This window comes from Dendrobium catenatum, unplaced genomic scaffold, assembly GCF_001605985.2.
Source record: "Dendrobium catenatum unplaced genomic scaffold, ASM160598v2 fragScaff_scaffold_85, whole genome shotgun sequence".
NCBI classification, from domain to species: Eukaryota; Viridiplantae; Streptophyta; class Magnoliopsida; order Asparagales; family Orchidaceae; genus Dendrobium; species Dendrobium catenatum.
The window spans coordinates 740,180-812,268 of record NW_021318547.1 but is presented as its reverse complement, the minus strand read 5'-3'; the positions used below and the strand labels follow the sequence as shown (position 1 = coordinate 812,268).

Genomic DNA, 72,089 nt, shown 5'->3' with positions numbered 1-72,089 from the left:
CCTCACTTTGGCTTTTCCTTTTAAATATGAGCTCCTTTTTGAATTTTTTACCAATTTAAATGTTTACACTGAGGGCACAACACTTCAATCCTATGTACGTAGATGCCCTATAGCTATTACCTATCAAGACCTTAATAAAATTTTACACCTTTCTACCACTAGTCAAAAACTCTTATCATAGCATCTACACATGACTAAAATTAGAGCCAAGTTAATCTCACACTTAGAAATACTCCAAAAAATATTTACCTTATGTTAGTTTGCACAATTATTTAAAATGCACAAATTATTCAACACATCCTTTGAAACAAAATTATTTCTAAAGCAAGAAATAGGGTGAACATTACATCTCTTCTATCTATCATAACCTATTTTATTATAAGTGACATAGTATTTAGGGTAGCATATCTGATTATCCATTGCATTGAATATCTTACTAGCATTAGAGATTTAAGGGTCCACTGTATGCAAAATCTAATAATAGGACATCTTATAAGCTTATGTCCAAGAGACCAAATATTCCTTGACATAACCTACACCCCCATATCACCTCTGTATATACTACTATGATAGCTCCTTCCATGTAATTTATAGTGATAGATGCTGAGCGACATGTTATGGACCTGAGCCCGAGCAAGAGGTAGGAGGAGCACTGACAAAGGCATTAGCTCAGGAACCAGCACCAGCACATGTATACCCGACATAGTACTATGACATGATGATTGAGAGATTTTACCGCACATATCCAATATCAATAACATAAGCCATATATGACTTAATTTTGAAAGAAATTTCCTTCAATTCATCCATACATTTTTCCACCTCCATCACTACCTAATAAGGGGTCTCCTAACGAGTAGTGTATATTGTTTTGTGTTGTTTGTCCCTTGTAATTTGGTTGTCTCCTTTTGAAGTTGATTTGTAAACTTATTTTATAGTGGTGTCAGATCATAATCCTCCTTTTCGTGATGTCAAAAGAGGGATTAGGAGTTATTTGTTTGTCATCTCTTTATATTTTTCAACTCTAGTGTTGTGCAGTTTTTTATTTCCAGTCTTATATTTTCCATATTATTAAAAATAAAAATTAATAATAATAATAATAATAATAATAATAATAATAATAATAATATAAAATAAAAAATTTCTTCTTAATTTTTAAAAAATCACTTAGTAAGGGGGAGAACATAGGAGAAAAATTAAATTAACTTATAATTCAACCAACAATGTTTGATATCATCATAAAGGGGGATTATTTCAATCCAGGACCTAGAGCTTATTTTTTTATGATGACAAATATTATTGGTCTTTATTTGGGTTTTTCTATTCACAATTATTGCATATATTTTTCAATGTGTACTAACATTTTAGGCACAGCATCACCACCAAAGGATCAAGGCTCAAGACTATGTAGAATAAGTTAATGTATATAAGGGTCTTTATTTTTATCTTTCTATAGTTTTTATATTGTAAGTGGTGCATGTTAGTGTAGCAACCATGCACACAAAAATGGAGTGAAACATAAAGTTTTAATTCTTTCTAAAGATTATACTATATAATCAATATTATATATTATACTATCAGGTCATTCATAAATTAATTAAAATATTTAAATTAAGAAAACTTAAATTAAGATGAAAGAATTGTACTGTAATCAAATAGGATGATCAGTTTATATTTAGAAATTCATGTAGTATTTATAATTAGGCAATATTTTAAAATTTTGAAATTTATTCTATTTGTACACTATGACATCAATCGTACCATAAAATATTTAAAAATCTTACGTAATTAACTTCCTAAGATTAAGCAATTGAATCAATATTACTTGTGATTAGGGATCATACTATACAAAGTAATCTTCATACTATATGAACTGAGTTGCAACCATGATGATAATTAATCACCCGAGGTTTATCTAGGATGAATAATTATTTGATTGAACTAATCATAACATATGATCTAAATATTGTACGAGATGATCAGTTGAAAAATCTTGAATTGATCATATGGGGAAGTAGTCATCATATAGTACTAAATGGAGAATTACACTAAACATATTGTACAATCCACAAATCATATGTATGAATAGAGATGATTGAATTGAAAATTAGAGTATTTCTTGGAGCCCCGTAATTAAATAACTTTTATTTCATTATGAAGAGTATTTAGCAATCAAGGGGGCTAGAGTATTCTATGACAGAGTTTGAAAGGTGAGCTTTAGGGGGTAGAGAAAGTGTGTTGAGAGAGAGAGAGAGAGAGAGAGAATAGAATCATTGGATCATTGGAGTATGAGAGAGGGAGTCTTCACATGGTTACTCAGGTCATCTTCCACCTTCTTCCTCCATGTGTTAAATTCTTAGTTAATGGAAACTCTGGGTAGAATCTCATGGAGTAAAAGGGCCACCAGCAACTCCACTGCACTAGGAGGGTACTAAAAGGGATTCAGGGCGAGGAGGGCGAAAATGATTTTGGTTCTCTGCCTCATCAGGAGGTTGAAAAGGATTTTAGTACTATATCCCACAGGGTTGGTGAAAGATATTTTATAAGGGCTTCACTGCGTTGTTAAGGGGGGAAGGAAAATCACTAAGTATTTAGTGTAATACTCAAAGTGGAGAACTCTAGAGAGTGGACGTAGGTCAAGTTTTTAACAAACCATTATAATATATAGTTTATTTGTTATTATTTGTACTACACATTAATTTCTAGTAATTTAACTAACATGCAAGTTTATTTTCTTACAAATCCAAGTTGACAACATTGATATTCATTTGGATTCAATTGTTTGTTAGAAAAGAAAAATAAAAAAAAGAAAAAATATTTCATATTTATATTTCTACAACATCAAAATTGAAAAAAAAAATAATATTTTATTTTTTTTATCATTTATCTTCTGTATTTTAAGATTTAAATTTTAACTTAAAATTTAAATTTGTTATCATTTTTAAAATGATTATTTTTTTAAGGATAAGTTTTTAAAATCACAAATTAACCACCCCACTTGATGTGCTATTGTAGTTCAAGTGTTCTGACACCCACAAATTAAACTTTAAAATTTGTGTGCCATTCTTGACCTAGATAAAGTTCAAGTAGCTAAGGCTTAAAGGTATTCCAAGAGAAAGTAATGAAAACTCAATACTAGCCCCAGCTATATATTTATTGTGCTATCTCACCACAATGTTAAACATGCATAACTATACTGCTAGTTTAGCCAAAACTTTTGTTAAGGTCATAAATTCTATCATTAATTAGCATGAATCACTTATCAAAAATCATAATAGCATTGTAGCACTAAGTTAGGTAGCACTATAACACTATGCATAATATTATTATCTCTCTACTTTTTGACAGATCAGTGCCATAATGGTATATTTAAGATTGTATCATTATGAAGATTCACAAACTTGCATTTAATTTAGAAAACTAAAGCTACAATACTAAAATTAGTGCTTTAATAAAAAATTTAATCCAAAAAAGGGGCTAGTGCTATGACACTTATTAGCATTATAGTGTTGCATAAATATTTTCATGAAATTATGGTCACAAAGTCACTTCTACATAATACAACATAACTACAAAAAATGCACTCCCATAAATATATAAACTTACAAAACATTTTAAAAGCAAATAAATAATCATATAAAATAATTTTCTTCGGTTGCCTCCCAAGTAATGCTTACTTTAGAGTTCTCAACCTGACTATGACAAATCTTACTTGGGTTGAGCCAACTCTAGAGTCATCTTAAGGCAATCTACCTCCATTTGTAAATAAGTATTTAATATTTGACCAGACCACTTAAAGGTTTGGGAAATGGTCTTGACCACTCGAACTTCAACCTCCTAGGAAAGAATTTTAATCTTGAGTTAAAAAGTAACACTTCCTATCCATATGATTTTTTTTCTTAATTAGGTTATGATCATGCCATTTCTCATGTTATTCCTTATAGACCTTAGAATTCTTATAAGCTTCAAGTTGAAACTCTTCTAAATCATTTAATTATAGTAATCATTTTTCTCATGCAACTTTAGAATTATAAACCAATTCCTAAGTCACCCAATAAGGCTTCTAATATAATTATAAGGGTAAACACAAGTCTTTCCGTACTCTAATCTATAGGAAGGTTTTTCTATAGGTTCCTTAAAAGTATCCTCTTAAGCCAAAAATGCTCTATCTATCCTTAAAGCCAAACTTTCCTATCTGAATTAACCATTTTTACCAAAATAAATTTAATCTCCCTATTTGAATTTTCAACTTGGCCCCTAGTTCTAGATGATAAGTAAAAGAAATTCTATATTGAATCCAAAATTTATTTTATTGCAAAAGTGGTTTCCTCCATCACTAATAATCTCCTTAGGGTTTCCAAATCTAGAAAAAAATAGTATTTTCCTTAAAAATGTAATCACTAGCTATGTGTCAGTCCTAGGGACAACTACTCCTTTTATCCACTTAAATAAATAGTCTCCTATTATCAATATGAATTGACTTCCAAATGAAGGGAAAAATGGAACCTTAAATTAATTCTCCAAACATAAAAAATCACAACTTCTAAAATGTAATTCAAGGGCATTTCATCTCTCTTAGATATATTACCTACTCTATGACATCTACCATATCTCTTTACATATTCATTAACATCTCTAAAAATTGTAGGCCAATCTAAAATTGATTTTAGCCCACCATATTTAGAATATTGGCACTGTCTAATGACCATCTAAATTTCTTCTAAGGAGATACAGCTGCTAAAGATTTAATCCTTTCATTTCCTAAATAATTAATGTTCATCATAAAAATAAAATTTAGCATCACACTTAAATATTATCCTTTGGTTATATGACATGTTCTAAGGTAAAATACTAGTCATAATGTAATTAATAATGTCTATATACTAAGGTGCAGTTTGATCACTCACAACAAAATAATTGCTCTCTAGGAAAAACTCATTAATTTCATTTTCTTTATGCTTAGATTTTCCCATTTCAAATCTAGATAAATAATTAGCCAATTGATTTTCAATAAATATCTTTTCAAGTATTTTGATATCAAATTGTTGTATAAGTAGAATCCACCTAATGAGTCTAAATTTAGCATATTGTTTAATTACAATATATTTTATAGTAAAATAATCAGTATACACAACAATATTGGTATCAGTAAAATAAGATCTAAACATGTCATAAGAAAACACTATAGTTGACAATTCTTTCTCAATATTTATATAAATGGTTTGAGATTCTATTAAAGTGTTGTAACATGGTAAGTCACATAAAGCTTGGTATCCATTTTTTTCTTAAAATAGCTCCAATAACAAATCACTTGCATCACACATTAAATCAAAATGACCCAATTAGATGCAATAATAATAGATGCAGTGATTAATTTTTGTTTCAAAGTTTCTAGGCATTCCTTAGTAAACTCAAAAGTTGTACCCTTCTCTTACAAATGTAAAAAATACTTAGTTATTTTAAAGAAATGCTTAATGAATCTCCTACATAATCCTACATGCCCAATTCCTCTCACAAAATGGGGTGGAAGTAAATTTTATATGACTTGAACTTTTGCTCTATTTACATCCAACCCTCTCTTAGATATATTATGCCATAGAATAATGTCTTTAGCCACCATAAATTGACATTTTATTAGTTTATTACCAAATTTGTCTCTTACATCTTTTCAAAACTAAGGATAATTACTTAATACAATGATCAAATGTTGTACTAAATAGAGAAAAATCATTCATAAAATATCAATGACTTTCTCAATAATAAATAGTCATCATACATCTTTAAAAAGTAGCTAGATCATCATAAAGACCAAAAGACATTCTTCTAAAGTAAATGTATGAGACTTACGAAGACACTATATGAGGACTTAAGCTACATTTAAGCTACCTTTCTTATTTACAATGTATGAGACTTACGAAGATAATATATGAAATGGGATAAATCATTCCAACATATAACAACTTAAGTATCACCTTCTTCACTAAACCTTTCATCATAAGGTTTAATCTTCTCAATTATCTTTTTTGGTTGATGATTGACAGGCCACTTACTACTAACTACTATAATTTAGACATGCAATTATGTCCATAACTCTTGCTCTACGTAATTGCACATGTTATACCAAGTAATAAATAATTAGTAGAGTATCATTTCCATGATGATAGGAATTACCCTAAGTTCATTCTACTAGTGCATATGTGAATCATAAAATGTATCTTATCAATAGAATAAAAGTTATGAAAATGAAAAATATCAGCTAAGTCTTGAAATTAAAAATACTATTTTTAAATGACTCTTAGCATATGATAGTTAAAAAGGCATGTGCAAAAGTTGGACCTCTCTTAAGCCTATTGTGAATTAGAGCAAAAATACTCCTCACCTTTGTTGAGCCAATCAAATTTTCTAGATAAGATTTTTCTCAACTATAGTGATTATATCTCCTTCAGATTCCAATATTCTCTCAACCATATGTCAATATAGGGCAAAATCCCATTTTAAATCCTCTAATTGTTCAACTATTCATCTATCGAGGCTATATGTTACACTATATTTTAAGTTTATGAAAGGCCTATAAAAAAACTAAATTTATTACAAAGGAGTTAAAAATAATATTTTATGATTTACAAAATTATAATCTAATCTTAATCAATCATGATATTTAACATATCATAAGCTTAGGGAAAGCTTCTAGGCATCAATAGAAATTAAAATTAACAAAACACAATTCATTACAAAAACAAAACTATAAAGGTGAATTAATGAAAGACAGTAAAATACATTTTTTAAAAGGCTTACAAACTCTTTTGAATTGATTTCTGTGGATTACTCTACCTCTATCTCCCTTATTAGACTCTAGACAATAGTCCACCATTGTACCCACTATTTTTTTAATAATAGCCTCTTTATGAGAAACAAGCTCACCTTTTTTCAATGAATAATGAGAGTGGAACTATGATTCTTACCCAAGTAGAACTATGGCACTACCAAATCAATGTGTTAATCCACTTGTCATTGAAAAAATTCAAATGTTCAACTATCAATGAATGCCACCTACCTCAATGTTATCGAGAGTTGACATTGCAGTACTCCTTGGCACTTTAATGCTTTACTCTTTGTCATTTTACTATGGTAACACAACCTTCAAGTGCTTTGACATTAAGAATGAGCATAACACTATGGTTCTTTATATGTGGCACCACGATGCTCGTTCATTTATGGAGTGTTTTGTTTATTTCCTACACAAAAAGATAGAATTAATTAGCTTTTTTAAATAAAAAGTGTAATTTGGATAATACATTTTTTTCTCTAATCAAAATTTCCCAAACCTTAAAATTTTACTTCCCTTCAAATTATCCATATTGTCTTGTAATTAAAATCTATTTTTCTTTTCATTGGAATATGATATTTGGAATTAAAAAATTAATAATTTAAGTATTTATACAATAACATAGATTTATGTAATTTTAAAATAAAATAATTTATAATAGCCTTTTCTTTCATTTTTAATTAATATTCCCTTAAATCAAACTCCTAACAGTTTACTTTTTTAGGGGAAACCTTCGGAGGGGCTTACACATTAATTATAGGAAAAAAATACAAAGTCCTTAAAGGGGCCTCGAGCTCTCTAATGCTCAAAAGAGCTACAAAATTAAAACCAAAAAACCAATGAGCTCAAGATCCATACTAGGCAAAAGTACATTAACACCTAGATACATTCTACGGTGTACAAGTAAGAGCACCCAAAAGGAAGGAAGACAAAATAATAATAATAATGAGGTCCAGTTTCCTTTCCAAAAAATAAACACCATGATCATCTGCACTAATCAAATCTTGCAAAAAAAAGGTGAAGGCCACAAAGAACAATAGCATGAGAAACAATAATCTGTAAAAGGAAGATAATACCACATGTTATGCTTATTACAAATATAAAAAGGCCAATAGGGAATAATACCTACAGTCCAGACATTACCAGTAGAGTAATCCGAGCAAACAACAGAATCCTTTTGAATAATGATATCAGAGCCAAAATTAATGTAAGAAGGGCACCACAATTGTTCACCTCTAATAAAACGGGCCAGGGAAAATATGGACTAGGGAACCAAAAAATAGAAAGACAATAGTCAATCTAACAGCCTAAAAAACTGGCCACCCAAGCAAAGCCCTAGAGGTCAAAGAGCCATAACCAGCTCCCCAACACTAGAAAAACTCACCAACCATCAATGCTAAGGCACCAGGTAAAAACAAGAGCATCCAAACTATAAAGGAAATAGCTACAACTAAGATAAACATAATGCCCAATGATAGAACAAAAATGATGAACCTAGAAAGGATCTAGATAATAAGCCCCAAAATGCTCAGTTACCAACATAAATGAACGACCATAAAAAGAAGGGGATACCCCCTAGAGTAATGCCAAGAGACCAAATAGAAGGCAACATGACCCAACAGATTACACTAGAAAGCCACCAACCACCCACAGAAGTGACCCAAAAAATTGTTGAAAAAGGACACCAGCAAGCAACACATAAACCACTCCAAATACTCATAGAAAACCTCTTCCAGTAAGAAGAAAATCACCCAGCTATACACACAACCAAGGCCACCTAATCCATAGTAAAAGGGACAAAATAGGCCAATAATAGAACCGTATAATAAAAAATACGAACCAGCCTGAAACCCCAAAAAATAGCATTTATGATATGACCTTTGGACTTGATAAACTAACATTTAAGTAAAGTAGATATAGAAATTTTAGCATTAAAACAATCCAATTTAAAAATGTTGTCAAAATAAATACAAGTTTTAATTGTTAAGGGACCGGAAAGAAAAACATGATGCATATTTTTGACATGAAAACAACATTGTTGTTTGGACGGTAAGGTAAAACCTCTTTTAATTAAGTTGTCATTTGTGGGGATGAATTTATATAAGATTCTCTAAATAAATATTGCAACCATGGAGGGACTACTTTTATGCCAAAGCAAATGAAAAATATTAGAAATCTCGTTCTTAGATTTAAAGGCATGCCACGCATCCTTTAGTCTAAAACACCCATCTTTGCATAAGCCATATAAGAAGAAATCATCAGAGTTAGTATTAAGGTGGAGATTCAAAATTTAATGAATAATAGAATCGAGCATAACATTTGCAAGTTGACATAATCCCAATAATTTTCAGAAAAATAAATAATTCACCTTAACCGCCACATTGGAAGAGGAGTTAGTATGGGAGTCAATAGAATTTCCCTCTAACCAACAATCTTGCCAAAAGAAATTATCACCAATACCAAACTCCCATAAGATGAAGGGTTCAACAATCCATTTGATTTTGCATAGCCTCTACCAAATCTTAGAGTCACCTTGGTTAAAGCAATAAGTAGTCGGATGCTTACCCACACAATAATTAGCAAATATGAATTTGGCCCAAAAGCTCTCTTTAGCATGAAAGTAGTACCATAACTTAAAATAAAAGGCATGAGCCAAGTCATTCATACTCTTAAAACCCAAGGCCCCTTATTCAAGGACAACATAACACTTGTCCCAAGAAGACCAAATAATTTTAGTATTGTTATTAGTCCCTTTCCAGAAAAATTTGTTAAAAGTCTATTAATCCTATTCCAGAGAACCTAAGTAGGTAGAAGAATTTGAAAGATATAAACTAGCAAAGAGAAAAGAACACAACGGATGAGAATTAAATGGCCTCCAAAAGTAAGGAAAGAAGAATCCCGATACTAGAGTTTCTTTTACACAAAAGTAATCAAATCATCAAAAAGAAAATTCTTCTTTTTTACCTATAAAAAGAGGCACCGCAAGGTATTTGATAGGCAAGCGGCCATGCACAAAACCAGTAAAACTATTAATAGCTACAATATGATTATTAGGCACTTTATTGGGAAGAATAAATAAGCACTTATGTTTATTTAGATCAAGAACACTAACCAATTCAAATTGATGAAAGAATTCCTTAGATTTATTAATCCTATTAAGAGAAGCATTAGTAAAAACAATAAAATCATATGCAAAACAAAGATGAGAAATAGGAAAAGAACCCAAAGTTTTGAAATAGAGGCTAGGATAAATTTCAAAAAGGTTAGCAAGACCTCTAGAAAAATAATTGATTGCAATAATGAAAAGAGCAGGAGATAACGGATCTCCTTGTCTAAGACCATGAGAAGAATTAAAAACCCATTGCTTTTACAATTAAAAATGATAGAGAAGTAAGAACCCTCAATGCAACTCTTAATGAGATTGATTAAAGTTAGGTGGAAATCAAATAAATTTATGATATTGTAAAGAAAATTCCAATCAATGTTATCATAAGCATTAGCAATATCAAGATTTAAAATCATGTTGCCACCTCTCACCCTAACATTCAGATCTTGGAAAAATTCTTAGGCTATAAAAATATTATCAGCAATACCCCTCCCTTTAACAAACCCCATTTGGTAAGGAGATATAATTTTAGGCAAAAGAGAAGTTAAACACTTCAAAAGAATTTTAGAGAAGAATTTATTAAAAAAAAGTGCACAGACTAATAGGCCTAAAATTATTCCAAGTACTCACATGGTTATTTTTGGGAATAAGCATAATAGAAGTAGAAGTAAAAAACTTAGGAATAGAATTGCCAGCAAAAAATCATTACCAACAGAATAAATATCATTACTAATAATAAACCAGGATTTTTGAAAAAACATTAGTGGTAAAACCATCCGGCCCTTCCACAGAGTCACCCTTCATGCTAAGAACAATCTCTTTGATTTCCTAAATAGAAGGAGGTTTGGAAAGAAGCTCATTTTCCTCTTGAGAAATCAAGTTAGGGATATTATCAGGGTTATCCATATGAGCTAGAGTAAAATCTTTTTTAAGAAGCCTTTAAAAAGAATAACTACAAGATTAACAATCTCCAAAACATCCTCAGAAATCAAACCATCATTACAGTTAATTTTAAAAATAAAATTTTTTGGCATGTTTCCTCTTCACCAAAGCATGAAAATACTTGGTATTGTTATCACCTTCAATAAGATGTTTTGCCACTGCTTTTTGTTTCCAAAAGCTCTCCTCATGTGATTGTAATTTAAAAAGTTTATCTTTAGCATCTCTCAAAAGATTGAATTTATATTCAAAAGAAGTGAGTTGACATTGAGATTCAATAGTGTTAACATCCTCCCTAGCATTCAAAATATTAGAGAAAAGAATTTTAAAAACATTATGATTCCACCAGTTTAAGACTTGCTTAAGCCTTTTCTGTTTAAACCAAAGTCTCCTCATGCCAAAGATAGAATTATCTGGATATAAAGGGGACTACCACTTTTCCTGAACAAAGTCCATAAAATAATCATGAAGCAACCACATGTTTTGAAATCTAAATTGAGGAGGGTTCACCTACCTAAACTTAAGAGAAATTAGCAATGAAGAATGATCAGATAAAGTCCTGCTAAGATGCCCAATGACAATAGAATTAAAGGAGTTAAGTCAGCAATCATTAAACAACACCCGGTCCAATTTTCGCCATAAGTGGCCATGGTTCCAATTGAACTTATTACCAAAGAAGCCAATATCCATTAAATTATAATCCATAATCATGTTATTAAAATCCTTCATAGATTGATAGATAGGATAGGAGCCTTCTATACATTCGGAGGAGTTAGAGATAGTATTAAAATCCCCTCCAACAAGCCAAGGAAAATTAGAAAAACTATGAAAATGGGTAAGTTTGCTCCCATAACACTTTCTTAGTATAACGAGAAGAAGCAATATAAACAAAAGAAGCACAACAATGTAAATTTTGAACCTCAATATTATAATGCAAAACTTGAGCGAAATCTCTAATAACATCAATATGAACAAGGTCCTTCCAAAGCACCCAAATCTTATTAGCAACATTAGAAATAGCATATTTAAAACCCAAATATCTAGAGGTGCCAATTAACTTAGAAGAGGGATAAAAGGTTCTAATAAAACAAGAATAGAAATATTATAAATATGACATAAATTCTTAATATGAAGCTTATAAGAGGGATACCCAATGCCCCAAACATTCCAAATAATAGAGTTAAACATTAAAAATAGGGCTAATGCCTAGTATGCGAACGGGTAGTTCTAGGAGATTGTAAAATGAATTTTCTTTTTTCTTCCTCTCCTACTCTAAAATTTAATGTAACTAGTGTCATTGTCATCTTTAGCAAAACATTTAGCCATAATATCCATATCCTCGGTATCAGTAAAGGCATCAATGTGATATTGAGTATTTAAGGGAAGCTTACTATTATTGGCCATACTAGCCTGCCTCTCAACACAAAGTAGTTCACCCTCCTCGAAGATAGTGCCCTCTTCCTCAAAAGTTTTAATACTCAATATATTACCAACATTATCCTCAACCAAAAGGCTATGGCCATCCTCCTAGTCATTCATAAAATATTAAGAAAGCATCTTATTAGTACCACTAACATTTAATAAAACCACCTCCATATCAGGCAAGTTTTGGTTAATAGCATAAGGAGTAGTAGAAGTAGAAGGAACAGTATTTAGGTTTTTAGTGATAGCCATCGTTTGATCATCTATGTTTTGAGAATCATGAGTTACATAAGAGATAGGTTTGAGATTATCTTTTTGACCAATAAGAGGATCAACACCATTTGTGGAAAGTAATTCATTATGAGGTAAAGTAAGTTTTATATCTTCCTCAACATTATCCTGCACTTTAGGAACATTTCCTTCAATTACATCTGGAATTGGGATGTTAGTATAATGTTCAACCAAAAGAACGTCCTTTCAGTTGGATTGTTTAAAAGAATCATTTTCCTTTCAAAGATGGTGGTGTAGCCTGTAACACTCATTAAAACCATGACCAAGCATCTTACAATGAGAGTAAAATATAGGTAAATTTTCAAATTCAACTTTTTGGAATATCCATTCAATTCTGAACCAATCCAAATCTCATTTGGATTCTTTTTAGAAACATCCAGCTCAACTAAAACCCGAGCCACAGACAAATAAGAAATAGACGCCATAGCTTGATCTGTTTGTAAGGGCCTACCAAGAAATGAAGCTAATCCAAATAAAATTTATGAGTTAAAAAAATGCAATCACATAGGAGCAATAGGATATTCCTCACATACATCAAAATTTGGTGTCGACTTGAGTAATCTCATTTGGCAAGCTTGAATATAGTAAGATCTCCTGGCAAAAAATATGACTATAATCCAAATCATTGTTCAATTGAATCACAACATATCTCAGGCACAATAATCCAATATAAAAAGAACCTGAAAGTTTCATATTTACAAAAAACTTGTGAATAACATCCAGATTGGGTTGCCTTAGAAAAAATTTGCTGATTAAAGTGAGAGCAAAGGGAGCAGCCAATTGTGACACCATCAAATTGTCAAACATCAAAGATGGGCAACCATTAAATGATGTATGCACAAAATGAAGCTTAGAAGAAGAAGAAGAAGAAGAAGACGAAGAAGAAGAAGAAGAAGAAGAAGAAGACGAAGAAGAAGAAGAAGAAGAAGAAGAATTATATTGGCCAAAACATCCTTAAAGGAATTAAACTTTCTAGTAGGAGCAACATTATTAAAAGGGATAGATGACAATGGAGTCATCATCTCCCAAGCTGAAAACTAAAAAAAAAAACACTCAAAATAACACACAAAATCAACCGAGACAACAACAGAGGAAAAGAACTAACTGAAAAAACCAACGGAACCACGTCAGGAGTGCTGAGAGAGAAGCACAGACAGGGAAACCTAGATCGCCACCAAATTGATAGAGAGCACGGAGCGCAATAGTAAAAAATGAGTGAGGCTTTGATCAGTGTACATGGAATATTTTACCAACTTACTTAGGGTTAATGATTTTTGGAATTAAATAAAATTTGTATTTTTTATTAATTAATTAATCATACTATAAGTTTTTTTAAGTTTTATGATTACAATAATTCCTCTTAGAAGTATATAAGTGGGGCAAGACATTGTAGGTACCAATTTTTATTAGCTTTTATTTACTTTTTTTATCACAATTTTTTTGAGTTGAGTAAATACCTCATAAATACTTTGAATGCCTATTTATTGACTCCACTATTTGTTTAAGCACGACTAGACATTGAAGGTGCCAATTTTTAATTGTCTAATACTTTTTTTTTTTAACAATGCAAATAGCAATTCTTTTAATAAAGAAAAAAATACAAACTAAATTTTTTTAATTTTTTTATTTTCCCTTGAAACTTTTTCATTTGTTAAGTACATTATAAAGACCTTGAATATGGTTTGTCTTTTGCCTCCACTTTTTATTCTACCTAAGATTCATTAAAGGTTTCATAATTCCCTACTTACTTGCTTAATTGATGACATATAACTAATATAAATAGTTTATTTAAAATTAATTTTTAAATAAATTAACCCTACTACAAGCACTCAAGTGCTTAAGTAATTTTAAGAATTATTAATTTATATGAAATTATTACTTACTATTTTTAATTACATTATTTTGAAAATTTTCCAAATTTTGTACAATTAATTACTTAAATTTTTTAGTTTTAATTTCTCAATTTCATATTCCAAGCAATAATAAAATATGTATTACTAAAAAATTTCAATAAAAATAATAAAAAATAAATAAAAAATTTTGTAAAGCATAGTAATTTGGGGTTTTTATTTGCATTAATATATGCAAATTACATCTTTATTAAATAATAATAATAAAATCAAGAAATTAAAATAAGATAAATTTAAATAAAATTTTTATAGTATAATCACTTTGGGATCTCTCCCTATTCATCATCATTAGCACCAACAGTAGCATCCTCTTCTTGTTTTTCTTTTGTTATATCTGTTGTTACTATAGACATTGGTTGTACAATGAGTAGAACTCAAAAGGGTGGGGGTTCAAGGAACACATTACTCTAAATATTGGAGTCCATTTCAAAGCTTGTAAACATTTTAAACATGGTTGTATTGAAATCAGCCTGATATAGATATTTCCATTGGTGCTAAATCATCGTGTGATTGTAGCATTGATACATCCCTTGCTTAATTCTTATAAATTGTTACCCAAAACCATCAACAAAAACTTTGAGCTGATCCACTCTATCCCATAGGTTTTTGAGTTGAAATAGTTGAGTTTTGAAAATATTAATTTTCTTTGAGAGAATTTAATTTCTGAAATTTTAGTTATGAGATTGAATACATCATTATAAATGATATATCATATTGGGAGGAAAAAATATCAATCCCTAATAGGTTCATATTACAAAACTTTAAATTCATCCTCATTATCATAGTCAAACTCAAGAAAAGATAACATATGATCTTGGTGGATCAGAATAATGTTTGATCGAGTTTGTCTATAATAATCTGAATAAGAAATCATTAATTTCATAATCAAAGTCATGATAATAAAGTGATATATCTTCCCGTGGAAAGAAGATATTGTCTACTATCAATCATTTAAATATAATGATAATGATCGTTGACTTTGATTTTCCTAATGATATTTAATTAAATTTTGAAAAAACTTTATTTTAAAATTTTGATTTTGGTTTTAAATCTACTACGAGCGTATTCTCTTATAGTTAATTACATCGTAGGAAATCAAAGTTTCCTATAAAAACTCTCGATTAAAATAAATATAAAAATTTATTTTTGAATTTTCAAAGATTGATACAAAGGAGAGAGGATTGGAAAATTAGAATTGAATCAAATTAGAATACTTATTTTAGAGACCAATGGAATAAAAGTAGGAGGTTTAAATAATTTAAAAATACCTCAGTCTACCTTGTGTGTAGGGCTTTGAATTTAGAATTGAAAGAGATTTAAATTTAAATTAATAACTTTATTATAAAGTTAGGATTATATTCCTAGAAAGTAAAGGTGTTATAGTGTAAACCTACCTCAAAACCTATGTCAAAAATTGGGCACTATAAGACAGTAACCCGAAACTAGCTAATGTAATGCAAATCCAGACTTACCCCGGCCAAGATTAGGGAACAAGCTAACCAACTAAGCGGTTAAAATCTATGAGTCTTGATTTTTATACAAGAGTGGTAGGGATGTTATTTAGTTAATAAGTTTGAGGAATCAGAGTCGACATCTAGATCTATAGGGTTCTTAATTGGCCTCTTAATATAAATAGGGTAATTTGATGGTTGAAAGTAAATTTGCATTAAAAATTTTGCACTTTTAAGTTTGTTTCTAATGTGATGCAAGCTGATTGACTCGATGAATCCTTAAATAAAATATGAAGCAGTTTAAAAAAGACTTAAAAATAATGTTTTTCTTATGGATTGTACAACTTCCCCTTGATAGGATTACACTCTAATATGTTAGGTGGCAATCCTGAGCTTACTTTTTAGAGAATTAGAGTTATTATGTGAGCTTAATTATTTTTAATTTAATTAAATTAGGAAAAATTTATTCATACCCTTACGAGCCTTTGATCGAATTCCATGCTAAATCAATATCAATATGCAATAAAAAAACTATAAAAGTATATTATTTATACTGAATAATTAATAAAATAAATCAATTAAATTTAATATTCAAATTGAAAGTCTATATGATAAGTGTCATTTAATAGTACACCCAATGTCTACATAAAAAATAAAGTGGTCGGGTACCACTAACAACAGCCTAAATTTTTCTCCTAAGATATAAGTGACTTTGAGAATGGGATTCTTCTCGATATTCACTTCTTCATCCTTCTGCAAGCTTCTTGGATTCACCTGGTTTGGATATCCAAGTGAAAAGAAACTCCTCCCTGAAGGGGTGCTTTCTTTTCTACTTGTATACTTAAAATCATCCAAATTTGGATCTCCAAACAGAAATGAACTCGCCCTTAAGGGAAGTTCCTTCCTCTTTAAATTCCAAATTGTATGTATATCCCATCTCAAATGTTATCTTTATAACCCTTAATTATAACTTGAATTACATTAAATTAAATTTGAAAATTAATTGAAAAATCTAGTCTTAAATAACCTATAGAGTTATCCTAAATAATCAATAGTTATTTTAACATCCTGACATGTTAATATCCATTAAAGTACATAAAGCTCAATCATAACCACACTTTATCATGCTCTTTTTTATTTAAAGGTTGTCTTAGCATGCTTAGCACCTACACAAAAAGTATTAATTAAAATCTTAATTTATTTTACCCTCTTTGGTTTTATAAACCTTTATGAGTATGACCACCAATAGAAGATTTTATTAGTATCCAGATCATTCTTAACCTATGGGTAGTCTAATGCCCATCAATTTAATTCATAGATTGCATCAAAATAAATAAACAATTACATAAATTAATTACATCTAATTATCAATATGTAGTGTAAACTCAAAAAAGACTAGACACATAAGTAGAAAAAAAGTAAACACCAACCCAATATAAATATAGAGTTAACTATCCTAGTAAATCATCTAAAGTGTATGAAGTAGGTTGTGCGATTTGGATATGTCTTATATAAGATAATTAATTAAAATTATTTGGTGTTTTGTTGGTTGAAAAGCTTAAGGGGGATATCATTCAAGTTTAAAAATTAATATTTTAAAGTTAACTTTAAAATTTATTTTAAGTATTGAGTGATTACTAACTTTGTTAAACCAATGCCATGAAGTTTATTTCATATTTATTAGGGTTAACTTAATAGCCTCATATGTAGTAACCTATATTATTATTATTTTTTTATTTTTTTAGATTTATTAAATAACATAATTGAGTAAGATTTGATGGGTTGATAAATTTTGATAAAATTTGATTTGTTATTGATTTTAATGTTGGATTAAAGTTTATAGGAATTTTCAACTAAATATTGAATTTTTTAAATTATTTTAATTATTAAATACACTAATTAAGGGGTCAAAATTTGACTTTTTGATAAGGGTTGATTTCAAAAATTTTGATATTTTGATAAATATTAGGCTGTAAGATGAGTAATTAGACACTAAATTTGCTGTAATTGGAATTTTCTACATTTAGTTATGAGTTTTTGAAGTTTAAGTTAAAATTTAGTCTTAAGGTTGACCAAAAAGTTGGACTTTTTAATTTAGAATTATTTCTAATGGTTTAATATTTTTATTGGAATTAGTTATGATTTTTCAAAGTTTAGATATTTATTTGAATTTTTAAAATAATTTAATTATAATGATTTTAATTATTTAAATCCAAATGAACTTCAAACTTCTTGAAATCATCTCTGAAGGTCAGAAATGACCTAAGGAGATGTTCTTATGTGTTTTAGAATTTTTCAGAATTTTTAATTATTTTTATTAATCAAAATAATTATAAATTAAACATAAAATTGAAGTTGAATTAAGAGGCTTTTAATTTTCATTGAGTAAGGGTATAAGTCTGGTCAATATGGTTTATAATTTGTAAATTTTATATTTAATTTGAATTTATTGTATTTTTTAAATATTTTAAGGTTAATTAAAGCATCAATTTTGAATTAATTAATTAATATACTTAATGATTCTTAAAATTAGTGGGAAATTTTGTCAACGTTGGAGATGTCACTAAGTTTGAATGTTCGGAGTCTCTTCTCTAAAAGACATATATTTTAAATTTTAAATTTTTCCTAAGTTCTCTAAAAAAAATCGTAATTTGTGTCCTTAAGATAAGTTATATAGGATTAAATCAATATCTCACTAACCCTTGACCCATATATAAAATGCTATCATGCAAACATCATAATCAAGTCCTAGATCTAAGAGATCCTTAAAACCATGTGTATGTGCAAACTGCCCATGCAAATTAATAACTAAATTAGATAATAGGGAAATCTAGGAAATGAATAATTGAAATTTAATTAACTATCAATCAATCCATATTAATCCTATTAAAACAAGCTCATGATATTTTTAAAATTTTAGAACTCAACTCTAGGCACTCAAAGACATAATATTTATATAATTTTAAAATTAACGTTATATATTAAAAATATATCAATTTAGAATTAGAACTTAAAATATTAGTTAAAATAATTTCAAAAAATTTTGAAAATTCTTAAATTACTTCAAAGCTTTTTAAAATATATGTTTTAAAAAATTTTGAAAATATTTTAATTCATATTTATTTAAGTATTAATTAAATATTTAAATACTTAAAAAATTCAAGTTGCTTAAAATATATTAAATATTTCAAATTGATCTTAATTTTAAAATAAAATATTTAAAATATTTTTGTCATTATTTAGAATATTTTAAAATAAACTTTTGATTTTTGAAAATATTCAATTTAATATTTAATTAAATACTAACTAAATATTCAAAAAGTTAAATAAAATTTAATTTTAAATATCTTTAATAATTTTCCCTAAAATTTTGAAGTTATTTAAATTTATATTAAATTAAGTCATAATTAGATATCAAATAGTCAAAAATTAAAATCATTTAAAATATAAAAAATATTTTTAATTTTGAAATTAACTTTAAATTAAAATAATTAAATATATGAAAGTTTTGATATAAATTAAGTAGACCTAAAAATACTTGGTTAGAAAATATTAGGAATGACCTTTCTTTATTAGATTTAAACGAGAATTTGACTTTTAATAGGACACAATGGAGAAAAAGGATTCATGTAGCCGACCCCACGTAGTGGGATAAAGGCTTGTTGTTGTTGTTGTTGTTGTTGTATTAAAATTAACATATTTAAAATATTTAAAGATAATTTAATACTTAAAATAATTTCAAAGAACATTAAAATAATTTTAAAATCTTCTCTAAAAATATAATAATATTTCAAAAATAAACTTCTTAAAATTAAAAATAATATTTAGGTTATTTTAATTAAATATAAATTAAGAATATCAAATAATTAATATTTGAAATAATTTAAAATATATTTAATATTTTAAATTAATTTTAATTTTAAATTAAAGATGTTTAAAATTTGAGAAATATTATGTATTATACTAATTTCTTTATTAATACTTATTTTTAGTGATTTTTTGAAGTTTTTTTTTTAATTTTAAAATGATTAAAATTAATTAAAATCAATTAATCATTAATTCAACAGTGATAAAAGCTGTGTGGAAATTTTAAACTATAACTCATTCAATTTACTTTAAATTTTAGACATAAATAGAGTGCATGAATAGAGATCATGGGGATTTGATTTTATGGCTTAAAATGTATTGTATAGAAATTTTTTTAATCTAGTGTGTCCTAGACTAAGGTTAGCATTTATACCAAATCCAACTAGTGGATTCAGGAAATTATGGATTATTTGATCTTGTTGACTATCCACTCTACTTTTCTATGAAGGAATCGTAGCTTGAAATGCACCAGATTGACTACTTAAAGCTTTGGATGGATGGGTTGCTAGGGCATCCAAATGATCACCGCTGGCAGCTTCCAATCATTAGGGTTAGAGTTGAGAATTGTTGAGGAGTAGCTTGGGAGCTAGAAAAATAGAGGTTGGGATTTGAAGGGGCTTGAGTAGTGAGAGAGATTCTAGGTTAGAGTTATCCTTGTTTGAGTCTCTTTCCCCTATTTAAATACCTTGAGGTGTTTGGATGGTTGGGATCAACTAGTTGGGCTCCTAGATGGTTGCCAAGTGGCCTAGGGGTTGTTAGGAGCAGGAGAATCAAAGGACACAAGAACATCATAAGTGGAAAGCTCTCTTATCCTTTTGAGCACATGGGGAGGATTAGGGTTAATTAAGACTAAACCATGAATTAAAAAGGGTTTTAGAAGGCTCTAGATATTGCTTAGACATCTTGAGCAGATTTAGAATAGAAGGGGATGTCATTTCAACAATTTAACCACTCTTAACCTATCCAAATGCCTATGTTGACTGTTTAACCAGTCAACTTTCCATGTTGGCTATTAAGGTGGGATGGGAGAGAGCTTGAGTGCTAGTTTGATGGATCCTAAGGCCCTAGGATAATGTGTTTGAAGCTTGGAAGAAAAGTTAACCATTTCAAAGGGGTTTTAATGGCTTGTTGACTAGTTTGACTAGTTAGTAGATTCAAAATTGATGATATGACATTTAGGTGTTGTTTAAATGTCAATGTGATGGATTGTAAAAGACCTTAAGAGTTAGGTCCATTACATGAATGGAATAATACATGAAAGTTCATCAAGGATGTTAAGCCTTTATGAACTAGTCCCAAGGCTAACCAAGAGGGGGGGGGTGAAAAACTTCTTTAAATAAAAGAGAAATCTTTTTATATCTTACAGCAAAAATGAATTAAATCAATAATAAAAAGATCAATTAGATATTTCACCCAAGCAATTAATCATAACAAAAATAAAGTGTAGAAATAAATAAGGAAAGAATACACCAGATTTATAGTGGTTCGGTCAAACCTTGACCTAAGTCCACTCCTCGTAGGTGCCCTTCGAGTATTACACTAAACTTAGTGTCTCTTCTTTAGCCTCCACAGCAAGGTAGAGAAGCCCTTACAAAATCACTTCCACCTTCCCTGGTGCGGTGGAGTAGCCGAGTCCTTTGACACCAAAGAGATCTTCATCTTCCCAAAACTTTCTTCAAGATGAATCTTGAATCCGATGGTATTAAGGTGCAAGCTTGTCGGAGTAACCATGTGAACCCCCCTCCACACTCCCTTGAAAACCCCTCCAAGGATCTTCTCCCTCTCTCAAACTCCACCCTTTCCTCTCTCTCTCTTTCAAGTTCTCTCTTCAAGTTTCCTCCAGAAAAATGAAGCTTCAATGGTTGCCAAAGACACTTTTAAAGTCTTTGATAAAGCTTAAATAGAAGAGCTCCAAAAAGGCTCTTAAATGCACCAAATCGACATTATCGTCTTGGACGATCACGGGATCATCCCGTATGATAGGACTTCAAAAAATCCTAAAAGCACAATTTCGATACCATATATCATCCTGGATGATCGCGGGATCATCCAGTATGATGTGCTTAAAAATAGGGCTTCAAAAAATCCTAAAAAACTCAATTATTGCGCTAAAAATCATCCTGGACGATCGCAGGATCATCTGGTACGATGTACAAAATTTAACCTGATAGTCTCGAACGATATTAGGATAGTACAGGAAAATCAGTACAAAATTGTACAGATTTTCCAAGACGATATTGTGGATTGTCCTGGATGATTAGGAGAAAAATTATGGTATTTCATCTTGGATGATTTAGGAAAATCAAGTATGTCGGCAAACATCATCCTGTATGATATACAGATCATCCAGGATAATTAGATTGAAAAATTTAACCATAACTAATCCCCTAATCATATGACCAATTTAGACATGATTTATATTGATCATCTAGGATGATCTAGATCGTCCGGGATGATTTGAAATAAAATTGAATCTTAAAACCTTGCCTAAATTATCATTGGTAGTAGTTTTCCAAGATCATAAAGGATCATCATGGATGATCCAAAATCGTCCAGTACGATTAGTTCAAAACTTGATCTTCTGGACTTGACTAGATCTCACTCCTCTGAAAGTGTGTGTATGGTCACTAAGAAAGCATACTCTCTTACAGAACTTGACTCAAGAAATTTAAAATACATCACTGAATATTAGAAATAAAACATTTTCTACCAAAACATGAGTCTTGAATGATGCATCGTAATCCTGAAAAGTTAGTATACACACAAATAAACATATATTAAAAATACAAGTAGACAACAGAAAGTAAGTCATAATATTTGTTATCATTAAAAATATAAACTCATAAGCTCGAGTTGCAACAATACATGTGTGAGAGCATTTGACCAAATTCTTGAGAGTTGACTAAGTCAACTAAAAAAAATTGATCTATGGTATGTTCAAATGTATTTGAGATATACATTGGAATGAAAATGAAGCCTTGAATGGGTTTGACTTGATTAAATGGGCTAGGTTGACCTATTTAACTCTTTAAAGGGCTATTGGGCCAACCTAGGTTGACCCAGGACCTTGGTTTGAGCTCAATAGGTTTGAAATGATATTTGGAATCTGGTAGAGGTGGTTCTAAGGGTCAAAATGGACTAAACGGTCAAGATGACCATTTAGACCCTTAAAGGGTTATTGGGTCAACCTAGGTTGACTTGGTATAGGTTGACCCAGGAGCTAGGTTTGTTCTCAATAGTGTTAAAATGATAAATGGAGTCTATTGGAGGTAGTACCAAGAATCAAAATGATCATTTCAGTAAAAAAAGGTTATTTGGACCCTTAAGGAGTTGTTAGGTCAACCCTGGTTAATTTGGTCAACCATGTAGACCCAAAATCTATATTTGAGACCAATGTACTTCTAATTATGTTTAGTATTTGAATGGGCCATGTTAAAGTTTAAGAAAAACTTTAATTTTGCACTTAAGGGATATTTTAGTTATTTTGACCCCTGGTCAACTAGAGGTCAAAAAGAGTCCACCAAATTGTAGTTTAATGCATAGCATATCATGATGAAGGGTCTGGATTTGACCAATGGCTTTGGAGGAGGCTCCAAGGTGGAATATATAGTGGCATGGGCCATAAATATTTAAAGATTTTACAGCCTTTGGAAATATATTCAATTTCTGTGACTAGATATGTTAGAATGAGCTAAAATTTGGATGGCTGACCCTAAATACATGCCTAATCAATATGCAACTAATAGATCATATTTTGAGGCTCATTTGACTGGATTTAGAAATGACTGAAAATACACTCAAAAGGGCTTTAAGACATAGGCCTCTAGCTCTATATTTTGGTAAGGATTCCTACGTTTAATCTGGGTTTTGAATTTGATTATTTGCATTTGAATTAACAACATCAATCATAATCAATTGGATTATTATAAATGATTGTATAGGATTGAAACTAGATTGGAAGTTGGTTTGAAGATGGGTTGAGATTTGAAGTAGAGTTTGGACTTTGAATTGAATTGAAATCTTGATTTTGATTGACTTGAGGTTCTAGATTGATTTGAAGTCTAGGTTGAAGTCTAGATTAAGGTTTAAATTAGGATCAAGATTAAAATCTTGATTAAAGTATGGATTTGAAGTTTGAGTATAAGGTTGGACTGAAGTCTAGGTTTGAAGTTGAGTTAAAGTCTGTGATTTTAAATTGCATTGAGGCCTAGATTTTAGGTTCTGGATGATTGAAAGTAGGATACCTTTCAACCATAAAATTGAAGGGTAAAAATCTAGATGGAATCCTATGACCTCATACAAAAATTAGGTCAACAGGAGGTCTACTGCCTAATCTCCTAGCTTCTTTGGATCTTTATCCCAATGATGACTTGTTTATGTCAGTTGACTATATCCCTCTCCTTATTACAATGAAGAGATTTTAAAAGATTGGATCTTTGACCTAGTAAGGGAAAAAGCAAGAAATATTTGCTCCTCCCACAAGTTCCCTATGATTTTGGCAGCTACACATAATTCATAAATTTAGCAAGTATGATCAAACCCTACTTTTATTGACCCCCTTAATATATATTGGAAATTGAAATACTAGCTTCCCAATGTCAATAATGAACTTCTTTTGGATATAATATTTTATGATTTCCTTATCCTTAGTGAATTTACTAATATTCCCACTAGGCATTAGCTTCATAGAAATAAAATAATGAAAGGTTTTATAGTTTTAATTAAGGATAGAGAGAGAGAAATTCACTATCATATCCTCTAACAATCCACTTGGAGATATAGTCAACTGCTATTAATAAATATTGACACCCAAAAGATTAAATAAAAGGTCCAATGAAGTTAATTCCCCAAGTATTAAAGATCTTAACTTCAAGCATGTAATTAAAGGGCATTTCATGTTTCTTTGAAATATCTTCTACCCTCTGATATTTATCATATTTTTTGACATAATTATTCACATTCTTAAATAATATAGGAAAGTAAAATCTAGATTGGAGAATCTTTAAAGCAAGTCTAAACCCTCCAAACTACCATCCATACTCAAAATTATGGCAGTATCTAATAATAGTTACACATTCCTCTTATGAGACACATCTTCTAATGATTTGATCTTTGCATCTACTAAATAAATATGTCTCATCCAAAAAAAATAGAATTTGGTTTCATGTAAAAATTTCTACCTTTAGGAATATGACATATCAAATGGGATAACTCCACTCACAATATAGTTAACATTGTCATCATGACAATGCACACATAATAAATGTAATGCAAACAACTTTTCATCAAGAAGAATTCATTAATGTCAACATCATTTTGTGTAGAATCATCCCTCTCTAATCCGAATAAATGATTGGCTACCTACTTTTTAAAACCCTTTATATCTAAGATCTTAATATTAAACTCATGAAATAATCATTTTATATTTAGCATCTTTTTATTTTATAGGTATTTGATAGCATAGTGATCAGTAAAAATAATACCTTCAATGTAGGTAAAAAATGATCTAAATTTATGAAATGCAAAGACTATCACTGGAAATTATTTCCTAGTAGTTGTATAGCTAATTTCTGCAATATTCAATGTTTTACTAGCATAATATATAGTGTGAAATTTTTTATCTAGTCCTTATCCTAAAATTGATCCAATGGCATAGTCACTAGCATCACACATCAATTCAAAATTTAAAGACCATTGAGGTGAAATCATGATAGATGTGTAACTAAGTGCTTCTTAAGTTTTTTAAGTATAATTAAATAGTCTGAATTAAAATCAAATGAAACAACCTTCTTAAGTAAAAAGGGTTTCATAATTTTAAAAATATATTTAATAAATCTTATATTAAAATTAGCATGACCTTCTGGACTTCCTTCATAGAAGCAGGAGGTAGCAAATTCTTAATCACCTAAATCTTCACTTTATAGATCTTCATACCCCTATCAAAGATTTTATGTATGAGGGTATTACCTTCCTTAAACATAAACTAGCATTTTTCTTAATTAATAATAAGGTCAATTTCCTTACATCTCTTTAAAATAAGTTATAAATGCTCTAAACAAATATCAAATATTGTTCGTAAGATAGAAGGATTAACGAGAATGATTTCAGTGTCCTACTCAATTAAATTTGAGAAGATTGACCTCATAGATCGTTAAAATGTTTCATGGGCATAAATTTTACTTCTAAGACATAAGTGACTTTGAGAATGGGATTCTTCTCAATCTTCACTTCTTCGTCCTTCTCCCAGCTCCTTGGATTCGCCTTATTTGGATATCCAAGTGAAAAGAAACTCCTCCTTGAAGGGGTATTTTCTTTTTTCCTTGGATGCTTAAAATCAACCAAATTTGGTTCTCCAAATGGAAAGGAACTCTCCCCTAAGGGATGTTCATTCCTCTTTAAATTCCAAATTGGTTGTATATCCCATCTCAAATGTCTTCTTTACAACCCTTAATTATAACTCAAATTACATCAAATTACATTTGAAAATTAAAAGAAGAATCTAGTCTCAAACAACCTATAGAGTTATTATAAATAATCAATAGTTAAATCAACATCCTGAGAAATTAATATATATTAAAAACTTAAAGCTCAAGCAAAACCTCACTTGGTCATGTTCTTTTTTTATTTAAAGGGTGTCTTATCATGCTTAGGAACAGCACAAAAAATGTTAACTAAAATCTTAATTTATTTTACCTCTTTTATTTTATAATTTGTTACGAGCATGACCACCTATAAAAGATTTTATTATTATCCAGATCATTCCTAACTTAAGGGTAGTCTAACGACCATCAAATTAATTAACAGATTGCATCAAAATAAATAAACAATCATATCAATTAATTACATATAATAATCGACATGTAGTGAAAACTCAAAAAACAATATACACATAATTAGCAAAAAAGTAAACACATACCCAATATAAATATAAAGTTGGTTATCCTAGCAAATCATCTAAAGTGTATGAACTATGTTGTACGGTTTGGATATGTCATATATAGGATAATTAATTAATTTTTTTGGTGTTTTGGTTAGTTGAAAAGCTTAAGGGGGATTTAATTAAAGTTTAAACATTAACTTTTTGAACTTAATTTTAAAATGTATTTTAAGCATTGGGTGATTACTAACTTTGTTAAATCATTGCTATGAAGTTTATTTCATCTTCATTGGGGTTAACTTAATAGCCTCATAGGTAGTAACATGTATTATTATTTAATCTTTATTAGAAAGATTTGAAGGGTTGATAAATTTTGATTAAATTTGATTTGTTGCTGATTTTAATGTTGGATTAAAGTTTTTTGGAATTTTAAATTAAATATTGAATTTTTTTTAAATTATTTAAATATATCAATTAAGGGGTCAAAATTTGACTTTTTGAATAGGTTTGATTTTTAAAATTTTGATATTTTGATAAATATTAGGCCATAAGATGAGTAATTAGACACTGAGTTTGCTGGAATTGAAATATTTTACATTTAGTTATGAGTTTTTAAAGTTTTAGTTAAAATTTTGACTTAAGGTTGATCAAAATTTTGATTTTTTTATTTGGAATTATTTCTGGTCGATTAATATTTTTAATAAATATTAGACCTTACATGAAATCCATCACCTTTGATTTTGCTCAATTTGGATACTTTTCAAATTAGTTATAATTTTTCAAAATTTAGGCATTTATTCAAATTTTTTAAATTAATTAATTATAATGATTTTAATGAATTAAATCCAAATGAACTTCAAACTTTTTGAAATCATCTCCAAAGGTCTAAAATTACCTAAGGAGGAGTTCTTAAGAGTTTTAGAATTATTTGGAAAATTTAATTATTTTTTTTAATTAAAATAATTATATATTAATATTTAAATTAAAATTAAATTATACTTAAAATTGAAGTCCAATTAAGGGGCTTTTAATTTTCTTTGAGTAAATGTCGAAGTATAGTCAATATGGTATAGAATTTATAATTTTTAGATTTAATTTGAATTTATTATAATTATTAAAATTTTTAAGGTTAATTAAAGCATTAATTCTGAATTAATTAATTAAATTATTTCATGATTCTTAAATTTAGTGGGAATTTTTTTTAAGGTTGGAGATGTCACTAAGTTTGAATGTTCATAGTCTCACTTCTAAAAGACGTATATTTTAAAACTTAAAAATTTTCCTAAGTTCTCTAAACAAAGATGTAATTTTTGTCCTTAAGATAGATTATATAGGATTAAATCAGTATCTCACTAACCCTTGACACATATATAAAATGATATCATACAAATATCATAATCAAGTCCTAGATCTAACAGATCTATAAAACCAGTTGTATGTGCATCCTACACATGCAAATTTATAACTAAATTAGATAATAGAGAAATCTATGAAATGAAAAATTAAAATTTAATTAACTATCAATATTCCCATAATCCTATTCAAACAAGCACAATATATGTTTAAAATTTAAGAACTAAACTCAAGGAACTCAAAGACTTTATATTTATATATTTTAAAAATTAAAGTTATATATTAAAAATAGATCAATTTTGAATTTTAGAGAACTTAAAATATTAGTTAAAATAGTTCAAATTTTTTTTGAAAATTCTTTAATTACTTTAAAGTTTTTAAATAATTTTTTTAAGTTTTGAAAATATTTGAATTAATATTATTAATAATTAATTACTTAAATAATTAAAGTTAATTCAAATATATTAAATAATTCAAATCAATTTTAATTTTAAAATAAAATATTTAAAATATTTCTCTCATTATTTTGAATATTTTAAAATAAACTTTTGAATTTTGAAAATAATTAATTAAATATTAATGAAATATTCAAATAGTAAAATAAAATTTAATTTTAAACATCTTTAACAATTTTTCCTAAACTTTTAATGTCATTTAAATTATATTAAATTAAGTAAAAATTAAAATATCAAATTTTCTAAATTTAAAATAATTTAAAATATAAAGTATTTTTAATTTTATAATTAATATTAAATTAAAATAATTAAATATATGAAAATTTTAAATTAAAATATGAATTTTTCTAACTTGATTTGAATTTTCCTTAAATTTTTGAATTTTACAAAAATTAACATATTTAAAATAATTAAAGATAATTGAATACTTAAAATAATTTCAAAAAAATAATAAAATAATTTTGAAATGTTCTCTAAAAATCTTAAAATATTTTAAAAAATAAATTTATTAAAATTTTTTTAAAAAAATATTTCTTGTACATATTTGAACCAATTTTCTTGTACATAGCATCAACCTTCATTGTCTTTTGAACCAAATTTCTTGTACATAGCATCAACCTCAATCCAATTGTTATCAATACTAATAGAGAGACATAATTTCAAACCATGTAGAATAGTAGATAATTCAGAAAAATAATAGAGCATTTGGATAAAGGACTAGCATAAGCAATAACAAAATTACAGTAAAAATCTCTAATAATACCACCACAACCCCAATAGTTATCTTTAATGGAGCCATACATATTAAGCTTAAACACATTTTCAGAAGGTTTAGACCAATGAATAATCTTTGGAGTATCGTTGCTATGATAACACTGACGAATAATACCAAAAGCCTTACCAACAAAATAATATCCTTTAAAATTCTTAGTAGCCAAGAGATTCACATAGAATTATTTACACACTTTTTCTTTAATGTTCATAATAATATGCTCATGGTTCATAGTAATGTTGTTGAAGAGAGAGTTATTCCTAGCAAGCAAGAGGTACTAAATAATAAGGGAAGGAACAAAATTGGTAATATGGACTCTCGAGTTAGTGAACCATAGTTTGAGGATGTCCTTGGTATAAAAATTAGCATGAAAATAGTTATTATTAAATATGTCCTAAAAATGAATCCAAATCATAGAAGCAATGGGATCAAAAAAAAAAAAAAAAAACATGGTGCATATTCTCTATGTGATAACAACACTGAATTTAGAAGGTAAAAGAAAACATCTTTAAGTAAATTCTCATCAGCATGGATGCATATTTCTTTATCAAAAAAGCAACTTGACCATCATTATCATCAGCCTTTAGCATGATGTCTGCCATTGGTCCTTCACTTCATATCAGTCATCATCAGCTTCTCCTTCGACTACTATTAGTAACAGACCCTCCAACTGTCTCCTTCAGGTCTCCACTCGACTGTTGACTACTGATAGACTTCCACTCGATCATTAATCACTGATGAACTTCTACTCAATCATCATCAAAATTTAGTCTGTCTACTAAGAATCACTAGTTATCCTCCCTGGCATTATTGCCTTCAGATATTCTCAAATCACCCTTTCATGTAAGAGGTAGTTGGACTTCATCTGTCAAGGGAAGTCAATTAATAAAGTAAACTCTAATCGTGACTTTTTCTACATAAAATAGGGCCACTAAAGCTTCATAGGGGATGACACATATCTTAAATAGTGGAATGTCTTTAATGTAAGAAGAAAATTATAGGAGATAAAAATGGATGGAGGAAAAAGTTCCTTCTACACAAAAGAGGGGCATTGAAGCTTGATACAGGATGCCACCTATCTCAGGTAGTGTAATGCCTTTAATATAAGAAGAAAGAAGGAAAAGCATAGAGAAAGGTTGAAAACTCTAACTTCTATGCAAGAGAGGGTGCTTGTACTTGATAAGGGGTATCACCTATTCATGATAGTGGAAGGATTAAACTATAAGAAAGCTAGAGGAAGAAGGGAGAAGGAGAAAAGGAGCAATTTCTCCCTTGTCTTAGGGGGCCTATTTATAAGAGAAAAAGGAAGGAGGGATATTCTTCATTGGAAGGGGAGAAAGAGGAGTGACCCAAGCAAGGAAGAGAAGGAACAAGAGAAAATAAAGTTCTCTTGTGACCAGAATCCTCCTCGACCACCGTTGAACCACCATCCTTCGTTAGACTTCCACCAAGACAACAACTGATGCCATACTTTTGCCTGTCCACTGAATGACATCTAATTTCTTCCTAGCAACCAACTATCGTAGGGCTTCTGCCCGACCACCGACTACATAGGGCTTCCACCCAACCACCAACTAATGACGGATATCCACTTGACCACCGACTATTGCCAAACTCACTTTCACCCATCGATTATCTTCAGACTTCCCCCAACTACTAATGCCCTCCCAAGACTTCTTTCTCTTTGATAGTTATTAAGGGAATTTTAGTTTTAAAAAAACTTCCATGATTTTTATCTTCAAAATTAGGCAAAATTAAATATTTGTTCTTTATATCCAATAGAGGTGTGGAAATTCTTAGGAGATAAAGGAATTTTTTGGCTTATTAATTTTTTAATACTATTTTGAAGACTAAAAGGATGCCAGATGAGTGGAGAATGAGTGTGTTAATTCCTATTTTTAAGAATAAAAGTGATGCACAAGATTGTATGAATTATAGAGGAATTAAGTTAATGTGTCATACTTTAAAACTATGGGAGCGAGTTATGGAGCATAGGTTGCAACGTGATACTAATGTTTCTCAAAATCAATTTGGATTCATGTCGGGTAGGTTGACTATGGAAGCCATACATTTATTAAGAGGTTTGATGGAGAAATATAGAGAAAATAAGGAGGATCTACATATGATATTTATTGATTTAGAAAAAGCATATGATAAAGTTCCAAGAGAAGTGCTATGGAGAGTTCTTGAAAAGAAAGGAGTTAATAAAGCTTATATTCAAATCATTAAAGATATGTATGTAGGAGCTATTACTTGTATTCAAACACAAGGTGGTTTGACCAAGTATTTTCGTATTTCGGTTGGGTTACATCAAGGATCAGCCTTAAGCCCATATCTTTTTGCTTTAGTCATGGATGTTCTCATTAGACATTTGCAAGAGGATGTACCTTGGTGTATGCTTTTTGCTGATGATATTCTTCTTGTTGATAAGATTAGAGAGGGAGTTGAAAGTAAACTTGAATTATGGAGGTCAACATTAGAGACTAAAGGTTTTCGCTTGAGTAGATCTAAAACGAAATTTATGGAGTGTAATTTTAGTAGTAATAGACATAGTGAGGGGATTGTGATGTTGGGCGATCAAGTCATTAATAAGAGTATACGTTTTAGATATCTTGAATCTATTATTCAGAGTGATGGTGAAATTGATGGGTATATTATCAATATAGTTCAAGTTGGATGGTTGAAGTAGAGGAATGCATCGGGCTTGTTGTGTGATAGAAAAGTACCCCTCAAACTTAAGGGAAAATTCTATAAGATGGTAGTGGGGCCTGCAATGCTTTATGGTGTTGAATGTTGGCAATTAAAAGAGAAGCATAATATTAACTTAAGTGTTGCAGAGATGAGGATGCTCAAGTGGATGAGTGGCTTTACCCTTAGAGATAGGATAAAAAATGAGCATATACGTGAAATGGTTGGAGTAGCTATTGTAGAAGATAAGATTAGAAAGAGTCGCCTTAGATGGTTTGGTCACATAAAACGACGGCCTTCTAATAACCCGATTAGGAGAGTAGAGGTATTAGATTTGACTTATGTTAAGAAAGGTAGAGGCAAACCTAAAAAGACTTGGTTAGAAAATATTAGGAATGACCTTTCTTTATTAGATTTAAACGAGAATCTAACCTTTAATAGGACACAATGGAGAAAAAGGATTCATGTAGCCGACCCCACGTAGTGGGATAAAGGCTTAATGTTGTTGTTGTATTTATATCAATTTGCTCGGAATTTTGCATACAATTTTATAAAATTATTTTCATTAAATTCTGACAACTTTAAAAAATTCACTTAAATCTCATCGTAGCTCATCGAAAAGCATGCGATGTCTAAAATTGGCATTTTTTCAGATTTTATAATTCTCTCATCCTAATAAAAATTTCATCATCGAAATTTACATACAACTTCTAGTTACAAAAATAAACATCTTCCATTTCAATTAACATAAACTTCAACATTGGAATTTAATAAACTACACATCTGAAATATCTTAACAAAATAATTTGGTTAACCCAAAATATTTGACATAACATAACAAGTTAACCTACTAAATTCAAAACATCAGATTTAACATTAAAAGTCATTAAAAAATAGATAATAAAGTCATCTCAATTATCCTTGTCAACATCTATGGATTTATTGAGCTCCTGCTGAGTCAAAGTATAAACTCACAGTCGAACATTCTTCCTAGATTAATTTTGCACTGAACCTGCAACTGATGGTTCTATCATTTTTTTTGTTTGACAAAGTTCCTCTATGAAGGTGCTTCACTTGATCTCATTTCTCATGAAATCTTTTAAACTAATGCAGGACAATATTTTTCTATGTGTCAAGGCTGATGAAACTAATAGCAAGTGTTGGAACCAATCAAACATTCACCCTTATGCAATCTGCCACACTTACCACAAGCTTCCATAACTTTACTTATAATTGCACCACTAACTCCACTAGTTCTAAACTTGGGCTTCTTCCCATTTGATCCCTTAGTCTGATTGCTTTGAATATCCTCTTCAAAACTCTTCCTTTTATGCTAATCCCTCTCTTCTAAGTAGCTTTCAAATCTTATTCAATCCTTCAGGCCTTCTATGTCAGAGTAGAATAATCCACATTGTCAAAAGGAATCAAAGATTATATAATGACATCCTTCAAACTAGATAAGAAACGATGATATTTCTCTTATGCATTAGGTATCAGATGTGAGGCATATCTAGAAAGTCTAGTGAACTCGGCCTCATAATGAGTAGTAGTTCTATCACCTTATACTAATATGCTGAATTTATCTTGCATCTGTCTTCTAGCTAACATGGGTACATACCAATCTCTGAACACCTTTAAAAACCCTCCCCATGAGACTTGACTGCTAGATCGCCCTCCAAAAGTATCTTGTAACTGGCTTCACCACCACCTTTCTGCCTCACCATCAAAGGCAAAAGCAGCGAGAGTAACCCTTCTATCTTCTAGGCAGGACATACCCTCCAGAATCTTCTCTATCCTCATCACCTAATCTTCTGTCTCTATTGGTTCACCACTTAAAAACATCGGAGGCTTCATATCTTGGAACAACTTTAAATTTTTATCCATTAGAGAGCTTCCACTACCACTAACCTGGGTCTGAGTGTTCTTAATCATTTGGGTCATTGTTGCCACCATTTGCGTAAAAGATTCCATAGTAGTATTGATGCTATTACTCAAAGGCTTTGATATAATGGGCATCTCCCTCCTAATTTATCCCGTATTTCCATCAGCGGCATTATTTTCATGATCCATGGCTCTAAGATATAATCCAATGAAATAAAATTAGTAGTCTATAACACACATACCCTACAACTTCTCTAACCTATAGAATCATCATATTGGCTCTTTCATATTGATCAATATTCTTAGACATTTGCTATGATACCACTTTTATCATAACCTGGCCCGGTAAGCTCGCGTAGGCGAGGCAGGAACAAAGGTTAGATGGTAGACTAAACTATCTAATTTCTAAATCTATCACCAAAATATTTTAAAGAGCCACTAAAAATATTTAATTCAAAAACACATAAACATAAAATCATTAAGATTCATATAGTTACCTTTCTTCTGGTGCGCATCTCCTACGATACATGTTTCCACCCCTTCTACTCATTATGATTAAAATAATTATACCTAAAAATTTATTGAAAAACTAACAGTAAGTCAAAGCTTAATAAGTAAAATATGCTTCCTAACTATAATAGTTCAAGGCAGAAAGAGTAATATGCTAAATGCCACATTTCATTTAAACATGTCATAAATTTGATTTGCTAGAAACATATCAATTACATATACGTATAAATCATAAATCCATATCATTTTATATTCTTTTTTTCATTCATCATATCAATATTCATAACTTTCTCATTTCATATATAATACAACTATCATAGGAGCCACCGTCTAGTACCATAAAGGTACTCATTTACCATTTTATTTTTCATAACATTTACCATTTTAACGTGCACGAGTATAGCATCCCCAACTAGTACCATAAGAGAGTGAACTCCATCAATTCAGCATGGACATGCAATCATTCTATAATAATCATATCATCTCATTTCTATAACATATGAATTTTATGATATAATGTCATGAAATATAACATATAAATTGCATGACCAATTATAGGATAAGAATAACATAATTATAATCTAAAGTAACTATTAAAATTTCATAAACATGCTTGGACTTTCAAAACATATAAATAGAGAGAAACAAATGTATCACTATAATAAAGAATTATGAATACTCACAGAATAGAGGAATTTGATTTTCATACTAGTTCTCCTTCCTTCGAGGTCACAACAAGTAAACACTTATAAGAAAAATAATATCTCCTTCAGAAATCTACTAAAGAAATAAAAAATTAAAATTATTCTTCTCTTTCTAAACCACCCTAAGTTCTCTCTCTCCCTCTCTCTCTAATTAATCACATAAAGCATGTATATATTCTAAAAATTCATATTTTAGTCTAATTATATATTTTATCCAAATTAACCCTTTATCCTAACCTAATTTAATTTAAACTAATTTTTATTTTTGGATTTATTAATTATAGAAATTATGAAAAATAGAATTTTCTCTAAAAACCTAAATTTTCATTATTAAAACACTTCTAATATCATATGAAATAAATATTATAAAAGAGTTTGCTTAAAAATCACAAAATAGGAAAAACCCTAATTTTCCTATCTCAAAATAATTTGAGGAAAACATCATTTTTGTGGTTAAACTATCTTCCCTGTCCTTTTCTATTGATTTCATAAGGAAATATTAAGTTTTTGTCAAACCATAGATCCTTCTCATCCAAAAATCTTTGAGAAAAATAAAGAAATAGTAATTCTAATACAGTAGCATTCCCTTAGTCTCCTCTATGTTTTTCTTAGGGGTGTTAATTTCGGGTCATGGGTCAGGTTCAAATCGAACCCGGAACTGACCCGAGTTCAAATGGGTCGACCTTAACCCGACCTGAGTAGGAAAATAGGTTGGAAATCTGAACCTAGGCCCGACCCGGCGGGTTGCTGGGTTGACCTGACCCGACACGGGAAGGCGGGCTCGGATGCGGGGGCAGACACAGGCTCGGACTCGGACGCGGACGTGACCGAGCTGGCAAGGTCAAGCAAGTGGGTGGTGGTACGGATGTGCATGGGCTGCAGTAGTGGGTAGCCGCAACAGTGGGCAGCCGCAGCGGGTGCACGGGCAGCCTCGCTCTCGCGATAGCATGCTGGCAGAGCACAGGCAGGGCGTGGGTAAGGGCGGGCTGGCTAGGGCAGCTCCCTGGGTAGCCGGGCAAGGGGAAGGAAGGCTAGGGCAGGTACCCGGGCAGGGGGTGGGCAGGCTAGGGCAGGTAACCAGGTAGCCAGGCAGACATTTCAAACGGGTTTCTGGGTTGAAGCGACAACCCGTCAGGTCAACTCGAACCCGACCCATTTTTCAAATGGGTCGAATCCGAGAACCCGAACCTGACCCGTCTTGGAAATGGGTCGGGTGTAACCCAATATTTTTGGGTCGGGTTTGGGTCGGGTTTTTGTGTTGTGTCAAATTTTGACACCCTTAGTTCAAGCTTGGCCGCCGGAGCCTCCTCCCGTCGCCTCCCGTATGTCCACCCTCTCTCCTTCATTTTCTTCAGTTCGGCCAAATGGTTGAATGAGGGACTAAATTTCGATCCCTTTAATTCCCTTAGATAGCCAAAGGACTTAAATGCCCTCCCAATACTTCTTTCACTTTAATAGTTATTAAGAGCATTTTTGTCTTAATAAAACTTCCATGATTTTTATCTTCATAATTAGGGAAAATTAAATATTGGTTCTATATATTAATTTGCTCGGAATTTTACGTAGAATTTTATAAAATTATTTTTGTCAAATTTTGACAACTTTAAAAAATTCACTTAAATCTCGTCGTGGTGCATCGAAAACGTGCGATGTCTAAAATTGACATTTTTTCAGGTTTTACATTACCATTGCAATTTTTAAATTTATGATTTCATATTAAAGTGGATTACAATATTACATAGTGGTGTAAAGCTAGCTTTTAAGTGTTGAATGCTTATGATGAAAGAAATATTACTGCTTAAACATTCGAAATATTGAGTAATAAACATTTTATTCCATTCAATCAAGGTATTTTAAAACCTTATTTAGCTTTAATTTGTTAAATATGTTTCTAAACAAATTTTATTTTGTACATAAATTTCTTATAAAATGTTCCAACTTGTTAAACTAAATCAACAATTAATTTTTTTACTTCGCGTTGTGGACCTAAGTATCCTATAGTTTTGTCCAGATTAAATAAAACAAATTGGCTGAGATTTGAGGTTAGGGTTAGGGCACGCTCTCTAGTAATTTCCTCATATTAATTGTAGCTATTTGAATCCATCGATCAAGAAATTTTCCCTTGTGATTGACCTGCTATTCCGATGGCATTGAGGGCTTTGTTCAACGAGATCAAGGGTCTGAAGGTGACGGAGGTGCCCAAACATCTTAAGCCGAAGCTGACATGGGAGTACATCAAGAAGACAACCGACCAGGCGGTCGACCGCTACATCGAAAAGTACATCGAAACAAGCTCTCCCGATCCTCTTTTCCATGTTTGCATCGGCGGGATGATATTCTCCTACCTGGTTGCGCTGCCTCACGAACGCCGCCACCTTGAACACCAGCAGCAGCATGCCGCCGCAGCTGGGCATCACTAAAGTACTTCGTTCCTCTGCCCCGATCTCCCGTAGGTGCGTTTTTGCTCGTCGCATATGTCGCAAGGAATCTTGAGATCGTGAATTTCTTCCATGTCGTTTTCTCTTGGCATTGTTTATGGTGGAGTTTTGATACTAATTTATAATCGGCTAGATCTACAAATGCATCGTTTTTCTTTAAAAAAATCGTTTGGTAAGAAAATTTTTTTCTAGATATTATTATTGAGTTTATTTTTGAAGAAAAAGGTAGCACAAGTGAAGAAATCCATAAATCAGTTAGATATTTAGAAAACCAAAACTTATAATTTAATTTTCTTATTGTTCTAGTATTATTATATATATTTTTCTTTTCTATAACTTAGAATTTTCATTTTTGTAGAAATTCAAGAAAATGTGGTGAAGTGGTTAGTAATTATTTCAGTATTACTACTAGCGGTTCAAACTAAAAAGTGATAAAACGCAGTTACTTGTTGTTAAACATATTTTTTTCGGAAGCTTGCTGCCATCATATAACATTCAATATAATAGGTAATAATTAGGTCATTAAATTTAGCGTCTGTCAAAGCTCTGCCACCCCCTTTTACTGGTGGTTGGAGTATCCTCCTGGTGAACATAATTAAACATAGAATGGTTTCACTAAATCCTAGTTCTGTTTATTCCAAATTGGTGCAAAATGGATTTGGGCTGGTTTTAGCCATCCTTGTGTTTAGATTGAATTGGTGAGATACATCCTAATCATCTAATTCATTGAACACACATTTTAAGAACTGCATGACAATATGTAGATCCTCTGATTAGTGCAAGGCTGAATTAATTATGTGGTATTTGCACACTTATTCAAAGAAACATGATGCCTTACTTAGATGTTTGATTATGAAGCGTCACCTTATATTCTCGGAATGGTCTTAAGCTACACCAGCTGATATGCCTCCTTATCTTGACTTGCTATCAAGTTAGCATCTTCTCCTTGTCTGGTAAGTGAAATGAATAGAATGAACAGAACTAGTTGGGTGGCCACGTATTTATAAAAAGATCCAAAACTTGGGCAGGAGAACTATAATTCATTAACATCTGACCCAAAATCAGCATTGAGTTTGGGTTCATAAACTTCTAGTTAATTTTCTTTGGTTTGGTCAATATCTTTTAGCTGTGAATTTGAGCTTCTGTGGCATTCCGCAATAACCTAACCGCTGGGTGTTGTGCTGGTCATTTGTTTGATTGTCTGTGTAGGAACATTTCAGAACACAAGGAGTTAAACATACTTGTGAAATCTACTGCCTCATTACAATCATTATAATTTTTTTTGATACAACAATTGTAAACAAAAATATCAATGTAAACCATAAAAAATACAGGTGGCTTTGTTGCATACTTTTAAGTCACTATAAACAATTTTTATCTGAAAGTTTCAAAATAATAAGCCTGCTGAGTTTTGATTGTGGATGGAGTTTAAGGACTGCTATGAGCGCATTAATCTAGTATTTTGACCAGTGGAAAATCTTAGAAACGTACATTCTAGGTTTAATAAATTTTCTCTGGGCTTTGCTTGTGGTTGTTTATTGGAAATCATGATATGAAGTTATTGAGATTTTAGTGGCCAGTTAGGAATGATTTATATGGGGTTATTTTTTGTGCTTATCAATTTTGATTCATTATTAGAGTTAAATATAATATTGAAATTTTTTCTTAAATTCAACTCCTACTACTTTTGTAAACGGTTGGAAGTCTTGATTCCAATTACAATATGTTAACATTTCCCTATTATATTTCAACAACACGGCAGTCCTGTTAAGGAAGCGCATCACTAAATCATATCTAATTGTATTCTTTGTATGAATGTTGATCTCTGAACATGATACAAAAATTTCTATCATATTCGTACTATTAAAATAATGTATGTATTAATAAAATGATATGTTACTATTTTGTTTTATTATTACAGGTCTTTTACATGTCTAAATTTATTAAAAAAATTATTTTAAAGAAAATTTGTTATGAGTTCGAGAATAATTGCTAGATTAACAACATTATTCATTCACATAAAAATAATAAAAATTCAAAATTCTTATAGTCTTCCAATTTTGTATTATGTAATAGATTTTCTAGTGCTTTAAAAATGTACCACAAGTTCATTTATAAAATTGAAGCAACAATTTTTTTGGATTATATTCTACTCAATAAATAGGTCCTGGTGACAACGAAAATCCAGAACTTGTAAGTGTTAAAATAGAAAAATCCTATCTGTTTAGATCCAATTTTTATTTCTCATAGGTATTTGTTGTAGTTTTGGCAAGTGACCTTACTTTCTTCATTGATGAATGGTTAATTAGGGGTACTCCCATGTAATAGGATATAACCTCTCATTCATCCCATGTTGTCGCATGGCTCTCATTCATACTGCTTAGTTTAAGCCAAGGTTAGCTGCTTACTTTAGTCATTGTTAAACAACCATAAGGATTTTAAAACAATATGAATGGGTGTTTTATTTATTTATTTTAATTTTAACTTTTTTGAGTTTTGTGGTTGAAAAGGAACGTGTTGGCAATTCAGATACTAAAAAAATGACCAGTTTGATCTTTTCCTCAACAAGTCAATTGCGAAGTGGTCTTATTTAAGAAATGCATGCCTGGGTCATATTACTTGATTCAATTAGTTGGACAATGGTTTTGTTTTTTATTGTAATTTTTCTCTTGCGTACAAGAAGTATAGGAAGTGAAAAAAGAAACATGTAATATTATGTGTTGACACATTATGAATTGTTTTTTATTATTTTGTGTGGTATATTTCAATTATGGAAGATGAACACACTTCATTCTTGATAATGTGCATTGAAGTGCTACTGTTACTTGATGGCATCTACAAATTCTTCATAGTTAGGTTGTGACATTGTGTAACATATTTCATATTGAAAAATTGACCTTTCTATTATACCCTTCTTTTATTGATGGTTTTGAAGGTTTATAATGCAACATAAAGGTAAAATTTCATTTGGAAATGCATATATTTAGATCATACTTATTAAGGTACAAGGTGGTAGTTCTATGAATGAATTGAGACTTTATTTGAGTTAAAAGAGGCATTAAATGTTAACAAATTGACAATATCTAAAGTTTGATATAAATGAAGATTAATGTGATATTCTTTACATAGCTTGAAATAATATCATATGCAACCTATTGAATACTTAATTTCAAGTTCTATAGTGTTGGATTCAAATTTTCCCATGGATGATACTCCACCATAGATGAGAAAAGTAGAGGGTTGCATTAAGTAGTCGATAGTTAGCATAAAACTTGTCGAATAATCTTACCATTTTGTTGTGTGATAGATAAGTACCCCTCAAACTTAATAAAAATTCTATAACATGGTGGTTGGACCTGTAATGCTTTATGATTTAGAATGTTGGCCATTAAAAGAGAAGCATAAAATTAAGTTAAGTATTATAGAGATGAGGATGCTCAAGTAAATGAGTGGATTCACTCAAAAGATAGAATGTGAAACGAGTATATAAGTGAAAGGTTGGACTAGCTTTAGTAGCAAATAAGATTAGAGAAAGTCACTTTAGATGGTTTTGGCACATAAAATGTCGGCCTTTTGATAAACCAATTAGGATTAGATGTATTAGAATTGTTCTATATTAAGAAAGGTAGACGTAAAGCTAAAAATACTTCATTAGAAAATATATAAATGACATTTTTTTTAGATTTAAATGAGAATTTGACTCTTAATGGTACACAATGGAGAGAAAGAATTTATGTAGCCGACCACATGTACTGGGATAAAAGCTTGTTGATGATGATGACGATGTACTCAACCCTACTAGTTAGCAATCTCAAGAGATAGGAACCTGAGAGATTATGGTGAGTTTGGAAAGGGAAAAAAGACTTGAGGAATTTAGGAAAAGCTTAAGAAATTCTCAAAGAAATGCTCGACTACATCAATAATATCTCAAACGATCCAAAATTTGCCTCTTCAACCTTTATTTGTTGGATCCAAGGGCTATGGGAAATGTTACTACAAAAAAGGTAAAAAGTACAATAAGAAATGAGATTTAGTACGGACTACTCATGATAGGTGGTTTGAATGGTTCTACACCTTTAGCCCAAGCCCCAACTTTTGGTTCAAGGCATGCTTCCTTTGTAGAGTGTTTATGGTGAGCCAAGGAAGGCGATTCCTTGGGATGGATCGAGTTGGATGAGCCTATGGTGACAAGTCTTTTGGTCACCTTTATGCCCTCATAGGCATAGTTATTGGGCCATTTCAATGTGAAGGGTTAATCTACTTGAGCTGTAGCGTTTGCAAGCTCATGATTGGTTGAACATGAGGAAGTGTTTTTAAGTCTTCTACGGTTGAACCTGCCCTATGTTTGGATAAAAAAAATGCCATTGATGGCTAGTTAATTATTGTGTAAGCAAATATCTCCTGGAGAACGACTCCGTTGAGGAGATAAATTCAAAAGGCTTGAAGGGTCTTATATGAATCATTGGAATTTCCCATGAGGATGATCTTTTCGTGTTGCCTAGCTGAAATTAAGGCCTTTTGTTTTTCAGTTTCTCTAGATGAGGTCAACCATTATTAGCCAAGTCTTTAGTGCCAGGATTTGCCAGGTCGGGTTCTTCTGTTGGAACCTATTAAGCACTTGTGGGATACCTGAGAATTCATTAACGATTAGGTATTTACTTCATCGATTCACTTGATCCTTTGAAGAATGAATTGTAAAAAGGATAATTGAATTAATGTTAAGCATTTATTATGACCACAAATACTAAAGTGGAATGTAAATACATAAGTTATTGCCTTATTTTTACCGTAGTCTCAGGAGCTATACCAGTTCTTTATTATGATAGTAATGTGACCCCACTCACTTTTATTTTCATAGAATTAGTGATCCAAGTGGTGATACTCTTGCATCCTTGAGTTTTTTGCTGAGAACTTACTTGTTGCGAGGAAGTGAGAATTAACTTAGTTGAGTTAGCTATGTCAAATGTTAAATTGGTTAGGAGAGTGGCCCTTTGCTTATCCATGGGTAAGAGGGCTAAGCGGCGCTCTGACCCTCCAAAGAGTAAGATGAAAGTGATTAGGCAGGTCCTTTGGCTATGTAAGGATCCACTAAATTTTAGCTTTTGCCTTAAGAAAGTAAAGGTAGACCAGGTGCCGCACATGCAACGACAATGCTGCCAGCTAAGGTGAAGGGCCCATCAAACCCTGCAGCTGGAGTAGAAGCATGTTCAAGTCTGCAGATAGTAGCACTTTGTTCAAGTTCTGGGGATGTCCCTCTGATGGCGAGATTGGCAATGTGACTTCCCATTCAGTTCCTACTCAAGGTGGTAGCTGCTAAACAGTTGGCATCCGTTGAAGGTGCGGCGACTTCATTGAGGTTTGAATTGACTGCTCCCTTAAGGTAAATTAAGAAGAACCAATCCATAGAGAATATTTTAGTTGGTGGTTGAGCGTCTCCCTCCACTATTAAGTCCAATGTGTGCCTCTCCTCAAACTAGTTGCTTGGTCATTCATTGGGCCAATTCGAGGTGCAATTGTTGACATAATGGGTGCTTAGTTTATACACATAGATGAATATCCCTCATGATTGGCTGTTGGAGGTCCCGTAGAACCATAAGAGCGCCTCCTATGATGGCAAGTATCATTGTTGCCCCACCAGTAATGAGGGACGAGCCAGTGGTGAGGTGCGAGCTTGTGGAGGTGGTTGCTGAAGAGCTAAAGGTGGCAACTATAGTTCAATTGATTATGGTTGTTAAATAGGTGGGGTGCTTATAGGGTTGTTCTTCTTCTCTTGTTTCGTTCCCTAGGCGGTGGGATCTCAGTGCAAGGACCAATCACATTGGAGACTCTGCCTGAGCTCCTTTGTGTATTGGAAAAGTTCCTCAACGTGTAAGGCATCATTGGCAAGGCAAGAGAAAGCTCTCATAAGACTGTTGCTAACAAGGCAGATACACAACTATGGAAGGATGTCATGGACAAGGAGGCAAAGATTGCAGTGACTTGTTGCCTCTTTCGAGTGAGTCTGTTTATTGAAGGAGTGAGACGCCTCTTAAAGTACATGCTCAAGTAAGGGATGTTGTCTCTTGAGGTGGCATTTGTTGGATTTTTGGTGGCGATCAGTCGGTTAATCCCGATTTTTGTTTTCTATATATGTAAAAGGTTGTAAATATTTTTCTAAATAATGATATTTTCATATTAAAGAGTATATTTTATATAATTTCTTTTTACTTTATTTTTGTTGTTATGTTGTTGCCTTGTGTACATGCTTTGAATGTTACCTTGTAGGCCTGATTTTTTTTTTTTAATTTTTATTTGACATTGCTATGAGCTACTTGTTTTTCTCTGAGTGGTGAGTGTTTAATGCTCGAGAGTGTGATGAGTTTTCAGCAATTCCAAGTGATGGATGAGGCATGTTATTGGTGATGCCTCGTGAGATGAGCTTTTGGGGCGAGCATAAATGTAGTGTTAAAGTGACTTCCAAATGCACTTTAATTGCAACCACTCATGTGGGCTACGGAGAAAACATTTCCCTTTTCTTGATGTAATGATGTAAATATGGGTAAAATGTGGGTCTATATTGCAGATGTGACCAACAATTAGATATTTGCATCATATATGTTCCCCATAAATATCCCTTTGTCGAGCTCTCATGGGCGTGAGCTTTCTATTAAAAAAATCTCTTCTCTGTGTCCTGCGTGAGAATGAATTATTTCTAAGGCTTCCTTATACAAATGCATGGTGGCTTTTGGCAATGCAAAGTGCTTGCAATATTTGAGGGAAAATCCTTTGTTTGTAGACACTATATTCATTTGGCTTTGCTATTCCAAAATAACATCGCGAGTTTGCGTTCTCACTGTGGAGGATCGTCTCAACAAAATTTATGAGGAGATGTACTTCCCCAACAACTACTCAAAATTGAGGTTGGTGCTCCTACTCTGCCAAGAGTTCATCGACATCCTCAATTTCTATGGTCTTATTCTTGCACAGATCCTCTCTATGTTGGTGGTGAGTGTGGTGCTCCTACTCTGCCAAGAGTTCATCGATATCCTCAATTTCTATGGTCTTATTCTCGCACAGATCCTCTCTAAGTTGGTGGTGAGTGTGATCTCATTCGTCTGCGAGTCTACAAGCTATCAATGATCTCCCTCTTCTACTTTGTCTTCACAATGAAGACATCCAAAGATGGGTCATCTAGTTCTCCTCGGTGTTGATGAGGATGAGTGGGATGATGAATAATATTCGAGATTGGAGAGCTTAGTTCCTATTTGTCTCCTGCTTAACTAAGTGGTTTGCACCGACTTCTTCTGTCCCTTTTCCAAAGTGCAAGGCAGTGGTGCTCGAATTGAACAAGACCAAGACATTGAAGTTCTTATTGAGGAATTCACTCTTTGTGAGCCACCATCTATCCTAGGCATATTTATAATACCTTCTATGGTAAGCATGTAAACTCGCCATTTCTTTTGTAAAATTTTCCTTGTGTTTCATTCGCTTTCACATGAATGTTCTTTGCATGAAGAGGGTATGCTTGACTGCTCTTTCCCAAACGACCATGTAGTGTTGAAGTTCTTTGCTTGAAGAGGGTATGCTTGGCTGCTCTTTCCCAAACGACCATGCATTGTTGAAGTTCTTGGATGAGGGTTCCTCCTCAGGCGAGGAGGGAAGGGACAAGTAGGAGGAGGAGGGATCGTCAATGCCTCCTCAAAGGATAGGAAATAAGTGGAGGCTCTCACTTGCTCCAAGGAACCTATAGTGAAGAGGTTGACAACGAGGGTTAAGTTGGTGGTGCTTCTCGAGGAAAAAGGGTCGTTGGCAACCCAGTGGAAAAGGTAGTGCCCAAGATGCCCCTTGTAGTGAGCAAGGGTATCTTGATTGATGAGGAGGTAGCCAAGCGAAGAGCAAAGGAGGCGAGTTAGTTGCAACCATTAATGGGGGTAGCTGACAAGGGCAAGCAGGTCGTCCTTGAGGCCAAAGAGGAGGAAGAGATGAGCCTCTCCCAAGAGCCATTATGCTCTGAGGAGGCGACCTATTCATCGGGCGAGGTCAACTCAACCCAACTCTTAGGTGGAGTAACAACCATGGGTAGGTGTTTTTCTCAAGGTCGCTTGAGGCCACTATCAAGGTGATCCTAATGATGGAGCTGAGCTTTGTTGCAATGAACTCAATGGAGAACACTTGGTATACCACGTTTGCTCTAGCTCGCAACCATCAGCTAGCTACAACGAAGGTGGAGTCCTTGAAAAAGGTGGCATCTCGATGAAGAGATACCCGATGGAGGAGAGGATAGTCAACAATGCTATTGTGGACAAGAATGATGAGTTGCGGGTTAGGTTCACTAAGGAGGCGCTTTGAGCAGAGCTGAAGGATGAGGCGACCTTGTAAGTAAAATGACATAGAAAGTTTTCTTGCTCATCGCTTTTATTGTTCATGTGTATTTGCTTTATTGTTGCTGAAGAATTTCTTAATTGATTATTATTCTTGTTAAAAGATGGTACTACATCTACACTGATATACTAAAGAAGCGTTTAATAAAGTAACTAACTAATTAGCTTTATTCTTTTCTAAAAATTAGAAAATAGAATCATATGAGAATAATTCTTTCTTAAAAATTAGGAAACATAATAATTGGAGATCACAATCGATCTCTTCTTTTATTCCTAAAAACAATTTCTTAAAATGAAGTCATAACTTTGATTTTCAAATATTCAACACTCCATCTCAAATTAGAAAATTTGTATCATATAGTTCAAGCTTGTAAATTAAGTCTTTAATGTTAGATCTAGGTAGAGCTTTGGTGGGGATTTTTGCAATCAGGGGCTTTCAAGGCGAAGTCTATGTAATGTTTTTATAAGTGAAATGACATTGAAAGTTTTCTTACTCATCACTTTTATTGTTCATATGTGTATTTGCTTAATTGTTGCTGAAGAGTTTCTTAATTGATTATTCTTGTTAAAAGATGGTACTACATCTACATTTATATACTAAAGAAGTGTTTAATAAAGTAAATAACTAATTAGCTTTATTCTTTTCTAAAAATTAGGAAATAGAACCATAGGAGAATAATTCTTTGCTAAAAATTAGGAAACAAAATCATAGGATATCACAATCGACTCTCCTTTTATTCCTAAAAATAATTTCTTAAAATAAAGTTCATAAATTTGACTTTCAAATATTCAACACATCTCAAATTGGAAAATATATATCATATAATTCAAGCTTGTAAATTAAGTCTTCAAAGTTAGGTATAGGTATAGCTTTGGTGATGATTTTTGCAGTTTGTTGCTTGGTAGGAATGTATTTCAATTTAACAATCTCACTAGTCACCTTCTCAGTGATGAAGTATCTGTTAATTTTGATGTGCCTAGTCCTGTCATGATGCACGAGATTCGTAGCTATGCTAACAATTGCATGATTATCACATATCATTAGAATAGGAGATGAACTCATTTGTCCCATTCACTATGAACCCTTTTTATCCAAATCCCTTCATAAATTCCTTGTACCAGTGCTCTATACTTAGCTTTTGCACTACTTCTGGCTACCAATGATTTCTTCTTACTCCTCCAGGTAACAATACTATATTAGTTAAAAGAACAACATCCAAAAGTTGATTATTTGTCAATGATGTTTCCTGCCCAATCTACATCTGAATATACTTCAGTGTCACAATTCTCTGTCTTTATGAAGTGTAAGCTTTTCATTGGTGTCATCTTCATGTATTTAATAATCTGATAGGAAGTGCATGTAGAAATTTAGAAAAAGCCTTTGCTGAAATCTAATTTCAGCAATATCAGAATGCCAACAGCACGAAAACTAGGAATAGAACTCACAATAACACTTTTTTATTGAAAGTTTTATGAAAGAAAATACAAGATACAAGTGGATCTTCAATTTGAGTGGTAGATCCGACTCTCCCAAATCTCTAGACGCAGCTAGAGCCCAAAACTTCAGAAAGATCTAAAAGTTCATTCAAATTCAAGAAGTCCTAACCCTAGCAAAACATACTACTTAATGCATAAAATTTAAAAGGAAATCTCTAAACAACCCCTACTTTAAAAATTCCCTCATAACTCCCTCAAAAATCTTTCCTAAACAACTCTATTGGCCCCTGCGGTTTGAGTGACAGGGATGGGAGGCGGTCTCTATTCTGCCTCGCTTAGAAGCGGGCCGATCAGTATGGACTGACTAGGCCGGTCTAATGACCGTTCTAACAATACCTCCCTCCCAATGACCCACCTTGTCCTCAAGATGAAATGATATCACGCTCCTTAGCTTCCTCGTCATCACAAATGATGAGAACCTGAAGAGTTTGGTTTTTACATCTGTGTCTCAGTGTATATCTCTCCTCACATCTAAAACAAAGCCCCTTCGCACTCTTCTCATGTAACTCTATTTCTGTGAGCTTTTTGAAGTTATTTCCGTGTCTTCCTCCTACCATTTTCTCCTTTTGGGTCTACCAAAAAGTATCTGGTGTCGGCTCCTTAAGTGCCAAAAAGATGATGGTCATCTTGTACATCACTCTAACCGCTGCGCGGATCTTTGGTTTCAATCGCTTCATAAAGTTCCCCACTAGTACAGTCTCTGGAAACTAATCCAACCAATTGGCGAGCCACTCAAATTGCTCACTGTACTCCACCACTGTGCCCTCTTACATTAAAATGAAGAATTGCTCATAGAAGTCCCATCCTCTGCTATTTTGGAAATGTTTCAACAAGTAGTATTTAAACTCCCTCCAAGTCCATATTGGTTGCCTCATATTCCTCCATTGGTACCATGTTAAAGCCTTCTCTTCCAAGACATCCCAACTTGCCTTCAATCTCTCCTCCTCTGTCAACCTATTGATGGTAAAATATCTTTCCACCTTGTAGATCCATCCATGGGCATCCTCTCCCTCAAAAATAGACATCTTTAACTTTGTCCCTTTGTTCCATTCATAATTTTTCATTCCCTAAGGGGGTGGTTTCTCCCAAGTATCCCAATCATCGCTTGTACGTTCATACCCAAGCCTTTCATAAAATTTTCACATACTCCTTTCAAATTCAGCACCCTTTAGATCATAACAAACCCCTTCCCTTTCAAATTCAGCCTCCCTTGGGTCATAATTACCTCTTTCCCTTTCAAATCCCGCCCCTCTCCTCTCCAAATTGGCATCTATTCGTTCTTTATCTATCTCCTCCCGCCTTTCCCATAGCCTCTACCTAACTCCTCCCTTGGAATAGGTCCTAGGAGAGGCATTTTTTTGTTCCCTCCAAAATCTCTATCTCTTGATCTTCCATTCATCTGATTAGATTAGGATTTTCTCCACTTCTCTGGCTATCGACACCTTCCTACTCTGACGGTGCTATTTTGGTTTGGCCCTCGAGCACTTTCTTCAACATCTCCTCAAGGATGGAAAAATTTGAATCGATCTTATCATGGATGATTGAAATATCTTTTTTTAAATATGAAACTTGAGTTTGGAGATATGAAATTTCATATTTCATTTGTCCTATTTCCCCTTCTAATACTTCTACCTTTTTTCCCTCCATAAGTCCCCAGATCATTGTTAGGCTCGAAAACTTGAATTTTCACCACAAAAAAGCAAAATTCATGGCCTAAAATAGAAAAATCTGCAGCAGGAATTCTAAAAAAACAGTCCATAAATCACTCTGATACCAATTTGATAAGAAGTGTTTTTAGAAATTTACAAAAAGCCTTGGCTAAAATATGATTTCTGCAATTTTAGAAAACCAACAACAAAAAAACTTCGAGAAACACACAACAACACTTTTGTATTTAAAGTTTTATGAAAGAAAATACAAGATACAACTGGATCTTCAGAGGAAGATCTGGCTCTCTCAAATCCTTAGACGTCGCTAGAGCCTAAAACCTGAGAGAGCACAAATTTCAGTAAAATTCAAGATGTCCTAGCCCTAGAAAAACATACTACTTAATACATAAAATTCCAAAGGAAGTTCTCTAAATAGCCCCTACTTTGATATTTCCCTCCTACCCCCCTCAAAAAACTTCCTAAACAGCTCTGTTGGCTCGTGTGGTTTGAGCGACAGGCAGGGACGTGAGGCGTGCTCTATTCCGCCTCGCTTAGAAGTGGGCTGATCAGTGTGGACCTGTTGGGCCGGTTTAATGACGAGTCTAACATAATCATGTAGACTGCTTCCATGTGTTCTTCTATAAGACTATGCATGAATTGACATTACAACACTAATTGCAAAATTAATATTTGGCCGAGTGTGTGAAAGATAGATCAGACGTCCAAACTTCAAACTCTTATGACAATTACTTTTCAAATTTTGTAATTTGTCCACATCGTTCTTAGATAGAATAATATCATCGATATAGACTATATCAATATAGCGATTTTCCCAGCGTGAGATTTCTTGACAAATAGAGTATGATCAGCTTGACCCCTTTATATAGCCTAGCTTTAAGATAGCCTTTGTGAATCTATCAAACCAGGCTCAGAGAGATTTTTTAAGGCTATATGAGGACTTCTTGAATTTGCAAACTTGATTCTTTATCATCCTTTTTTCAAATCTAGGTGAGATTTCCATATAGACTTCCTCTTCGAGGTCACCATTTAGAAATGCATTTTTATGTCCAGTTGTTGTATGTACCAATCTTGGTTGACATCCAATAAGAGAAGAATTTTGATAATGTTAAGCTTTGCTACAGGAGAATAGTTTCTTAATAGCCTATCCCACAGGAATTGTGTAAATCCTCTAGCTACCAATCAAGCCTTGAATCTCTTAAGTGATCAATGTGCTTTGTACTTCATAATGAAAATTCACTTCCACACCACGAGCCTTTTTCAAGCTGGCAAATTATTAATAGTTCATATTTCACTCTTCTCAAGTGCATTAATCTCATCTTGTAATGTGTTTGTCTACTCTGAATTTTGTAATGTCTTTTGTATTGTGCTAGGAACCTGAATATCATCAAGAGAAGTAGCAAATGCTCTATACGATGATGATAGACCCTCATTAGAAATATAATTCCCAATTAGATGACCTGTACATCTCCTAACACCCTTCCTTATCCATGCCTGTATTTTCTTTAGGTGGACTTGAAATGGAGTTAACATTTTGGCCACATGTTGGATGTGTTCTGTGTTCTAGCTCCTATATTTTTCTCCTCGTGATATAGACTTGAAAATTCTCATTAGTAAGTTGTGGAGCTACAAAGTGAGCATGCACGTGAGAAGAAACATTTGTGGGCTAGACTGATTACTGAGCATGCACGAGTATAAACAAGTCTTATGTATGGCCTTTGGGCACAAGCACAGGTTGAGAACAACTTGATAACTTTGAGTGGGCAAAAGGCACTGACTCAAGAAAGAACTTTCAAATTTATTGTTTATTCGTGTTGTCCCTCTAAAAACGAATTAGGGATAGAAGGACACATGTTCAAAGAAAGAGACATCCATGGTAGTACAAAATCTTTATTGGTTGGAAAATAATATTTATACCTTTATTGAGTTGGAGAGTACCCTTAAAAAGTACACTTATTGGCTTTAGGATCAAATTTGCTACAGTGTTGAGGATACACATGAACTAATGCCATGCAATCAAATACCTTGAGTGATAAATCAGATGAAGTTGTGCGGGTGTGAAAAAAATATTTCAGAAGTAGCTGACATGGGGAGATTGAAAATTAAGAACTTTGGATGACATATGATTGATCTAATACGTAGCTATGAGAATGGCTTTTCCCAGGAAAAAATTAATATTAGAAGAAAATATAAGAGTATAAGATGGCAACCTCCAAGAGATCTCTATTATTCCGTTCAGCCACCCCATTTTATATAGGGGTGTTAACATAAGAACTTATATAAATAATCTCATGGTTCTAAATATAAGTATTAAGACTACTAGTGAAGAATTCCCTAACATTGTTTGACTTGAGTACTTAGAGTTGACTTGATTTAGAACCATAAGATTATTGGTTTGAAAAATTTGCCCGATGATAGACTTTTCTTTCATAAGGAAAATCCAAGTTACCCTTCTATGATCATCAACAAATGTCATAAACCATCGAGTGGTAGAAATAATTTTTATCACTGAGGGACCCATAAAAAAAAAGGCAGTTGAAGGTTTGCTTGGCATTTTGAGGATATACTGTTCGAGTATGCTTTGCAATTTGACATGTTTCACAATAAAAAGATGCTTAATTTTTATTAATAAATAATTTGAAAAATAATTTAGTAAGATACACAAAGTCGGGATGACCAAGATGATAGTGTAACGATATAATTTTATTATCTTTATTGACATTGATGTTGGACATAGACTTGAAATATTCTAACAGACTCCAAGATTGGATGCAACTTGTTTGGTTTTAGGATCTATCACATGGGAGGAGATGGAGCCTGGAATATAGTTCAACACTACCAATCATCTACCCCTATTTCAGCTGCTGAAAAACACACGCAGTAGGTGATTGGTCCACGCAGACTACGGTAGTCAAGCCACTTATCTTACATAGCAGCTTTGGTAGCCATCTGATGGCGCGTGGAATGAATAAGCGGCTAGGATGAAGTCCAATGGATAGTTTGTGCAACAGATGTCTAGCTGCAGTTTGAACAGGAATGTGTAACAATAAAATCATAGACATTTGGATAAAATTTAGTAACAATTGAATGTCACGAGCTAATTTGCTAATGCGCAAAATATTACAATCCAAGTTTAAAATATGGAGGACAGTCTAGATACGACTCTTTAGTAAGTTGGATAGAACTTGTTTTAGTTATTTTAGAATTTGAGCCATCAATAATATAAACTAATGGGTGACCACTACTTGACTTGATTTTTTAGATAAGGGCTAGTTTGAGGGATTGTCATGTGATCATAAGCACCAATGACAACTATCCAAGACCTAATTTCTCATATGTTAGTATTGAATGCAGTAATTGCATCTGTTTGAGAAACCAAACCTATACTGCATATTACTACATCTTCTGGATATGTCTATGATCGATTTTCGAATAAGTCATGCTGTTGCCAATGCTGTATGAGTGTGTTGTAATACTGAGTAATAGGCGGCTCTTCTTGGCGGAAATCATCAAGAACTGATTAAACTTGAAACACCTCTAAAATTGGAGTATGTCTCTTTGGTTACATCCCATATTTTTTTTACAGTCCCAAACAACAAAAATTTCACCAATGTCATTATTCATGTAATTGATAAGCCATGACGTGATCTTATTATTTTCAATTTTCCGCTACCTGAAACTCGGAATTTTAGCCTCTGACATGGTTGCTGCTCCCGTGAGATACACATCCTTTCCCTAATCACAAATGAACTGCGGCACAGATTGTGACCATTGCACATAACTATGGTCTTTTAATTTATGCCATTTAATAAGAATAGGAGAAAAATTACTTATACCAAGTTTTGAAATTTCTGAATTGCTTCCTGATTCTGGTGCTATTTTGCCAAATATTTGTGATGGGACCATTATGTATCGCGAAGAAGATGATGATGGAGAATAACGAATAAGGTTGCTTGAAATATAGAAGAAGGTTGGGACGAACACTGACCAGAGAGAATCAGTCAGAGAGAATAGGCCTAAGAAATATTGAAGAGACAACCAAAAAGAATATGCCAGAGAGAGACAGCTTGAAGGGATTAGGTTTCAGAGAATTATCTTGATACCATAAAGAACTTCTTAATTGATTATTCTTTTTGTTAAAAAATAATATATATATATATAATAATAATAAAATAAATAATTAAATAATTTAATTCTTTCCTAAAATTTAGTAAATAGAATCATAGGAGAATAATTATTTTCTAAATATTACGAAATAGAATCATATGATATCACAATCGATATCTCCTTTTATTCCTAAAATACTTTCCTAACTTTTACTTAATATTCAACCGTTGCATATTTCTAAGTGTTGAACTGAATGAGTGATATTCAAGTGATATTGACTCTTCTTAGTGTCGCTTTAGTCGGGCCTCGCTTATGCTAAACTTTTTAGTCTTTGCGGGGGTAACCACCTAGACTTGATGAGTGCATGGGATTTGCCTGTTATGCATTGTAAACCTTATCTCAAAGGTGGAGTCAACTTACAGGGCTAGTTTTATTTTACTCGTCGTCAACTTTAGGTGGGTATCATGTTAAGCTAGATTTTTAGTCTTCATTGGTTAAGCACTTAGACACACCAGTTGTTGGGGAGTGGGGACTTATGAACTAATCATTGCACATATTGCCAGAAATGGGGGAGTCAACCTACAGGGCTAGGCTAATAAATTTGAGAGGTCTTCTTTTACTATGCTTGACAAGTTTTTTATCGAATTTATCTGTAATGGGTGAGGGGGGAGTGAGGTGGTTGTGTTTGCTAGTTGATTTTGATGTTGTTGATTTTTCTATTGTTTATTCTGAGTAGCCTTATCATAAAGAAGCAATTTCGTTGTGAACATCTCGCCAATTTGACTTGGCTTAGTAGGGAGGCAACCTCGCGAAATGAAGACTTTACTTTTTCTTGATGCTTCAGCTCACTTGTAGGTCTTGCGCCTGGGGCTTCAGCTTGGCTATAAGGAGTAGTGTGAATTGCTTTTAACCTTAAACTTGGGCAAAGGCTCGATTCAGTCATTGAGCCTCTTCTATTTTGGGGGTTAAGTCACTTAGTTTAATGGGTTTAATTCCAGTTTCTTCCTATTCACCGTGAGCAAATAATTGACCAGATCTTGGTTTGTCAAGTGAAGATCCCTTAATCCTTCCTTATATTAAACCCCTTATCTTTGCTTGCGCAAGTTCCCAAAGTTTTGATTGGGTATTATTAGGCTACCTTAGATGGGAAAGTTCATAACTTATACTCGGGGAGCTTGGCGAGTTTCCTAAGTGTTAGCATGTAGAGCAGCGAGTTCCTCAAATGTTAATTTTGTTTTATTCAAATTTATTTTTATAGATGGAGATATTATTAGTAGAATTCATGTTGGATGGTTGAAGTGGAGGAATGCATCGTGCTTGTTGTGTAATAGAAAAGCCCCCCTCAAACTTAAGGGAAAATTCTATAAGATGGTGGTTAGACCTGTAATGCTTTATGGTGTAGAATGTTGGTAATTAAAAGAGAAGCATAATTATAAGTTAATTGTTGCAAAGATGAGAATATTTTGGTGGATGAGTGACTTTACTCTTAGAGACAGGATACACAATGAGCATATACATGAAAGGTTGGAGTAGCTCCACTGGAGGATATGATTAGAGAGAGTCGCCTTACATAGTTTTGTCACATAAAGCGGTGGCCTTCCGATGACCTGGTTAGAAAAATAGATGTATTACATTTAACTTATGTTAAGAAAGGTAGAGGTAGACCTAAAAGGACTTGGTTAGAAAATATTAGAAATGACATTTCTTTATTAGTTTAAATGAGAATCTATCTTTTAACATGGCACAATGGAGAAAAAGGGTTCATGTAGCCGACCCTATATAGTGGGATAAATGTTTGATGTTGTTGTAGACTTGCTTTGGTTGTAATTTTCTCATACCAAGAAAGCAAGAAGTTTAAATGTTTAGAAGGGAATATGTTTTTCATTATGAGTCATTTCATATATACATGAGTATAGGGACTTCCCGTAAGGATATCAAATTTTTTGGTCATTTGCAGTTCATGTCCTTGGTACCTCCTTGCCTAAGTTATTTTGTAGCTGATAAGTTCCAGTGCTGATTTTTCTTTTAACAATGTATTGACCGTCACAAGTAGAACCAAGTTTCATCAGCACCAATTGGTGAGCTACTGCATCCATCTTCTTGAGAACTAAGTTGTCAGGATGAAAGAATTTCTATTTAACATTGGCGTTGTAATATTTAGCCATTTAATTTTTAACTTCTTCCTGCCTTAGTGTGGCTTGTGCACAAAGCCCTTTTAAGAGGTTGGCTTGGCTTGTGCACGAAGCCCTTTTAAGAGGCTGGCTCCTAATTTGAGGTTTTTTTGGTTCTTCTGTTCGGACTCGTTGAACTTGCCCTCAATGAAGTTGGCGGCTACCATCACTCACTGGCTGTGCAGTTTGAATTCTACTCGGAGCTTAGCCTTGATGATCTGAGAGATAGAAATGGGTGTTTGGTTGTTGGGAATGGAGTCATCCTTAGTGTACATAAGAATGCGAGAAAACCTTACCAACTTGTTCTTGGTTTCTTAACTAGCTTCTGATTATTATGTATCGTGCTACTTTTATTTTGAATCATCATGGGTCAATGATCTCGATACTTATTCTTCTTATCTTGAGATATTCTAGAACGGGTCGATCTAACTCCTCAGCGATCATTCCAAACTTGTATGGTCTCTTCTTCTTTCAATGGTTGGTTTGGTTATTGTTAGGGCCGATTGCCAGGGTTACCTTGTTTTGTGAGTAGATTTATGAGTTGTTTTTGCTCCCTAAGAATGTGTTATTCTAGGCAAGTTTGCTAATTTTCACCTTCATCTTGAATAGTTTTCCAGTAGCATTTCATTACGTACTTCATACTTGTCATTTATTTGACTTACTATTTGTTGTGAGTCTAAATAGGTCACCAGCTGCGTGGCGCCTATCGTGCGGTGAATTGCAGGTTGGCGAGTAAGGCTTGATACTCAGCGTGATTGTTTGTCACTGTAAATTCTATGTTGGTCACTTGTGTGATTATTATTTTGATTGGGTTTTTAAAGGCTATGCCAACTCCTAAGATGTACTCGCTTGAAGCTCCATATATGTAGAGAGTTAAGGATTGATTGTATATTTGAGGTCAACCTTAGAGTCTAAAAGTTTTCATTTGAGTTTGATCTAAAATCGAATATATGGAATGCAATCTTAGAATAAATAGATTTATTGGGGGGATTGTGACTTTGCGCGACCAAGTCATTAATAAGAGTACACACTTTAGATATCTAGGGTCTATTATTCAAAGTGATGATGAACTCAAATGAACATCAATGAACAATTGCAAACAATGACTTATGATGACTGAAATTTCTACACATCATTCATAAACAACAATCAGCGTGAACAGGTGTTTTGATCGCAAGTAATGTTGCAAATCGCTTAATTCACGCATGAATGATATTTACGTCACTCATGCTCACCGAATGAATAAGAATAATTGCAATAAAAATGGACATTCATAAATGAAGCATGAAAGTTGTACAAACAAATGTGGTTGCATCCCTGCCTTTTGCAACCTTTCAATATCAAGCAAATATATATTTCCCCTAAGAGTGGGGGGATCTGGCACATGATGGACATAACAAGCTATCTACAAGCCATCACATAAGCTTATGATGAATGTAAATATCTACAAGCAATCGCAGGAGGCTAGTTAATGCACGTCAGTTTGCCTGTGCAAAGCAACGGGAAACCCGCAGTATGATGCTACATCACAGGATCTGCAACACTCGTACAACTAGACATAAGTTGTGTATAGGCTCCCTAATAGAGCATGCATTCAAGTGATAGTTGGCCTCGCAACTGATTGGTGTTAAACATTTTGGAATGCCCCAATACATGCACTATAATATATATGCAAACAAATACAAAGAAATGCATATGCAATCATATACCCGCGTGAGCCTTGTCGAACGTATTGTAGGTACACACGTGACGTCTGAGGATGCTGTGTGGGTCAAATGATGAACTTAAGTTGGGCTCTATTCTTCTATGTGAATAGATAGGAGTTGACACAACACGAACTATCAAATAAGTATACGGTTGTTGCTCTGACTAGGATATTTATCTAATACACTCATATTAGGCCTTCAAGGCCAATAACCAAAAGAAATTCATTAAATAAAGTTATAGAGCTGACAACAAACTTGATGCTATGTCAGTAATTAGACAGAGTTAATAAGGTTCAATGGATAATTATAAAAATACCCCTATACTTGCATGGGTCCCGGCAAGCGTGTTATAGATGCACACGTGACGTTTAGAGATGCTTGCGGGTCAAATAATAGATTTAAACTCAAGCCTGATCTATTTGTACAAGTTTATATGAGTCGACACGGCTCGAACCATCAAACAAATATGCGATCATGACATCGCTTAAGATATTTATTTTAATACGTTCATATTAGGCCCTTTAAGGCATATAACCAAGAAATTTATTGACAAAGACCTAAAGCCGACAGTAAACCTAATCCTCTATCATCAATTAGACCGAGTTGACAAGATTGAACTTATAATATTCAAAAATGCCCCCTAAATACCGGTATGGGCCTCGACAAGTATGTTACGTGTACACGTGATGAATAGGGATGTTGCGCAGGTCAAATAATAAATCCAAATTCAAGCCTGATCCTTCAATGCTAGTAGATAGGAGTACACATAACTCAAACTATCAAACAAATATACGATCACGATATCGACCAAGATATTTTATTTTTTAGTTCATGTTAGGCCTTCAAGGCCTATAAATAATGAAAATTCACTAATAAGGGCATACAACCACTAATGAACATGATTTGTTGATATGCATATAGAGCTGACAAGGTTCAGCTCATAACCCATAATACCCCGATAATGATAATGTTGAATGTAGATCTCAATCGAAGGGGTCCTCAAACACTTAAAATGCTTCCTAAATACCCTCATTGGCCCCAATGAGCATGTTATGGATACGTAAGTAACGTCTAAGGATGCTGCATGGGTTAAAAAGTTAAATCAAGTTTGAACTCGACCCTTTTGTGCGAGTCAATAGGAGTCGACACGGTTCGAACCATCAAACAAAATTTACGGTCGTGGCGTCGACTGAGATATTTATTTTACACATTTATATTTGGCTTCAAGTCCTATTACAAAGCAAGTTCATTGACAAAGGCACACTGTCTACTATGAACTCGATCCTCTATCAGCAATTAGACAACGGTGACAAGGTTCAACATATAATTAAAAAATGCCCCTAAACACCCGTATGGGCCCTGACGAGCGTGTTATGGGTCTAGACGTGACATCTGAGGATGATGCACGAGTCAAATGATAAATGCAAATTCGAGCTCGATCCTTCTATGCGAGTACATAGGAGTCGACATGACTCGAACTACCAAACAAATATACGGTCACAACGTCGACCTATATATAAAAAAATTTAGCAATAAAGACATAAAGCCTGAGGAAAACCTGATCCTCTATCGACAAGTTGACAATTGACAAAGTTTAATCAACAAAATAAAAACTACTCATAGGAATACCTCAATGATGGCCGTGTTGAATGTAAATCTTAACCGAATTGGTTAATTTCAAAATTTTATTCAAATGCAATCAAATGCCCAAAAAATTCAAAACTCCAAATATTTAAAATTGAAATCAACCATCAAATGCTTAAAGTGAAATCTATCGACCCTCCGTAGTAGTTTGCCGAGTTGGATAAATTCAAATATTACTTATTGTCATAAAGAGCTAATATCTGGTTGAGAATATTACTAGGATTCATTCTTAAATAGTATTTTTCCATCAAGTACTTGGCACATGTACTCTAACAGACAATTTTGTCACCGAATGGTACCGCAAGTAAATGGTTATGACTATGGCTCTCTGAACTAGGTGATTTTGCCATGAAATGACACCATTAAATTACGTTCATAGCCAGAGCGCGTAAGCTTCCTAATGTCATTAAATCTTTGAGATATAAATCAATAGGATATAATCTATACGGCACAAAGTCCTCTTTTAGCTAAATTGGATTCAGATTTGTTTCCATAGGCAAATATTTCCCCTAGGTCTATAATATACCCTTGGACGAAGCAACCCATGGCTGTTGACAAATGTCCTTTTGTTAAGTTGGGTCGACCACTTCCTCTGTCTAAGTAGACCAGGGACCATAATGATCCGGTACGACGAAACCATGGGATTGTGACCGAGTCCATCATCCATTCCCCTACCATCCGCTTTAAGTGCAAGATGATGAAATTTCTAATGTTAAATATCAAATTTTCAAACATATCAACCAATGTTGCTACTATACGTTGGATATCACGTATTTACGGATATGATATATTCATTTGATGACTAGCCTTAATTGAAATTTCTCTCTCGCTATCGGGAGGAGCAATTATCTATAGGGGCTTGTGCCTATAGGAAACCAAAACTCATATTATAAAGTCCTCAAAAAGTGAGGGCGAAATCTCTGGGTAATGTCTTATCTACAAACCCAATTTGCCTTCTGAAAATTTACCCCGGAACTTACTTCGTTAAAACTCTCCCAGAAGACGTGAGGAAGGCCGGGTTGCAAATTTTCGGAGCCTATAGGGTTTCCGCATCATGGATGAATGTGAGAAAAGAAGTTAGTCTTTGAAACTAAAATTAGGATAAGAACTTCAAATATAGGTTCTCTTATGGGCAAATTAATAGAATTAATAAATATTATGATTCAAAGGAAGATAAATATTTTATGCATTCAAGAAACTATATAGGATGGAGAGAAGGCTACAATGTTGGTAGTTTAGCATTTAAATTATAGTGTTAGGTAGGAGCCATGTTAGAAATGATATATGCATGATTATAGATAAGAGTTTGAATGATGATATTATAAAAATTAATAGAATTGTAGATAGAATTATATCTTCAAAGATTATTGTATGCTAAAATTATTAATATTATAAGTATTAATGCTCCTCAAGTAGGTTTTGATATGTGTTCAAAATTAAAATTTAACAATGACTTTGAAGAAATAATACAAAAGGATACCTCTTAAAAAACAAGTTTTTATTGGAGATTAAAAAAAATAAAAATAAAATAAAAAAATAAAAAAATAAAAATAATAATAAAAAAAACATTTTGATAGAGTGGTAAAAGATTTTAAAATCATTCGTGTTGGCTATGAGTTTAAAGTGACTAATGTAGGTGGTAGGACTATATTAGATTTTGCTTTAGTTTATGATTTTGTAATTATTAATACCTTATTTAAGGAAAATAGAGTAGCTTTTTATCACTTATATGTATAGATTTTGGAAATCCCAGATTAATTATTTTTTTATGAGAAAAATAAATCGTTTAGATTGCAAGTATTATAAAGCTATTACGAATGAAAGTTCATATTTCTAGTATCGCTTAGTATTTTTGAACTTTAAGATGAATGATAGAATATAAAAAAAAGTAAGATGTTATTTTAGGTTTAGCTGAAGACATTTATAGAATACTAACAAAAATATTTGTAGAAATAAGATTCAATATCTTATGATTTTGATTGTGTATGAGGAACATAATATTATGTGGGAATTGGAGCTAGTGATATTAAGAATGTTATAAAGTATTGGTTCGGAGTTTTAAGAGAAAAAACTCATAGTAGTAAAAATAGTTAGTGTTGAGATTAAAATATACAAGAAAAGATAAAAAAATGAATTAGATGTAAAAATTCAAAAAATTGGGAAAAATATAAAGAGGCTTATAAGGAGTCAAAGAAAGCGATATGTGATGCTAAGAATTAAGTTTTTAATAATTTATATAATAGATTAGATACTAAGATGAACGAAAGATTTATGTTTAAATTAGTCAAACAAATACATAGTAGAAGTAAGGATTTAGTTCATATGAAGTAGTAATCTTTGCAGCCTAAATTAAAATAAAGATTTTTTTATCATTATATTAATAAAATTGAAGTTAGACTTAAAAAAAAAGTTTGAAAAAGCTGTTGGACGTGATAATATTCCAATATAGATATAGAAATCCGTAGGAGATGTATGAATTTCTTGGCTTACGAAATGTTTTAATATTTTTTGAAAATTAAAAAGATATTAGATGAGTGAAGGACGAGTGTGTATGTTCCCATTTTTAAGAATAAAGGTGCTGCACAAGTTTTTGTGAATTATAGAGGAATTAAATTAATGTGTCATACATTCAAACTGTGGGAGAGAGTTATTGAGCATAGTTTATGACATGATACTAATATTTCTCTAAATTAATTTGGATTCATGTCGGGTAGGTCTACTATGGAAGCTATAAGTTTATTGAGAGATTTTTGAGAAATATTGGTAGAATAAGGAGGATACATATATTATATATATTGATTTAATGACATCATGCGATAAAGTTCCAAGAGAAGTGCTATGGAGAGCTTTGTAAAAGAAAGGAGCTAATAATGCTTATATTCAAGTCATTAAGGATATATATGTAGGAGCTGCTGCTTGTGTTCAAGCACAAGATAGTTTGACCATGTATTTTCCCATTTCAGTTGAATTATATCAAGGATCAGCTTTAAGCCGATATCTTTTTATTTTAGATATGGATTTTCTAATTAGACATTTCCAAGAGGATATACCCTACTATATGCCTTTTGCTGATGATTTTCTTCTTGTTGATAGGACTAGAGCAATTTAAGGAAAACTTGAATTATAGAGGTCAATCTTAGAGTCTAAATGTTTTCTATTTGAGTAGATCTAAAACCAAATACATGGAGTATAATTTTAGTGTAATTGATATGGTGGGTGGGGAGGTATTGTGATTTTGGGCGATCAAGTCATCATAAAGAGTACACTTTTTAGGTATCTTATGTCTATTGTTCAAAGAGATGGTGAAATAGATTAGGATATTATTAGTAGCATTCAAATTGGATCGTTGAAGTGGAGAAATGCATTGGGCCTATTATGTAACAAAAAGTACCCCCAAACTTAAGGAAAATATCTTTAAAATGGTTGTGAGACTTATAATGTTTTATGACGTAGAATGTTGGCCATTAAAAGAGAAGCATAGAATTAAGTTAAGTGTTGTAGAGATGACAATGCTTGGGTGGATGAGTGGTTTCACTTGTAGAGACAGATTGTGAAATGAGTATATATGGGAAAAGGTTGGGGTGGCTCCACTGGCAGATAAAGTTAGAGAGGGTTGCCTTAATGGTTTAGTCATATAAAACATTGGCTTTCCTATGACTCTATTAGGATAGGTAATATATAAGATTTTACATATATTAATAAAGGTAGAGGTATACCTAATAATACTTATACTTTCTAGAAAGTATTAGAAATGATCTTTTTTATTAGATTTTAATTGAGAATTTGACTCTTAACAAGGCAATGGAGAAAAATAATCTATGTAGCCGACTTCATATAGTGGGATTAAGGATTGATGTTGTTGTTGTACACAACAAGAATTAGGTAGCACACTCCCTCACACTTACGAGCACCAATGCTTCGTAACAGAAAGGATACTGGAGTTCGTTTTACTTGTGAGGTACTTAATCCTTATGTGTGGGTAGGTGCATGTTTGTATGTTTGAAGTTTGTTTTATTTGGGTTTCAAGGTACTTAATAATTTCTCCATGATAAAAAAAAAACGAAGTAGAAGTGTTACTTTCCTAATATACAACAAGAAATGTTTTCTTTTAAGTGACTTCTCCAACTTTTTTTTTTGGGAGGTAATGTCACTTCCTTACACTTCCAGGCATTAATGCCTAGGACGGTATGCTGGAGGTAGGTGTGCATGAATAGGTAAGGAATCTGTTAGCCTTAATCTAAAAATTAAATGGATGCCATGCATTATAAGATTTTTTATTTCTCTTCCATCAATGATTCCCTTGGTTCTTTGATCTCTCTTCCATAACTTGCGCAACATGCTCCATATTCCTTGCATTTTAGAAATAAGATCCATGAAGTCTTCAAACATAAATATCTCTATCTATTCATCTTTCCTAAAAAGATTTTATGTAATTAACTGTTTAATGTAATATGTATAGTGTAATCGTATTCATATTATGGATACTCTTAAACAACGCACGGGGTCCTAACTCAAATAATGGAGAGAGAGAGACATCCTTGAGTGATAGATGAAAACTAACAATAACCAAGCAACCACAAAAATGTAAATAATTTAATGTGACTTTCGGTCTTTGTGAGACGTGGTTAATGTTTTTGTAAAAACTTTGTCATATTTAAATTCACCGTTCTTGTTGTTTGGAAATAGTACGAACCAATGTGAGAATATGAAGCATTGTGTTAGAACTCAATTCTTTGATCCCTTATTTTTAAGTTTTTGTCAATGTGCAATGCTATATGAATGACTAGGCACAAGAAAATTATATAGTCATGCTTAAAAGGTGTTTATCATAAAATAAATGTTTAGATAGTTTAAGGATGTCAAAGAATACTAAGAATCGTTGTTAAGTTTCAAGTAAATGAGAAGAACATTGAGACGTACTTGCTATTTTGATTATTACTTGCTATTTTCGTTATTTCTTTGATTAGGCAAATATATTTTCCTTATGCTTGTTCTTTGAGCATTCATTTGTATATTTGCCATAGGTACTGGTACTATATTTATCTTCAAAAAATATTTTTTGCTCTTCATCTGCATATATTTCTTGCTACAAAATATGCAATGCTTACAACTCTTTTTGTTGCCTTCTTTTATAAAAAAATTGCATAGCTCTGCAAATGAATCGAATTTTTAAATTTATTCAAGTTTACTTATGAATTATTTTATCAAATTTCAGCTATAATTGAGTTTTAATAAAGCTTAATTAATTACACGTAGAATGTTAATAATTAATTAAATATTCTTATTAATAACAATAAATATTCATAACTTAATCAAAATTTATAATAATTTAATCAATATTATTTCTAATATTTTATGAATGATAAAATAATAATTTAATATAGCAATATCTTTAATATTTTTTGTTATATATAAATTTAATATTTAAATTAGCATATGAATATGTCAATTTAGTATTTGTTAAATAATTATATTATTAAATGTTAATAAATATTAAATTATATTTTGATTCTATCATCTTAATTATGTACTCAATATTTTCATCATATTTATATTTGTCATATAAATGACTTTGGAAGCCTATAGAATATGTTAAAGTTGGTATGCTAACACAATAAGTTATAAAAATACTTAAATCTTCATTAAACATGTATATTATCGAATTATTTGTTAAATAACAGAGAAAGTCATCTCTAACGGCTATTTCTTTTGTATGTTTAGTATTAAAAATCTTATTGAAATTTATTCAATTATCTAAATAAATGAGTATAACGACTTTTTATGAATGAGTATTATGTTGTTCATTGAGTGTATTAGTTTACTTTAGTTTTATGCATATTTTTTAATATTACTCGACACTCATTTTATTGCAAATATATTTACATTGTTATTTTCAGCATGAACTGCTGATTAATTTCATCTTCTGATAAACTATATTACTTTCATCCATCAAAGAAAAATACTCGATGATGAATCTAATGAAATAAAATTTTTATTTTCTTGTTCAGGTTGATTGAGCTTTTGATGTTGGAACTGGGCATGCATGGCAGCAGTTATTTTATCATTGGAAAAGCTATTATCAATTGCTTTGTTACGCTTAAACTGCTTAATAATTTCACTTTCAAGTGACAATTTTACTTTTCTAAATACCCAACTATGGACTTTTATGTAATTTGTCTAAATGATATTGTCATGTTTAATCTGTAATTTACAATGCGATGTTGCCTTTGAATGAGCAATGCATTTGAAGTTTGATGATGGGCATGCTTGGGCTACGATTTGAACACATGGCCAATTTTTCTTTCATTTAAACTTGAGATCAAGCTCAAGCACTAGGTTGACCTTCTCGAGCCCGACTGATTGTGTGTTGAGTTCCATATTTGTAATGAGCGGAGTTAGTTATTAAAAATTTTCATTTTATTAAAAAATGTCCTTAATTATTATAGGAATGTGTATATTTTCTATACAAACCTCCCCCAACTTACCATTGATTTCCTCCATATTTACTAGCCATGTCACTTCCATAAAACTATAAAAAAAAATCCTCATTTTTTATTGAAAGAGAACCCATGGGGAGGATTAGAAGAGAAATGAGGGGAAGCAAGGAAAAGAAGGAAGAGAGTGAAATTAGAGTTCTCTTACCACCAGACTCCTACTCAACCATCGTCGGACCATCGATCATTGCTATACTATCTCTGAAATTCTGTATGTCCACCAATTGATGTTGGACCTCCATTCAGCTTCCAATTATTATTGGACATACACCTTATCTTTTATTTGATTTTGTATTGAATCTTTATACATAGTTAAGATGTTAAACTTTATATTTCTATACAACCATGAATATTTTAGGACGCAAAAGTTTGACTCCGTATGTGGGAACATCGTTCTTAACTAGAGGTAACTATTGCTCCAATATCAAAACATCGTTCAGGTCAATGCCCTGACATCAATTATTGCTGCAATTGCAGCCTTAGTCAAGGAGATTCCTCCAACGCTTCTAACATCCAAGATGATATCTTGGAAAATTATTTTACATAAAGCTTTTAACAAATGCAATGATGCTTTTAATACATTATAAGCTTTTTATAGTTTCTATTTAGACTTCTACTCCTTGGACAAGGTTTTAATTTCGTACTCGAAAAGATAATAACTATCTAAAGTAGACTTTCATTCACCTTTGATTCGGAACACACACAACATTCGTTCCCGCTTAATTAAGGCATTATCGATCCCATGGGGATTTGAATTGATGTCTTCCACACATATTAATGTCATTGAGCAATGCTCTAACAAACAACCTCAAATAGGTCAAAATCATAGGAGGATTTCAATTAAATCTTAAATCTTTTATTTGATAAATACACAATCTTTATTGTGTCTCAATCACTGGATGATCAATCTCATATGTATTTTATCCGAACTCTTCCACAGATTAATATAATCAAGTAATGCTCTAACAAACAACCTCTGATCGGTCAAATATCTTAAGAGGATGCTAATCAAGTCTTAGAATCCTTAATTCAAGAAATACAAAATCATTATTGTGTCTCAATCACTGGATGATCAATCCCAAGTGAGTTTGACCCAACCTCTTCCGCCCAGGTTAACATTATCGAGTAGCGCTCTAACATACAACCACAGATAGGTTAAACATCATATGAGTATTCCAATCAAATCATAAAATTATTGATTCAAGAAATACATAATCTTTATTGTGTCTCAATCACTAGATTATCAATCACCGGAGGATTCGATCCGATCTCTTCTACACAAGTTAATGTCATCGAGAAATGCTCTAACAAATACCTCGGATAGGTTATATATCCTTGGTGAATTCTCTCGACCTCTTTCACATAGGTTAACATTGTCTAGTAATGCTCTGACAAATAACCCCAAAAGGCTCACCTATGAGGTAGCCTCTAAGGAAAGAAAGTAGTGGACAAGATCCTCACTAGAAATACTCCATGAGAGCAAGTGATTGACCTGGTCATCACCTATTTAAAGACCTTGCTAGGCTAAAAGATACATGTGTACAAAGATCTAAGTAGGCTAAAAAGCCTAAAAAAGCATAGGGGCAATATATTAAAGCATATATCAAAGATGCATAAACACCTTAGTTTCCTCTGGAAGATAAGTTCATTTTAAAGGAAAAAAAAAAGCATCAAGCTCATACAAATTCATATAAAATATTATTGGAGTTACATAACAAAATCCTATATTAGGTTTAAGTGTGCTTTCATTTTCATAAGAAGTTAAATCAAAATTACTTTAACATTATCCGTACTAGTTAATGTCATGAAGCAATGAATAACTTAAAGAAAAGGTTAGATATCCTTGGTGGATTTATTGACCTATTCTCTACTTTATATTAAAGTGTCTCTTGCAACTTCTTCTTTAAAGAAAGATTATAACCTGATCATCATCAGGCCTCCTCTCAATTGACAATATTAGTGTGTAGCTAGATTACTGATAGGGCACATTGCTTTGAACTCTTCCATCAGGAATGTTTGAAGTCCACACATATCCGTATGAATGTACATTGCCTTTAGCAAAATTCAACTTTACCATGACCATCATCGACCCTTTTCCTGATGTACGATGTCAGTCCTTCACTTCATATTAGCCATCATCATCTTTTTGCTCATATACTATTAGCAGCACACCCTTCAACTATCTCCTTCAGCTCTCCACTCGATCATAGATTGTCATTGGACTTCAACCTAATTGTCAATTGCAGTCGGACTTCTACTCAAAGAACATCAAAACTTTGTCCGTCCACTTACAATCATTAGTTCTCCTCCCGTGTACTATTACCATAAGATTTTCTCAGATCACCCTCGCATGCAAGAAATAGTTGATCTTCTTATGTCAAGGGTTGCCTATTGAGAGAATCTCTCATTGTGACTTCTTCTACATAAAAAAGAGGCACAACAGAATGCCTCTAATGTAAGAATAAAGTTAAAAGAGAGAAGGAGAAGATTATTTTTTCCCTTGCCTCATGAGTTTATTTTTTGATGGAAAAGGAGGGAAGGAATATTATGCATGAATTAGAATATTCTAAAAAGATTCCAAAAATATTTCAGGAATAAGATTATTCTAAAAATATTCAAAGAATATTTCAAAGGATATTCATAATAAAAAGGAAAAAAAGGTGAGAAAAAATCCTCCCTAAAAAAATAAATCTCTCTAGAGAGAGAAAAATTCTCCCTAAAAAAATAAATCTCTCTAGAGAGAGAGAGAGAGAGAGAGAGAGAGAGAGAGAGAGAGAGAGAGAGAGAGAAATGGCTTAGGTCCCTAAAAAAAGGAGATGTTATTTTAGCTGCCCCTAAAGAGGCGGTTAAGAGCCACCTCAGGCAGCTCGACTAAAAAAAATGAAGAAAGGATGGGTGTTGTGTTCGCCCCATGAGGCACACGTTTGCCCGCGTTGAACTACCAGTGACTACAGCCGGCAGTCAGCCGGTTGGCTGGCCAGTTTGGCCGTTCATAAGCCTCTGGGCCAAGTTTTTGCCTCGAATAGTCCAAATCGAATGTTTTTGAGGGCCCCAGAATCATTTTTGGGCATTTTAGATCCAATTTTGACACTTTCGTAGCTCTAAGAAACTTCTATAATCAATTTTGGGTACTTTCAAATATTTTGAAGTATAATGTTTCAACTTTTTTTGCTCCAATCAAGGCGCCAACTTAAGAACATGCTCAATTTATAATTAAGGGTATTCTACTTGTTCACAGCTCAAAGGGGAGGTCCACGTTGATGTCCAGAGAGGGGTTATGCCTTGTAATTTCCCAAAACTTATAACTTTACAATTCAAACAATTTGAAATGTTATGACACGTATTTTTGGACTCTATAAGTTTTGATGTCTGAATGTAGGGGGCAACTATTATATCATCTAAAATTTATCTTGAACGGGCATGAATCTCGAGGCAAAATTGAGTTGGAAACTTCAAAAATTAAATTTGGAATCAAATACACTCTGATTTGAGCAAACTTATAATCAAATTGAACGTCTTGAAAAGATGAACTGAATGACACCAAATTCGACTCAATTCAATCCCAAATGTGTCCAGATTGAAGACTCAAAACATCTTTGGAAGGTTCATGTAATGCCCTTAAAATGACCAAAATAATGTAAGTATTAATTTTCTCAGAATATTAGCTTATTTTATTATAAGTTTATATAGACGTAAATTTATTTAATAGATTAATCAATTTAGTTAATTAACAATTAACTTGGTAGTGGATAATACTTAGCGTACCATTTATTTAATATATATTCGACTGTAGCTATTTCACTAATCTGAGCATGTAAGGGATTGATTTTGGCATGCTACAATCTGACGGCTAAGGGTGAGTTTGGTGGACTAAGTGGAAAAAGCATTGAGTATAAAACAAGTTTTAGTTCACTTCTCATTCCCAATTTTTTATACCACACATAAGTTTATATGGAGTTCGCTAAGCTATTGTGAGCGGGTGCTAGAGGATTCGTGAAGGCTCAGTTGGGAGGATAAAGTCCAGGTAAAACAATCTCTAGTTACTAAAATAAACTTTTGTTGAAATCTATGGTTAAAAAAAAGATGGAATTTAGTAATGTTTGCTGAAATCAGTTGGTGGTAGCTGAGTTCATTGTGGTAGATTGCTGGACATAGGAAAAGAAAGAAAATGACTACCATTGAATGAAGAGGAACTTGAAATTGTTTTTAAGAGGAAATGAAGACAAAATCTAGGAGAACAAATTTCTAACGAGGTGAGATTCCAAAACAAGGTTATAAGGATTAGTAAATATTTTATTATTTCACTTCATCTTGATTATGCTTATGACCCTATGTATTTCAATTTATTTTAGTTATTTTGTATGAACATGGTCGAATATGTATGGAATTGTTTATGTAGGGAGAAATCTTTATTAATGTTAATGATTTCGTAAGTCTAAAAGGGTAAATATTCATAAAAACAAAATTAATAAGTTAAAGTGTACCTAAAGAGCAGCTAAAGTGCAACTAAAGGGCAACTAAAGGACAGCTAAAGGGCACCTAAAGGGCAGCTAAAGGGCACCTAAAGGGCACCTAAAGGGCACCTAAAGGGCACATAAAGGGCAACTAAAGGGTAGTTAAAAGGCATATAAAGGGCAGCTGAAGAGCAGCTAAAGCATAACCATGTCATCAAAATCATATGTCATTAGGGCTAAAAATGATGATTATATGAAAAGTGAAATAAGTTTTATATGGGGAATAGGCCTGCACAAATAAAGACAGAAGATCCAATGAGGTAAGCCTACGCTTGCAATTCTAGAAGTTGAGAAATTTGACTCAACCCTGAATGAGAGAGTAGTTTCTATTCTAAAAAGTTGGAAAGTTATTCCCAATCTCGAATTGGAATGCTGAAAAGGTACAAAAGCTTATAGCCATTATATGACTTGTTTAAAAATGTTAAACAGTTTTGATAAGATCCATATCTATGCTCAATATGACCTTTCAATATATGTTTTAACTATATTAGCATTGGTAAACATTTCTTATTTATTTATTATTATTTCTTATAAATTGCTTGTGTGTTTCATTGAGCCTAGCTCATTAGCAGTGGTTGTACTGCAGAAAAGGGGAAGGAGCCCTTGGGATAGTAAAAAGAGGTGATCGTTCTTTTGGTGTAAATACATTTTGGGTGTGCAAAGAGATATAAAATGAGATCTGAATGCTAGATGTATAGACTTTTGGGTATGTGAATGAATTTTAAAAATTTTAGTAGAGCTCTGTATTTGTTTTAATTATATTCGATGTTTAGTAAAGTATATTATATGCTTCCCATTATGATGTTCGAAGTTAATAGGTTGACATGTTAGGAGAGCCTAAATAGATTTCTTTCCTTCTCTATTATACTCCAGTTTGAATGTTAGAGGGTAAGCCAAATTGGGGTGTGACAGAAATTGGTATCAGAGCCAAATCAAGATAAAATGGAAGCATAATTGGATTTAGAAGAAGAAGTAGGATGAGATATAATGAATATGATATATACAGAGCTATAGGTTAAATCAAGTTTATTGGAATTGTGTATTCATTTCAGTACAATAACATACTTGCTCATTTAATGCTTTTAGTGATTATGTTTATTACCATGAGTATATGTATTATATGAATTATCATATGGATACAGATAGTTATGTCTGAAAAGTTTCCAGAAAGAATGACTGGTCAGTCATCCCGGCCAGATATAGAAACAAGAATGAATGAATGAAATAAATCTAAAGAACTTGAAGATATTATGCAATTTATATCACAAGTGGTAGATAAAATGACATATATGGAGAAATCTTCTACTAGTGGTGGATTCATATTTGAAAATAATAGTGAAGTTGATCAACATTTAAAATTATTTCAAACTTTTAAACCACCAGCATTTAAGGGTGTAAGTGATCCAACCATAGCTGAAGACTGGTTGTTAAAGATTGGAAAGATTTTGGATGGCATGATCTGTCCCAAAAATAGAAAAGTACCATTGGCTACATTTATGTTAGAAGGAGAAGCAGAAAGATGGTGGCAAGCACAACTTAAAGAAAAATATGGACATATGCCTATTACTAACATACAGTGGGATGATTTTGTGAACGTATTCAGAGATTGGTTTATTCCTCCTTCAGCCAGATTAGTTCTTCAAGATAAATTCTTCAATCTGACTCAAGGCTCCAAAACAGTTATGCAATACGAAGCTGAGTTCACTTCTTTGTCTTGCTACGCACCTCATTATGTCACCACCCAGGAGGAGAAGTGCCACAGATTTTTGAGAGGACTCAGAGATCAACTACAACTAGCATTGGCACCTTTTGATATCAGTGAATTTTTTATTTTAGTGAAGAGAGCCAGAAGGATTGAAAATGAACTGAATTTCTCCAAATATAGTTGGGAATAACTACACCCAGGAAAAAGGAAGATATTTGAAAGGGATGAATGATTCAAGAATAAGAAGCCAAAGCTTGATGATAAATAAAAGCAAAGTCAGCTTGAGAAACCCTTGTGTGAACAATGTGGGAAGAGGCATTTTGGTGTTTAGTGGGATTTGGAAGATGTTTTAAATGTGGTGAGATGGGTCATCGCAAGATGGATTTCCCTCAAGAGAAAAGAACCAATATCAGGCCACAAGGATATCAAGAACAGGTACAGCATAAGATATATCTGGAAGGAGGCAATCAAACAGGAAAAACTCAGTTCCAAGGAAGGATAATAGTACAAGGAAAACCATCTGTTCAGTTAAAAGGAGATGCATCAGATCTTAAAGATAATCAACCTGTGAAAGCTAGAGTGTTTGCCATTACACCCTAGGAGGCTAAGAATTCAGAGGAAGTGGTTACATGTATACTTTTGATTTCTAACAAGTTTGGCAGAGTTCTTTTTGATTATGGTGCATCCCATTTGTTTATTTCTAAAGAATTCTGTTCTGATTTATCTGTTGAGAT

The 72,089-nt window shown here is 32.3% G+C and overlaps 1 protein-coding gene across 1 annotated transcript; it reads left to right on the top strand.

Annotated features, from left to right (window-relative positions):
• The first annotated feature begins 37,130 nt into the window (after positions 1-37,130).
• LOC110101986 lies at positions 37,131-64,900 on the top strand. The gene is made up of 2 exons (XM_020830105.2): positions 37,131-37,505; positions 64,651-64,900. The coding sequence occupies exon 1, from the start codon at positions 37,197-37,199 to the stop codon at positions 37,470-37,472; it is 276 nt and encodes a 91-aa protein (XP_020685764.1). The 5' UTR covers positions 37,131-37,196; the 3' UTR covers positions 37,473-37,505; positions 64,651-64,900.
• Positions 64,901-72,089: the final 7,189 nt, after the last annotated feature.

Excerpts from the sequence above, each read along its gene's own strand:
- LOC110101986 (XM_020830105.2), top strand. The coding sequence starts at position 37,197 with ATGGCATTGAGGGCTTTGTTCAACGAGATCAAGGGTCTGAAGGTGACG.